We start from the raw sequence: 72,089 nt of genomic DNA on the forward strand, positions 1-72,089 counted from the left end.
CTCTACTCGGATCCGAGACAGAGTTTCAACAACATCTCCCTGTTGTTCTCCAGATTCACAATCTCCCTGCCAGGATGTGTATTTGGAGAACAACGGGGAGGTGCTGCCGGTGATGGTTCGAGGCTATGGCCCTGAGCATGTCTGGATAGTGCTGGTGGAGTTGAGTAATTTCTTCCACCAGCTTTGTACTAAGGAGTTATCTTGTACCATGGTTTCAGACATGGAAAGAATGGCGCCTGTGTTGCTCTGCAAGTTGGAGAAGATCTTTCCACCTGGCTTCTTCAATCCGATGCAGCATTTGATTTTGCACCTCCCGTATGAGGCACGAATGGGGGGCCTGTGCAGGGCCATTGGTGCTATTCAATTGAGAGATTTCAAAAGGTTCTTCGAACTAAATGTAAAAATAAATGCAAAATTGAAGCATCCATAGCAGAGGCATACATTCTGGAGGAGGTGTCAAACTTCATAACAAAATACTATGCTGACAACCTTCCTAGCGTGCATAATCCACCCCCTCATTACAATGCTGGCGAAGATGAATCAAACCTTAGCATTTTCCGAGGGCAACTAGGAAGTGCAAGTGGTGCGACTAACAAGACCTTGAAACATGAAGAGTGGCGCACTATTATGCTATATGTGTTGACCAACCTATCCCAAGTGGAGCCATACATGCTGTAAGTTCTTAACAAACTTTTTCTCAAGTAGTCACAATTCTATGTCCAACTCCCTTGTTTCTCGTTGGTATAGGGAATTTCATGAACGATTCTGGCGTGAATCAAGGGAACCTACCCTGTAGGAATCTTCGACCCTTCTTAGAGAGGGTGCAGGAAATGGAATGCCCGATTTCATTTCTTGGTTCAAACAGAATGTACTATCCAATTTGGCTCATACTTAGTTTGACATTACAAGTTGCTCGTACGTGTGACTAATATAATGAACTACCCTGCTTGAACTTGTAGGGACAAACTGATGCGTCTATGAGTGCCAAGTTGAGACAGGTTGCCGATGGTTGTGCCTATAGGGTTAGGTCATTTACTGGTTATGACATGAATGGATATCGATTTCACACAAAAAGCCATGAGCAGAGTCAACCCAATCGAAGAACCACAAATACCAAAGTTTTAGGCAAGGCTTAGATGGGGTTGAGTATTACGGAAGAATTGAAGAAATATACGAACTCATATTTCATGGTTGCAAACCTCTTAATCCTGTTATATTCAAATGCCATTGGTTTGATCCTGAAGTAGTGAGGCGGACCCCTAATCTTGGGCTAGTCGAAATTCAACAATCATCCTTCTTATTAGGAGATGATGTCTATATTGTGGCTCAACAGGCCACGCAAGTTTATTATCTCTTATACCCGTGCCAAACTATAGACCATCTTAAGCATTGGGATGTTGTGCACAAGATATCACCACACGGTAAACTACCTATCCCAAACACTCAAGATTACAATATAGACCCCAACACATATGACGGAGAGTTCTTTCAAGAAGATGGGCTCGAAGGGAGTTTTGAGATAGACTTAACCGAAGCTTAGGGTATGGAAGTAGACAATGAAAGTGGTACTGACGAGGACGCCGAAGATGAGGTTTAGAATGTGAAGGACTTAGAATTACTTCAGCTATTACATCTAAGCAACGATGGTGATGACGACATTCCTCCTTCGGAGCTTTGGATGATTATATCCACATGCGTGATAGTGATGATGAGACCTATTATCTAGCTAATTCCGATGATGATGATTATTTCTAATACATGTATGATCCGTGCTAATTGATTTATTATTTGTCACACCATGTTATTTTCTAAGTATGTTTTGTTTATTTTGCATCTATTTTGATGTATTATCTGTGCTAATTGGTTTACTCTTTTTAATTGTAGGTGATTGAACAATGGTGGGCGGTATGAGGAGGATAACGTCGCTTTACTCAAAAGCAACAGCGATGCGTAAAGGGTCCGATGCAGTTGAGGGGTCTGGGAAGAGACCTCGTGGTAGACCCAAGGGTCAAGGGAAGGTGTCACACCCAATTTTAAGGATAAAATTGAATGCACTAAACTCGTATGTGCCCAGGAATCAATCACACACACAAGCTGACAAATTACAATAGTATCATCACAGTGTTTCATACATCAGAGTTATAATAGAACTTGGTCTCATACATCACAGCGGAATAATAAAAATAGAATGAACTCTCGTGGCCATCATCACAGGGAAGGTCAACTGGTTGACCACAAGCCTAATAATCCTCCGGGAAATCCTCATACCCGTTGTCATCTGTTACCCATCCGGGATTTTTATCCAAGTAAAGAAAATAAACAAGTGTAAGTACATTCCGTACTTAGCAAGCTAACATGGGGTTATGAAGCTCAAAAAGGGTAGACTCTGGTTTACTGCAGTTAGCATTTTTAATAGGTCAAACTTTTATTCTCAAGTATTATCAAGTTATGCTTAAGCTCCCATTTAAGCCCATAAGAACAAATATCAAGGTCAGGTTTACCTTATTTCATCATAGAACAACTTAATCGATCATCATCAAGTATCCAGTTATTCTGTGAGTTTTCTGGGCCGCTCGTAACCGTGAGCACGGCTGTTATAACAGTTTGTTACCCTCTGCAGAGGTGGTGCATATTCACCGCGAGTCGTGATCCCCAAACGCCTAGGTTAATTACTCCCATGTCACTACCAAGGTGAGCGGGCAGGGTACACTATGAAGCCATTTCATAGGTTTCCCTAACAAGTTAGGGCCGCTAGGTTTCCTTGGCAGGTAGATGTAGGAACCCCCCTTTCCTATGGCACAAATCCATCGCGGCTATACTCATAGGAACAGAGGCAGCCCTATATCCAAAGTGGCAAGCCCCATTTGCGCCAAAAGGTAACCTCTAACTAGTTAGGAAAGATCCTATTACTGAGCTAAAGTTAGAGCCATATGACTCTCCCGGTTGCACTGTCAGTCCCAGCTTTTGCCGACAGATAAGTCCTTATGGAGGGCCGGGAGCAACATGAACAACGGTCATTTGCACTTTCGCCCTATGGAACAGTTATTATAATTCAGGTTACTCTCTTTGTTCCATAGTATCATTCATCAATATGTATATCAAGCTTAGTTAGAGCACTAGCAATCTACCCATATGCATTTAACCCATAGGAGACAAGAAATAGGATAACAATCACTAGGATGTCCTTACGGGTATCAAATTTAGACACATGCAAATGAGTAATTGCTTAAAGTGAAATAGGACATCAAGGAGGGCCCATGTTATACTTGCCTTGGTTCACAAACTCGTGCTGGTCCTGCTGGTCGTCGAAGAGTTCTTGGTCTCCAACGTTTTCCTCACCGTCTGAACGCGACCAACACGGCAACATACAACATTCCAAAAGCATTCATGCAAAGCAAACATTCCTATCATTAGAACAGTACACCAACAGTATTGAAAACAAGATAAAATGTTTGTAAAACTAATCTACATTTCTCTACGATCACGTCAACGCGAAGTTCACGAAAAACGAAGCTAAAATGCGAAAGTTGTGATTAAAACGGGTTTTCCTATAGCCCTATATTTAATTAATTCTAATCATGAAATTAAAAAGTTCCAAACTTGACTAACAGTAGTTCTAACATGTAGCCTATGAAATTACGAAGCTAACGCGATTTGAATGGATCAATTCGGAGCTAAAACGACAATTTTATAAGCGAAACAGTTCAAATGGCATTTCTGTAAATACTGAAAGCGTACTTTTGACTTAAGCCGATGACTTTACGCTTTCAAAACAAGAATGCGTAATAGGGGAAATGCGCTTTGGACTGCGGGTTCTATTACGCGAAAACAGGAGGGCTCTTTAGCAAAACCACCCGCGAAGGGGTATCGGCCAACGGTGGCCGTTGATCGCGCGATGGGCGGCTAGGATTAGACGGGGGGGTTGGCCGGCCGGAACAGGGTCGCCGGCGGCCAGGCGCCATGGCCGGCGGCAGTGGCCTCGCTGGAGCGCGCGGTTAGGGCCTATGGCCCACCAAAATGACCACCGAGGACACCCGTGAGATCGGGGGGGTAAGGGGGTTCGCGGCCATGCCGTTGCGACGGCCGGAAACGGGGCTAGCGCGGTGGCCGCCATGGCCGGCGACCATGGAGTACACGGCGCTCGCGGATTGGGCGCTATAAGCCACAAAACTCGAAAAGAAACGCATGGGGAGAGAGAGGGGACCACGGCGAGCTCACCACGGCGAAAATCGGAGGCGGAGACGGCTCGGAGACGGCTGCCCACACGGAGGTGGACGGCGGAATCCGACGACCTCGGAGCGACGGTTGCTGGGGCCTCCGGTGCGTGAGCGGGGGCGAAATTGGAGCGGGGGCAGCAGGGGGTGCGCGAGGGGGGCTCGGTTGCCTTTTAACGAGGCCGAGGGGCGCGAGGACGCTCCCACGACGCGCGTCGTGGCGGCGGTTCCGCCTTGACCGGGAGCAGGCGCTGGACGCGGGAGGTTGGGGGCGGTGCCGACAGGTGGGGCCCGGGCGTCAGCGGCTGGGCGTGGGCGGTTGCCGGGTGCGGGCGACGCCGAGGCGCGCGGCTGCTGGGCTGGGCGCGGCTAGGCCGGCGCGGAGCGCGCGGCTGGGCTGCTGGCGCGACGCTGGGCCGAGCGGGAAAGGGGTGGGCTGGGGCGCTGGCTGTGGTGCTGGGCCGTGGGGAAAGAAATGGCCATGGGGCCAAATGAGAGGAAGGGGAGGAATGGAAGGAATTTTCTTTTTTTTTCTTTTTATAAATAAACTTTTCAAACTCATTTTCAAAAGGTTTTTAAAATCTTTTAGCATTTGAACAAAACCACCCGTCACAGAAATAAATACGCAATAGCATGAATGCATCACATGTTTCTATTCTTGTATTTTCTTTTAATTTCATAAAAGAAATATTATTTCCTAAATTTGAAATGCACATATAATTGCATATTTAAATCAAATTTACTATTTAAAAAGAATTCAAATTTTAGGGTGTTACAGAAGGGTGGAGGCAAGACAAGGCCACCGTCGCCTGTAGCTTCATCGTCATCTAAGTTACCTTCTGCTCACTCATCCTCTGAGGAGGAGGAGGTACAGGTGGAGGAGGCAGGGGTGGAGGAGGAGGAGGAGGTAGGGGTAGAGGAGGAGGCAGGGATGGAGGAGGAGACAGGGGTACCTCTTCCTTTACTTCATTGCGTGTGTGGTTGTGAGGACTCTCGACCCTCCCGAGGCGACCTATACCTCTTGAGAGATGCCCACTGATTCGACCCGATGGAGACAAGTAAGTAACTTTATATGTTATCACTATTTTTTCATTTGATATGTTCAAAATTATAATAAAAACTAATAATTTATCTTAATCACTTGGGTAGGGGTTGGAGATAGGTCGGTGGGGGTGATCACGCACGCCATGTGAACGACATCCTTGGTCTTTGATCAAGGAAAAGTTCCCTAGCCTGGTGCAGTTCGGCAGAATTATCGAGCCGGCCTACACGTGGGCCCACTATGCCGCTGTCCCCGAGACCCCTGATTAGGATGGCAAGGTATTCGCCGACAAGGCGTAGCATGTCAAGGCCGAGCTTTGGGTAAGTGTTTCTCGCACTACATTGCTCAATACATCGCATTGATTAGACATTCTTGAAATAATGACTGGATACATCGCATCTATATCCAAGATTTGTTTAGATGCAAGGAGGGATACAAGGCCAAGACGGATGTTATGGCTGACAAAGCCGCCAAGAAACTCATCAAGGACATGCACTATGAGGCGCGCATCTAGGCCATGATCCAATACCACGCGGAAATTCTTAGATAGAGGATCCCTAAAAGGGCGGCAAGAACCATGAGCCGGACCCCGGAACAATACCTGAAGGTAAATATAGAACATTAATACTTATTTTTTCTGAGATTAATTATGCTTAATTTCATCTTCTTATATGTCATATACTTGATGACATAGGTGCCTCCATGGTGGTGCGCCTATGATCTACAGTGCTGGGCCCGGATGGTGGATAGGTGGTGCAACCGTGCGTGGGAGGAGAATCACAATGCTTGCCGAGAGCGGCATTTGCTGATGCCAAGTGCACCACACCATCAAGGCAACCTCAACCTATCAGAATATGCGGCTAGATGGGTACGCGAATTCATTTCTTTATTCTAACGCTCAACTCTTCATAATTTCTAATCATATTGCTTTTTTTTTGTAGTCGGCGGCACATGGTGGCGAGCCTTGCTCCCAGTTCATGGCATATGCTTTGGCCCACAAGGGGAAGGCGACGTCCGATGTTGCCTACAACCTAGAGGATGTGCCCTTGGCATACAACAATGAGTCCGTCCACAGCCACCTCGATGGATGCACATCGATGGCAAGGGTGGTCCATGGCCTAGAGTACGATCCGAGCACCCATGACCTTGATGGAGAAGTGGTCATAAGGGCGGGAGGAGGTAAGAAGCATGGCCGGTTCTGGATTGGCAACGGCACAATCAACACGGCTAGTACTCCCACTCTCTCCCAGATTCGAGCATGGAGCACGAGTTCCAGTCTGGCGATATGCCCACAGCCAGACTCTACATGGTTCTAGATGAACGCACTCTAGGTTATTTCTGTTTTATTCATCGTTCATTGATTTTTACATACTTTTGGATTGCATTGTAACATTGGGATGAAATATTGTAGGCTTAGTTGGAACAAGAAACGAGGCACTAGGAGGAGCTAGAGGTGAAGATGGAGGCAGAGCGGCAGAGGATGGAGGCAGAGCAGTAGAGGATGTTGGCATAGCGGCAGAGGATGACTGCAGATGTTTGAATATATGAGGGGTGTTTATGCTGCAATTGGTCAACCTCTGCCACCGATGCCAGTCCCTCCTCCTCAATCTGCTCCAAATACTATTTTAGGCACTGTGGGTCGCTTTACAACCTTATAATCACCATTTCTAGTTTATGCATAATCAATCTTACAAAGATGCCCAGACACTAGAAACTTAGTGACTAATGCTATATGTTTGTTACCAACTAGTACTTAAGTAATCATACTAGAGCACAATGCAACTGAGAAGATATTGCTGATAGTTGCAAGGGTTATACTAGTTAAGCAGCAGAGAGACCATGCAATCTTGTCTCACACATGCAATCACTTCTCCTTTGTGCAGCATCAATCAGCGACATCGAATGAGTCTCATGACCCAGCGTGGTCGCAGTGGAACTCGTGGCCTAAGTGACTACTTGTGATTTTATTTGCATTTGTGGATTACCTATGACTACTTATGACTATTTATGGTTGTGAATGAACCTACTTGTGATTCTGAAGTTTATTTGCATTTATTTGCTGTTGATATATCTATATGAACTGCCTGTGATGCTTATTGTGAACTATGTGTGATGCCTATATGTTTATTTGAGTGGCATACGTTATACGTGACCGAGCCATAAAAACAGGAAATATATGGTCAATTTGCCGAGTGTTACACTTGACAAAGGGGCCTTTTGCTGAGTGCTAGAGTTAAAATACTTGGCAAAGTGGACACATGGCAAAATTATGTGCATTCTGGGACTAAAATGGCTTCTTTGCCGAGTGTCTACGCTATGACACTGGGCTAAGAAGCCAAAATTTTGTGCATTCTAGGACTAAAATGGCTTCTTTGCCAAGTGCCTGGTATTCGACGCTCGACAAAGGATGAAGGTTTGCTGAGTGCCTGGAATTTGACACACTGCAAAGGACAAAGGTTTGCCGAGTGCCTGAACTTTGACACTCGACAAAGAAGCAAGGTTTGCCGAGTGCCTCGAATTTGACACTCAACAAAGAAGGGAGGTTTGTCGAGTTCCTGAGATTTGACACTTGACAAACGCGTCGTGACCGTCTCCACTTCGTCACATTACTTTTTTCACCGAGCGTCGGTTTCACCTCTCGGCAAAGTCTTTGACGAGTGCCCGATAGAAAACACTCGGCAAAGAGCCGTTTACCGGCACTGTAGATGCCGTGTGCTATTTGCCGAGTGTTACACTCGGCAAATCCTTTGTCGAGTATTTTTTGGGCTTTGCCAAGTGCCTGTGGCACATGGCAAAGCGACTGTTTCTGGTAGTGTTGGCAGGATGGTGATGGAGCTGACGGACCCCAGCCCCAGTGTGTTCTCCCTCTATGACACTAGATCATATGCCTAGTAGACATGCATGAGGTTGTATTGTTTGTTCTTCGTTCTGTGCATGCTAGATTTTTTGGTTGGGAGTCCACTGCAGCTCCACCACACCACGCAGCATCATAGCAGAGAACGAAACCCGCCAACGAAACAACAAACCACTACACCAGATTTGCACATCACTGCTGGCACCATCACTGCCGGATTTGTGAGAACCGGCAGTGATATACCTTCACTGCCGGTTATGAGCTTGAAAATGAAAAAATAATTGGGGCTAGGCTAAAACTGGCACTGAAGGACCACATCACTACCAGTTTGTGGCTTGAACCGGCATTGTTTTGGCGGCCACTCATCACTGCCGGTTTAAGCCAAGAGCCAATAGTGATTGTGCTCTATCACTATCAGTTCTAGCCAAGAACCGACGATGATAAGCCTACAACACAAAAAGGCTACAACCATCCTGTGCTTCCTCCTCTCTTCCATCCCGAGAACAGAGGTGCACGTTTGGACCCTTCCCTCCATTGCTGCGGCTGCTCTTCACCATGAAGCTAGTGCTTGGATTTTGAAGAATGGCTTGATCTTTTTGCTTTAAGGTTAGTAACAAACATCCACTCCTTTGATTTTGTTGCTTAATTAGCTTGATTTTGATGGCTACATTGCTTGATTCTCATTCTAGTTCTTTCTCCATTCTAGAGAGCACTTTTCTAATTGGACATTTGTGCAAGACTCAAATTATGGTGAATCCATCATTCAAAAGGTTGGTGTCTATGAACACATTTAAATTCCTAGCTAATTATTCCAAGGTGGTCAAGATCATCATTGTTAGTATGTGATGCTATAATTAGTTCTTAGAAGTAGAGTAGAATAGTTGTTCTTCAATATTGTGCAATAATTGTTTTTACTACGATTTTCAATTTACAGGGCCGGGGCTACCAATTTCAATTTTTCAATAATTAGTGTACAATAATGTTTTCTAAAAATGGTACTTTCGAGCTAAAATTATTGTTCATGAAGCTTGATTTCTTATTAGTTCTATGTAATTACTATCTCAGTATTTTTTTGTGCAGAGATGAATCAAGAGTGGATGCATCTGTCCCGAACGGACAAGCGGTACATGCATGGTGTCGGTGTAGAATGTGACCAACTTGTAAATATTTGTAGTTTTGCCATATGTTGTGATCGGAGGTGTCCTAGCACTCAATAACACAGGGTTTATACTGGTTCAGGCAACGTGCCCTACATCCAGTTTCGGTCGGTCAGTGACTTTATTCCTGAGCCCAAGTGCTCAAAGTTTGCAGTGGGGTTACAAACGAGAAGGAGAAAGATGGGGTATACAAGAGGTCCGGTCGGCTCCAGTTAGAAGGGCCAAGAGCGATAGGAGCTACGCTATGAGCTAAGTGTTCAAGCATGTGCTTGGGGTACGGACCCGACGGTTCTGTGGTTGTGAGCTGATGAACTCGATCGATGTTGGTTATCTTCCAAAAGGGCCCTCCTCTTTGTTGGAGGGGGTACGTCCCCTTTTATAGATAAAGGGGATGGCTTTACAAGTGAGAGGGTGAGGGTGCGTATGCAACTGAGCCTTGTTGCCCATGCCTACCGAGCCTTGTTGCCCATGCCGGTGGGTACAAGATAATGGTAGGCGCCTACAACACTGTTGATGTCACTGTAGAATGTCAGATGCATGCGGGAGGTCGTGTTGCCTTTTTTAGGGATGGTTGACGTCGGTACCTACAAATACTGCTTGATGCCTAGAGGCATGTGAGGAGTCTCACTATGTTCACCCGGTATGGTAAATCCTGGTGCCCATACCGCTATCGATGCCCAGAGGCACGTGGGGGGCCTCACCGTATGGGAGTTTTAGTGGCGCCTACAATACTGTAGAGGGAGATGTCCGCGCCTACAATACTGTTTGTGTTAGGGTGGCTATAGAGTACTGTTCCGCACAAGGTATAGTCCCTGGTATAGTGGTTTTGACTTGTGAGCCTTGCCTTGCTTTTCTCTACACGTCTTCTGGTTCCTACCGAGCGGGCGTCCTCGGTCGGATGGCTCCAGTCGGCTCTGAGTGCGCCGGTCGGAGAAGAGCGGTGAGCAGGGTTCCTGCGATCCTCAGTTAGAGATGCGGGGTCGAAGTTGGAAGTAGTGTTTTGGGCCAGGCCTTCCAATCGGAGAGGCCGTCCGGTGGCGACTGGAGTCAAAGCGAACGCTCCGGTCAGAGAGGTGGGCCAAAGCAGCCGATGAGTGAGCGCTGTTCCTCTTCGGCCAGACCTTCCGGTCGGTGACTAGGCCACCCTTTTGGCCTGTCGTTTTAGACTCTTGGGCCGGCCCATGTGTTATGTGCTGTCTACTCAGCCTGAGCCTTGGCATGGAAGGCGGTCTCCGAGGGACCCTGGGTTTATGAACCCGACAGGAGCCCCCGAGCCCCCAGGTGATTCGGGTAGAATTGTTCAGGAGATTTTTGTCTTGCTGGCGGGTGTGCGCGAGTGCACCCACGGGTGTAGCCCTTGAGACCCTGGGCAGTTCAGGCAGAACCGTCTGGGGGTTTTCCTGTGTTATTAGTGGGGGAGTTTTTATTTTGGGATGGAGTTTTGTTGCCCAAGGCGTCGTTGTGCAGCCGAGGTGGTTTTTTAGTTGTTTTGAGAGATTGGGTGAGAGGGAGCTTGTGGATCCTGGCGTCGGTGCACGCCGTGGGATCGAGCAAGAGAGTCAGTCAAGGTTTTTAGATGAGACAAAGCTCACTAATCCTGGCATCGATGCGCGCCATGGGATCGGGCGAGGTAGTTAGTTTTGGTTGAGACAGAGCTCACTAATCCTAGCATCGATGCGCACCATGGGATCGAGCGAGTCGGAGTCGTGTTTTGGATGAGACAGAGCTCACTGATCCTGATGTCGATGTGCGCCATGGGATCGAGCGAGGGAGTCAGTCTTGGATGAGACAGATCTCACTGATGCTGGCATCGATGTGCATCGTGGGATCAAGCGAGTCAGAGTCGTGTTTTGGATGAGATAGAGCTCACTGATCCTAGCATCGATGCGCGCCGTGGGATCGAGCGAGGCAGTTAGTCTTGGATGAGAAAGAGCTCACTGATGCTGGCGTCGATGCGCACTATGGGATCGAGCGAGTCGGAGTCGTGTTTTGGACAAGACAGAGCTCACTGATCCTGGCATCGATGCGCGCCATGGGATCGAGCGAGTTAGAGTTGTGTTTTGGACAAGATAGAACTCACTGATCCTGGCATCGATGCATGTCATGGGATTGAGCGAGGGAGTCAGTCTTGGACAAGACAGAGCTCACTGATGCTGGCATCGATGCGCGCCGTGGGATCAAGCGAGTCGGAGTCATGTTTTGGATGAGACAGAGCTCGCTGATCCTAGCATTGATGCGTGCCGTGGGATCAAGCGAGGGAGTTAGTCTTGGATGAGACAGAGCTCATTGATGTTGGCGTCGATGTGCGCCATGGGATCGAGCGAGTCAGAGTCATGTTTTGGATGAGACAGAGCTCACTGATCCTAGCGTCGATGTGCGCTGTGGGATCAAGCGAGGGAGTCAGTCTTGGACAAGATAGAGCTCACTGATGCTGGCGTTGATGTGGGCCGTGGGATCGAGCGAGTCAGAGTCATGGGGCGAGATCGGGGTCGCAAACCCAAGTTTGTTGGAGCACAGCTGGAATCGTAGCCGGATGGGGCGAGATCGAGGTCACAAACCCAGGTTTTTTGGAGCACAATCGGAAGCATAGCCGGATGGGGCGAGATCGGGGTCGCAAACCTAGGTTTTTGGAGCGTAGTCGGAAGGGCCGAGTTTGGGGTCGCAGTCCTAGGCTTTTTGTCTTGAGCCCCAAGCCCTGTTGGGCCTTAGTAGGGGTCGGTGTGAGTTGTGTGCATTACCCCATCCTCGGTTCCTCACAACCAGAGGGGCTGAGTTTTGTCGCTTGTCCCGATCACTCGGGCTTGAGTGACGCGCTCGATGAGTTCACTAATGGGTGTGATCGAGTGGAATTTGGGTCTGTCATTCATGACAGGGTCAGCATAGCTCTCTTGTGACATTCCACTACTCCTTTACCTGTAACCCGGCAGATGCCTAGGTTGTTCTAGAGACCGACCCGGGTGTCCTAATGGCCTCCCCTCGATGGAGATTCTGTGGGTTTGGTGAGAGGTCCAGGATCGAATGAGAAGGTTGAGATGACCTGATCTGCCAGACCGGGTGAGGGCCGCACGGGGCTCATCTACGTTTTTCTCCCCTGGCTCTATTGGTTGCTCATGTCGAATGAGGCAACCGCCGCTTCATGACGCAACATAGAATATTGTGATGCATTTCGCTGCACGTGCGATGCTTAGTTCCTGAGCCCCTAGGCGGTTCAGGGCCCGAATCATCCAGGAGGTTTGGGCGTATGGAATGAATGCGCGTATGGATGTATGAAATGATTGTAAGGAAATAGAGGGGGTTGGTAGTGCTCACCTTGATGGCTTGAGTGACAGGGTTTGGAGAGCTTCAGTCAAAAATGTCCAACCGGGACCTGTGCTTGTCAATCGTGGGTGAGCCCTTGTGTGAATAGCTTTTGTATTAATGAACACATGCTCACCTTGATGACCTGAGTGACGGGGTTTCGGAGAGCTTCAGTCGTAAATGTCCGACCGGGACCTGCGCTCATCAATCGTGAGTGAGCCCTTATGTGAACATTTTTGGTACTAATGAACACATGCTCACCTTGATGACTTGAGTGATGGGGTTTGGAGAGCTTTAGTCGGTAATGTTTGACCGGGACTCACGCTTGTCGTTTGTGGGTGAGCCCCTATGTGAACAATTTTTGTATTAATGAACACAGCAGTCTTGTTCTCTGTGATAGGATCACTATCCGTTCCTTATTTTTATCCTGGCGTAGCTATTGTTTTTGTCCTTTCTTTTTTGCACCTACCTATTAGTTCCATAGGCTGCAGCTTTTTTAAGAGCCTAGGCATGGCCCGCGGGGCTTAGCTGCTCGTAGCCGTAGGTCGTGGCGGGGTGCATTCGGTTAGGAGTGAGAGCAAAGTTATGTTGGATAGTTAAAGGAAAGGAAAAGTGCTTCCATTCGGGGAAAAATTTGTTTACCACATGACAATAAAAATAGAGGTAATATTCGGAATTATGCCCTTATGTAGCCCCCGAGCGACCTGGACTAAAATTGTTCGGGCCGGGGCGCTTTTTAGGAGTAAGTGTTGACTAAAAAAGTGGTAATACCAAATTTTAGGGGGAAAACAACGTAGCTGTTCAATGTTCCAAGTGTTGGTCATAGCGTTGCCGTTGTCATCCTCTAGTCAGTAGGTGCCCGGTCGGATTACTTCAGTCACCATATAGGGTCCTTCCCATGGCAGAGAGAGTTTGTGTTTTTCCTTTGTTGATTGGGTCCTCTAGAGTATGAGGTCGCCGACTTCGAGGATTCTCCCCTTGATCTTTCTTTCGTGGTACCTTGATGGCTTTGAGTGACGGGGTTCATAGAGCTTTAGTTGGAAATGTCTAACCGGGACCTACGCTCATCAATCATGGGTGAGCCCTTGTGTGAATAGTTTTTGTATTAATGAACACATGCTCACCTTGATGACCTGAGTGATGGGGTTCGGAGAGCTTCAGTCGGAAATGTCCGACTGGGACCCGTGCTCGTCGTTCGTGATGGAGTCGGCATGGCCTACATGGGGCGTCGCTTTGCTTCCTTACCTGTCTCTTGGTGTCTATCCTGAGTGATTCAATGGACTTAGGGGGCCTGGTGCTCACCCCTGGCGGAGATGTTGTTTGGGTTTCTTGAGGCCTGGCCTAGGGAAGTGGGGTGCCGCCCGCATGCGGTCGCGCTTCGGTTTTCATGCCTGGCGTGCGGTAGTGGTTGGTCATGTGGTAGTGGTGGGCCTGGCCCAGGCCACGTCCCATCTGATCAGGAGCCGTTCCGTCGGGCAGGGCATGTCTCATCATTCACGGTGTGTCTTATCTGCATTAAATGGGAAAGAGAGAGAGAGAGTTCCTCGCTCCACCATTTTGCCTTCTCCTGATCGGCATGCCCTTCCCTTTCAGGAGCGGTTGCTGCCACAGTGACGGTGGCGGTGTTTGCGGTGATTCCGGTGCCGACGACGGGGGCTATGTCGGAAGTAACCCTCACGGCCCCTCCTCCACCGGTTGTGGTAGAAGAGGAGAGGGAGACCAAGCTCCCTGCCTCACCGGGCAGAGGGCTGCACGGCTCACCCATGTGGTCAGAGCTGAAGGCGCTGGGGGGAGCATGGTCGGGACAGAGTCAGAACATCCAACGGTGGTCCACTCAACCAAGGTGGTGGATATCCTATCTAATGACGAGGCGGATAATACGGTGGAGCCGCCGATGTCATCGCGGGAGCTGGTGGTGGTCCGGTCAGAGGCTGGGCCCTCCGATGGGCTACTGGAGGGTGACCTGGAGTGGCCCTACCCCGAGGACCTGGTGAAAGTGTGGTTTGTCCTTCGGGACTCCTAGGAGTGTCAGCTATAGGACATCCTTGGGGAGCAGGGGCATGTCATGGTGTCTGAACTCACCAATCTGTCCGTGAAGCTTGGAGATGCCCAGGAGCAGGTTAAGTCTGCTCAGCAATTGATTGAGGTTGACCTACAACATGCTATGGAGGTGAGTTTCATAGACTTGTCTTTGACCTCTGAATCTTTTGTTGGTTGCCTTAGTATGTTTGTTTTTCATAGAGACTGAAGGGGACATCGTCCCACAAGTCCTGCTTTCTACGAATGGAGCATGCCCGAATGGCCAAGCTCGAGCGTCAGCTAGCGTCTGCCCATCGTGAGTCCTAGGACCGGGTGGCCAAGGCGACCACCATGCCAGCAAAGGGGTAGTGTGCAGCTGAGTGGATGACTACCATCGAGCAAGGGCTCGAGGCAGCGAAGGCCCATCAGGCGGAGATCGAGGCGGGGTTGTGAACATCCCTCGCAAACACCGAGGTGCCATTGCAAGAGTCCTTGGCGGCCCTTGAGCCAGAGCGGGCCGCTTTGGTGTCGGTGCAGAACGCCCTAGAGTTAGAGCGGAAGGCCCAGTCGGAGGCGGACCAGGAGGTGCTTATGCTCTGAGGCCGGGTGATGGGGATGGAGGACGTGAGTGCCCGGCTACGTGAGCAAGTGGCCCGATAGGCGGAGGATCTCTCCACCCTTGAGAACTTTCACATCGGTACATACCTTTTCTATTTTTGTTGTGTTGGTTCTCCAGTCAGCCTATTTCTGAGCTTGTCGCTCTTCTTTTAGAGCTAGGTGGAAGGGTGAAGACACTGGAGCGGGACCTGGAGATGATCAAGGTGACCTTTAGATGGAATGCAGAGGAGCTAGCCAAGTCCCATGAAGAGCATCATGCTCTCGAGGGGGATCTCGACCAGATCCGCAACGTTGCCTAGCTCATTATCTCAGAGGTCTTTAGGGCGGCGCCCAATACTAGCGCGCCCGCAGTCTAGCTGGCGGAGGTGCCAGATGTGGTTCGGGACCTTATCAGGAGCGGGTTGTTCTATGGGGCGTCGGGGGTGCTAACTTTGGTGGCAATGCACCATCCGAACCTAGACTTCACTACCATCTGCAGCGAGTATGTTGAAGGCTTGAGCATGGAGGACATTCAGTCAATCGGGGAGGGCTTGCTGCCGCACGCAAGGTTAGTGGCAGAGCAAGTCTCTACCCAGTGGGTGATGGACATCCACCATGAACACATGTCCAGAAGCATGCGCGGAGAAGATGCTATCCCGTCTGCAGATGGCATGGAGCCTAGGTTGGAGGTGAACATCGCCCTGACCCCGACCGAGCCAAATGTCGTGTTGCTAGGGAGTGAGCAGCTCATGCCCCCATTGGTCGCTCCGATAGCAGATGCCGCCAGGCTGGTCTAATAGCTTGCAAAATATAAGTAGTTTAGTGAAGGTAGAAGTTTAAGTTTGTGGGGGAGCCCTCGTGTAAATATTACTATGTGCTTAATGACTACAGTCGGTTTTGTTTTCTGTGATGGAATTGCTTGGTTCGGGGGAGCCTGTTCCCTTTCGTTCCTTAGTTTTCCCTTAGCATAATTTTGTTTTTTATTCTTTCTTTCTCGTACCTGCCCATTTGTCCCATAGGCCGTGACCTTGGGATCCCGGGGCGTGGCCCGTGAGGCTCGGCTGCTCGTAACCATAGGGAAAGGCAGGGTGCAATCGGTTGGAATGTTTTTAAAGCAAAGCTATGTAAAGCAAAACTAAGGAACAAACTATCATGTTGGTTGGGTAAGAAGCAATTCCACCATATGTAAACAAAACATGGAGGTAGTCGTTAAGCACAATGATAGTAGTGTACCCTAGTGGAGCCCCTAAGCGCCCTGGGCCGAAAAGTGTTTGGGTCGGGGTGCTTTTGTAGGAGCATATACTAAGTAAACAATGGTAAGATTGAAGCTTAGGAAAAATGACATAGCTGTTCTAGTAGTTCAGAGAGATGGGCATCATTGTCATCCTCCAGTCGGATCACTTCATCCTTCAGTCCTCTAGATCCTAGCCTGCTACACTCCCTTTCTTGGTTGTTGCTTCCTCACCTTTCTCTTTCTTTAGCATGTCGGTCTGTCATAGAAGGCGCTTGAGGAGCTGGCGGTCCTTGAAGAGGTGTTTTATGGGGTAGTCATGGTTGGTGCATGGGCTCTCCATGAGGTCATGGAAGTGGCCCAGAGGGTCCTGCTAAGGCTATGTGCCCACATGATTAGCCATGGCGACCAACGCGGACTTGGCCGGTTGGTGGCGATTCTTTCTATTCTTTTCCCCCTTTGCATGGAGGGGCCTTTGTCTTGATCCCGATGCTTGGCCTTGCCCTTGCCCTGGCCTCTGTCAGAGCATGGCAGGAGCGGCATTTGTTGGGGGTTTTGAACAAAGGTTCACGGTCCCGGGCCATCAGGGCTAGGACTCCAATCACTGCTACATGTGTCTCGATTCGCTCCGAGCCACATGAATACAGGCGATCAATGCAGAGCCATCGCTGAATCAAGATGAGGTGCCAGTGCGGCCTCCTATGTCACACTCAGCGATTGTAGCAGTGATCGGGTGGAGCGACCCATCTGCCACGTCCTCGTTCCTCTAGCGGAGAGCGAGGACGTGAGTCAGCATCGCGATATGGAGCACTCTGCTTGTTGAATGATGGTGGTCTCCACTAGTGCCTGAAGGTTCCGGTGGATCACCTGTTCATGAGGGTTGTTTGGCTCGGACAGGCCGCGCAGAAGCATTGCCGCGGCGGTGATGTTCTGGTTCGCCTGAGCGAAGTGCGGGGGATCGTTCCCCCTGTCCATGGTGTTATGCTAGACCTGACGGGTGCGCCCCCAGGTGCCGCTCACCGGTCTATGCGCATGGGGCATAGTGTGGTGTGCCGGGCGTGCCAGCGTAGTTGGTGGCTGATGCAGCCACCATTGTCGTAGTTCCTCCCTGTGCTCAAGTGTGAGCTCAGGGGTCTCCACGTGAGGGTCTGGAGAGGTGTGAGTCTGTGAGGACTCTGCTTCCACTGGTGGGTGTCCTAGAGGGTCTACCATGGCGCACTCCTAGGACAAACGGTGGCTAGGTGCCATGTCGCTGATGTTGGAGCCATCACTCTCACCGTCGTCATCCATGAGGTCAAGGAAATAGGTGGGAGCATAGCTCGCCATTCCCATGAATTCGGATGCAAGAGGGGGCGGCGCAGGCATCCTTTGGAGCCCTCGGGCATATACATCCGTGGAAGACGCAAGGCCATAGGGGAACTGGTCATACAGCGGTTGCGTTGGGGACAACAGGGTTCCGCCGGGTAATCGGCGGAAGATAGAGAATAGTAAGTAAATAACAGCGTGTATATTACTCACAGCGGAGTTTGAGCAGAGAGTTTGCTTGAAAAGAAGCACAAATGCCACGTCATCAAAGTCATGCATCCCGAAGTTGATGGTGGGCCCCCCTTCGATGGGTGCCGGGACGTGAGCCTCCTTGCGGAGGTGTAGCACGCTGAGCCGGTCAGCGACGAAGTCCTAGCTTCTAAAGAGGAAGGCCTAGGATGGCTTGAAGACGGGTGGAACCCGCATCCCAGCGGGTGAGAGTGCGGTAAACTCTAGCAAGCCGAAGCGAATCGTATCACCCGAGCCCGCCATAGTGAGGGTGGTGGAAAAGTGGGCCATTCGGTGACCAAGAAGTGTTGAACGTACAGCGTCTTTCCCACGGACGATGCCAACTGTCGGTGCAGAATGTGACCAACTAGTAAATATTTGTAGTTTTGTCGTACGTTGTGATCGAAGGTGGCCTAGCACTCAATGACACAGGGTTTATACTGGTTTAGGCAACATGCCCTACATCTAGTTTGGGTCGTTCAGTGACTTTATTCCTGAGCCTAGGTGCTCGAAGTTTGCAGTGGGGTTACAAACGAGAAGAAGAAAGATGGGGTGTACAAGAGGTCTGGTCGGCTCCAGTCGGAAGGGCCAAGAGCGACAGGAGCTATGCTATGAGCTAAGTGTTCAAGCGTGTGCTTGGGGTACGGACCCAGCGATTCTGTGGTTGTGAGCTGATGAACTCGATCGATGTTGATTATCTTCCAGAAGGGCCCTCCTCTTTGTTGGAGGGGGCGCGTCCCCTTTTATAGATAAAGGGGATGGATTTACAAGTGAGAGGGTGAGGGTACATATGCTACCAAGCCTTGTTGCCCACGCCGGTAGGTACAAGATAATGGTAGGCGCCTATAACACTGTTGATGTCACTGTAGAATGTCAGATGCATGCAGGAGGTCATGCTACCTTTTTTAGGGATGGTAGACATTGGTACCTACAAATACTGTTTGATGCCTAAAGGCATGTGAGGAGTCTCACTATGTTCACCCGGTATGGTAAATCCCGGCGCCCATATTGCTATCGATGCCTAGAGGTACATGGGGGCCTCACCGTATGGGAGTTTTAGTGGTGCCTATAATACTATAGAGGGAGATGTCCATGCCTATAATACTGTTTGTGTCAGGGTGGCTGTAGAGTACTATTCCACGCAGGGTATGGTCCCTAGTACAGTGGTTTTGACTTGTGAGCCTTGCCTTTCTTTTCTCCGCATGTCTTCTGGTTCCTACCAAGTGAGCGTCCCTGGTCGGATGGCTCTAGTCGACTCTGAGTGCGCCGGTCAGAGAAGAGCGATGAGCAGGGTTCCTACGATCCCCAGTCAGAGACACGGGGTTGAAGTTGGAAGTAGTGTTTTGGGCTTGGCCTTTCGATCGGAGAGGCCGTCCGGTGGCGGCTAGAGTCGAAGCGAACGCTCCGATCGAAGAGGTGGGCCAAAGCAGCCAATGAGTGGGCGTTGTTCCTCTTCGGCTAGACCTTCTAGTCGGTGACTGGGCCGCCGTTCTGGCCTATCATTTTAGACTCTTGGGCCAGCCCATGAGTTACATGCTGTCTGCTCGGGCCCAGCCTTGGCATAGAAGCCGGTCCCCGAGGGACCACGGGTTTATGAACCTGACACATGGCGTCAGCCATTTTATCACCAATGCCAAAGCCCATGCTAGGAATGGGAACCCTATCTTTTGCCCATGCAAAGATTGCAAGAATCATAGGAACTTTCGTCAAATTGAGTCTATACGATCGCACTTGATTACCATGGGGTTCATGCCAAACTATATGATATGGACTATGCATGGCGAGGTTGGTGTGATTGTTCTGTAGGAAAATGATGATGATGTGGACATGCCTAACATAGCCATCCACGATGCTGACGAGGAACCTAGTGTCAACACGAAACCTATGGCCACAGTTAATAATGTGTTTAGGAACACGCTAGCTGACGACACTGAGGATAACGGTGGCATTTCTTAGCTGCTACGTAATGTAGAGACTGGATGTCTTAGTGAAAGATAACTGAGAAGGCTAGAGAAAATGAGACAAGATGGCAAAACACCATTGTATAGGAATTGTCCAATGAGCAAACTGGCAGCCAACATCATGCTGTTAGAGTTCAAATCGACAAATGGATTGAGCGATAAAGGCTTCGATCAGTTGTGAGGTATAATAAGGAAAATGCTCCCAGAAAAAAATGAGTTGCCAAAAAAGACATACTTGGCCAAGCAAATGATCTGCCCCATTGGCCTCGAGGTTGAAAAAATCCACGCATGTTCCAATGATTGCATATTGTACCATGGAGAAAAATACAAAGACTTGGACAAGTGCCCCAAGTGTGAAGCTCCACGGTACAAGGAAGGGCCATCATATGAGGGTACCAAGACTAGAGGAGGTCCCATAAAGGTCGTTTGGTATTTCCCTATAGCTCCCTAGGTGCATATGTTGTTTGCATATGCAAAGTCAGCCAAGCTATTGCGCTGGCATGGCAAAGAGCGTAAGAAAGATACAATGATGAGGCACCCCGCCGATGGGCATGACTGGAGGACTATCAATACTATGTTCTATAAGGACATCGGTGGAGAGGTATGGAACCTTTGGTTTGCTTTGAGCACAGATGGGATGAATCCTTTTAACCAAGTTAGAAGCAATCATAGCACTTGGCCAGTGACGCTCTGTATATACAACCTTTCACCTTGGGTCTATATGAAGCGGTCGTACATCTAGATGCCACTACTGATCCAAGGGTCAAGACAGCCTAGGAATGACATCGATGTGTTTCTGGAACTAGTGATCAATGAACTAGTGGAGATGTTTGAAAAGGGTGTGCCAGATGTTTGGGACGAGTACAAAAAGGAACGTGTCACGATCAAGGGAGTACTTATCGCTACAATCACCAACCTGCCAGGTCGAGGTTCATTGTCCGAAGAGAAGACAAAAGGCTATACTAGATGTGTCGAGTGCTTGGACAACATCGATGCGGTAAATCTACCAAATAACTCAAAGATAGTTTATATGGGACTCCATAGGTTCCTACCTAAGGATCACCCTTACCATAGGAACAAAAAAGATTTCAACGGTGCTATTGAGAAACACTTAGCTCCAAAATATCGAGACGGGCCTATGATACTTCAAGAACTCAACAAACTAGAGGTTGTCCTTGGGAAGGGGGACAATGCAGTAGCAGCGCCTGATGGAAGCATTTGGAAGAAAAAATTAGTTTTCTTAAAACTACCTTACTGGCCATTTCTGAGTGTACACCACTGTCTTGATCCCATGCACATCACTAAAAATGTGTGCACTAACACTCTTAACACCTTGATGGACACTAGGGGGACATCGAAGGATTCACTAGCCACATGCCTGGACATGCAACACTTGGGAATCAGGAAGGAGCTGTATCCCATGGAGCTAGAGAATGGCCAGTTCGAACTTCCAGTTGCGTCATGGACATTGAAGAAGGAAGAAAAGTGTGCGCTTATTTCTTTCTTCAATGAACTCAAAGTCCCGACGGGCTACTGTGCGAACCCGAAGAGGCTAGTGAACATGAGAGAACTCAAGTTCAACTATGGCCCTATGAAGGCCCATGACTGTCATGTCATTATGACTCAGCTGCTCCCTATTGCCCTACGTGGTATCCTCCCCCCAAAGGTCTGCGCCCCAATCATAAAGCTTTGCTCATTCTTCAACGTGATCTCAAAAAAGGTCATTGATGTGTCCACGCTAGAGCAGCTACAGCAGGACATAGCCGAAACTCTTGTTAGGCTTGAGATGCATTTCCCGCTGACTTACATTGATATCTCATTGCATCTGCTCATTCATCTTGTTGACCAAATTAGAGCCCTTGGCCCAATGTACCTACATTAGATGTTTCCTTTCGAAAGATTGATGAAAGTTTTCAGGAGGTATGTTAGGAATAGATTCAGGCCAGAAGGGGGCATGGTTGAAGGATGGTCAATAGAGGTGGCCATTGAGTTCTACACATATTATATGGACATCAAAAGGGTCAGAGTTCTAGAATCTCGTCATGAGGGAAGACTACGTGGCAAAGGAACGATTGGGGAGAAATCTATTACAGTAGACGACCCTATTTCTTTTAGACAGGCATAGTTCGCTATTCTCTAGCAAGCCGAGGGTGTGATGCCATACATTGATGAGCACAAGCAATCGCTGCAAACTATGTATCTGAGCAGGTCACAGGCTTGGCTAGATAAAAAACATAAGGAGGAATTTGTCAGCTAGTTGCAACGTCGCTTGCTTGGAATAAAGTTGGGTAATCAACTGGATGCCTTAGCCAAGGGGCCTTTGAGTACATATCTTAAGTACCAAGGGTATGGGATCAATGGATTCACATTTTACACAAAAAAGCAAGATGGAAAGAGCACATACCAAAATTGTGGTGTTCATTTTGATGCTCACGATGAGAACAGCAATGTGCAGGCGACATACTATGGTTTCATAGAGGAGATATGAGAGCTAGCCTACGGTACGTTGAAGGCAGCTCTTTTTCACTGCCAGTGGGTCCGGCTCGAGGAAATCAACACTGACAGCGAAGGGTTCACTACCATTGATCTCACTAAGACCGCATACAGAGATGACCCCTTCGTCCTTGCAAGAGATGGTATACAAGTCTTCTATGCAAGGCACAATAAGACAAAAAGAAGGCTAAAAGTAGTCCTAGAAGGGAAAAGGAAGATTGTCGGTGTCGATGGAGTGACGGACGAAGAAGACTATAGGGGCTATCAGGAAATGCATCCATTCGGGGCGAACGTACCCCTACCTATCCTTCAAGAGGGTGACGAACTTGCTTACATATGAATTGATCACAATGAGGCCCTCATTGTTGATGCACCTAAAGATAGTTAGATTATTGTTAACTATGTAATCATTATGCCGACGTTGTATCAGTAATTCACACTGAATATTTAATTTATATTTTGTGCGCATCTCTATAATTTAATTATTGACTTTGTAATCAAATATTAAGATGATGTTCACAAACGCAATTATTTGATAATTATAGACCATTAATTAATTATCATAGAATTAAATAATCAAGACACACATTTTTGTGTTATTTTAGAATATAAACTAACTTCATTATTTCTATTAATAAATAAATAAAGAAAAGCAAACAACCGAACTCCCTATCCTAGCTCAGCGGTTAAGGCCGCGCACTATGTACTCTGAGACCCTCGCTCGAATCCTAGGCGGACCAAACTTTTTTGATTTTGCATTTATTATTTAGTAGTGCATTACTATGGGATAAAAGAAAAAAATAAAACCATTCTAACCGAACTCCGTATCCTAACTCAGCGGTTCAAACTTTTTATATTTTTTACAAAAAGGCTGCGATCGCAGGCCCCGCAGTCTCAACCCCGTGACCCACGCTCGAATCTCAGGCGGGCCAAACTTTTTATATTTTTTACAAAAAGGCTGCAATGGCAGGCTCCAATCTAACCGTGTTTTTTGATATTTTGTTACTAAAAGATGGGGGCAGGGCCCTTCACTACCGGTTTTGGTTTTAAAACCTGCAGTGATAGCTTCTATCACAGTCGGTTTTAAAACCGGCAGTGATAGCTTCTATCGTTGTCGGTTTTTAAACTAAAACCGATAGTGATGTGTAGATGCTCCTCACATGCCAACAGTGCTCCCATGACCACAACAATTAGAACACCGCTCCCACCCACCTCGACAACTTTAGTTCAGAAATAAAAATATACCACGACTGCTAGCTCCTATAAAATGGCCTTTGGCTAGGAGCTAGCCTCTCCATACATGTTGGTTTCAGCCAAAGCCTATCAGCCATGATACAATGTTTTCCTCTCACAACAAACCACATATATCATTATGCATCGTAGTCGACCAAAATAGTGCACACATGAGGTACTAGAAGAATGCTACTGAAGATAGAGCAACACTGAAGATTAGAGATGCCATGAGGTTCACAGAGCCATCCGCTGTGGTGCGCTCTGGACTGTATGTCTAGAGAGACCTGGTGTGCTCTTGGCAATTTCCTGTCCTAGAGCAGCATTGGTTCATTGGTGCGGTGCCGAGCTGAATCCGATGTGCTCTGGACTGTACCGAGAAAAAGGCCATGTACAACAGAGGCATGGATTCATCGATGCCACCTTATAATCTCCAACCGGTATAGCTCGTAGACCACCTCAGTGTTGTTGTTTGACCATAGTTGTTGCTAGAAGATTGCTACTGAGGTGGTTAAATTATAATGTGTTGATACACATTGATGGTAACATTGACCAGTACACAAATAGGTCTTTGTTATCGTATATGGAATTTTAGTGTAAGGTCTCTGTTATCGTATATGTAACTTATTTCTAATTTTTTGATGTATTTCATTACTATCTAAATAAATATATCGTTCTTGTTAAAACTTTCCCACTGTAGTATCTAAATAAATATATCATTTACATATATGCACCTTCACTGTCGGTTCTATTTAGAAACCAGCAGTGATAGCCACCTTCACTGTCGGTTCTATTTAGAAATTGGCAGTGATAGCCACCTTAACTGTTGGTTCTATTTAAAAATCGGCAGTGATGTCCATGCCCCCCTATATAAAACAAACTGCCAGCCACATACATCGATCCGACCCACCCACAAACTCTCTCAGTCTTATTTCTCACGTTTCACTCTCACTTCTCACGACATCCACTCTCTCTCTACGTGATATGGTCATGGCTCCTGCATTTTTCAATGGTATTGATATGTTGTCTTCTCCAATATTGTATCTATATTCATTTTATCTATATTTATATTCATGTTTCTTTGCATTCTACATTTATATATATTCTTATTCCTTGCATTCACTACAAGAAATCCGTCTTTCTATGACAAAATGCCTCATGACGGGGCCTGTTTTTGTCATATAATGTAACATAATATGACAAAAATTTCTCTAGCGTCATAAAATTAGAAGACCTAAAACTATTTATGACGACATCATTTTTTTGTCACGTAAAGGTACCAAGTTTCGTCACAAAATGGCAGGCGCCAGAAGCCGGTCGACGATTGTGAATTTATGACGATTCATATAGTTTTTATGTGACGATAGTAGTCGTCACTGAATATTTTATCAAATATGACGACCCCCAACGTCATAAAATACCCAGTAGGAGATGGACCCTTGACCCATGTCTGCTGGGCCCGGAGCTAGGCCTTGGCCCATGTAAAAATGTGGAGGGCGCACGTGTGGAGGGAGACAGGCTGGGCCTAAAATATTAGGGCCAAGAGATATTTTTCTTTTTTTGGGTTTCAAAATCTGGTTTGAAGTTTTCATTTTTTTGGAATTCAAAATTTAAAATTTTAAAACTTTGTCAACTTCACAATCGTTTCGGCTGAAACCCAAAATGATTTCGGCTGAAAAAGTGATGAATATAAAAGTCGTAGAACTTATCAAGATCTAACTTTTTTATTTTGGTGATTTACAAATCCGACAAAGTTATAGTAACGTTGTTCACAATTTCTATTCTCTGTCTTAGTCTATGAAACTTTGAGAGAGAGATGTAAAATTTGTGAACAATGTTGCTATCACTTTGTCGGATAAACAAATGACCAAAATAAGAGTTGTAGATCTTGATGAGTTGTACAACTTTGATGTTGATGACTTTTTCAGTCGACATCATTCCGGGTCTTAAAATATGGCTTCAAGTTGTAATTTTTTTAAAATTCAAAATTTGAATTACTCAAACTTTGTCACATTGAAACATAAACAAAATACAATGGTAGAGCATGATTTTAGAAAAAATTAGGAAAAAAAAGCATCGCATTTGGAGTTAGTATGTGGGAGAAAGACTAGTTACAAGTTTTAGCTGCAGATTAAAAAGAAAAATCACTTGTTCTTCATCATGAACAAGTGACGAACAAGAATGATTTCTCTTTTTAATCTCCTTTTAAAACTTGTAACAAGTTTTTCTCCCACATACTAACTCCAAATGCGATGATTTTTTTTTCTGAATTTTTCTAAAATCATGATCTATGTAGTTATTGTATTCTTGTTGTCATGTGTCAAAGTTTGAAGAATTCAAATTCTGAATTTTATAAAATGACAACTTCAAACCAAATTTTGAAACCCAAAATGATTTCGGCTGAAAAAGTGATGAATATAAAAGTTGTACAACTTATCAAGATCTAACTTTTTTATTTTGGTGATTTACAAATCCGACAAAGTTATAGTAACGTTGTTCACAATTTCTACATCTCTGTCTTAGTTTATGAAACTTTGAGAGAGATATGTAAAATTTGTGAACAATGTTGCTATCACTTTGTCGGATAAACAAATGACTAAAATAAGAGTTGTAGATCTTGATGAGTTGTACAACTTTGATGTTGATGACTTTTCCAGCTGAAATCATTTCGGGTCTTAAAATATGGCTTCAAGTTGTAATTTTTTAAAATTCAAAATTTGAATTACTCAAACTTTGTCACATTGAAACATAAACAAAATACAATGATAGAGCATGATTTTAGAAAAATTTAGGAAAAAAAAGCATCGCATTTGGAGTTAGTATGTGGGAGAAAGACTAGTTACAAATTTTAGCTGCAGATTAAAAAGAAAAATCACTTGTTCTTCATCATGAACAAGTGACGAACAAGAATGATTTCTCTTTTTAATCTCCTTTTAAAACTTGTAACAAGTTTTTCTCCCACATACTAACTCCAAATGCGATGATTTTTTTTTCTGAATTTTTCTAAAATCATGATCTATGTAGTTATTGTATTCTTGTTGTCATGTGTCAAAGTTTGAAGAATTCAAATTCTGAATTTTATAAAATGACAACTTCAAACCAAATTTTGAAACCCAAAATGATTTCGGCTGAAAAAGTGATGAATATAAAAGTTGTACAACTTATCAAGATCTAACTTTTTTATTTTGGTGATTTACAAATCCAACAAAGTTATAGCAACATTGTTCACAATTTCTACATCTCTGTTTTAGTTTATGAAACTTTGAGAGAGAGACGTAAAATTTGTGAACAATGTTGCTATCACTTTGTCGGATAAACAAATGACCAAAATAAGAGTTGTAGATCTTGATGAGTTGTACAACTTTGATGTTGATGACTTTTCCAGCTGGAATCATTTTGGGTCTTAAAATATGGCTTCAAGTTGTAATTTTTTAAAATTCAAAATTTGAATTACTCAAACTTTGTCACATTTAAACAATAACAAAATACAATGATAGAGCATGATTTTAGAAAAATTTAGGAAAAAAAAGCATCGCATTTGGAGTTAGTATGTGGGAGAAAGACTAGTTACAAATTTTAGCTGCAGATTAAAAAGAAAAATCACTTGTTCTTCATCATGAACAAGTGACGAACAAGAATGATTTCTCTTTTTAATCTCCTTTTAAAACGTGTAACAAGTTTTTCTCCCACATACTAACTCCAAATGCGATGATTTTTTTTCTGAAATTTTCTAAAATCATGATCTATGTAGTTATTGTATTCTTGTTGTCATGTGTCAAAGTTTGAAGAATTCAAATTCTGAATTTTATAAAATGACAACTTCAAACCAAATTTTGAAACCCAAAATGATTTCGTCTGAAAAAGTGATGAATATAAAAGTTGTACAACTTATCAAGATCTAACTTTTTTATTTTGGTGACTTACAAATCCGACAAAGTTATAGTAACGTTGTTCACAATTTCTACATCTCTGTCTTAGTTTATGAAACTTTGAGAGAGATATGTAAAATTTGTGAACAATGTTGCTATCACTTTGTTGGATAAACAAATGATCAAAATAAGAGTTGTAGATCTTGATGAGTTGTACAACTTTGATGTTGATGACTTTTCCAGCTGGAATAATTTATAACCTCAAAAATCTATTTGAATTCTAAATATTTTGAAATTCAAATTTTAAAAAGTTCAAATAAACTCGGATGGGAAAATAACCAATATGAAAGTTGTAGATCTTGATGAGTTCTAAAATTTTGTAGTTGACGACTTTTCCATTTGAATTAATTTATATTCTTAAAATAATTATCATAAACTTTACGATAAATTATAAACATAATAAGCGCGCTGTATTAACATCAGATTCAGCCCAAACGTAGATCCAGCCCAGCCCAAATTGATCTGCATATCATTCCTGGCCGTTGGATCGATCAACGGACGGCTCACATTCATTCAGCTCGAAATAAATAACCTAAACCCTACCAACGCGCCGCTCACTCAGTTGTCTTCTTCACATGCCACTCCACCTCTCCTCCTCAGATCCAGATCCACCGTTCTCCTACCGCATCCTTCCCTATGGCAACCTCCTACTCCACTTCGCTCTTGCGTCTGGTGGCCATGCACGAGTCCGCACGGCTGCCCGGCACGTTCGCAGCCACCTGCGCGGCAGCATGGGTCCGGTCGCTTGGCACGGCCGCGGCCAGCACGTCCGCAGCCGCCCCGTGCGGCAGCACGAGTCCGGCCACTTAGCACGCCTCGCCGCACCCACGGCAGCTCTGTGTTCAGGGCGCAACTGTTTAGGGACGAGGCCCTGGCACTCCGACGGAGGCCTGTGACGTCTCAACGTTTCCCCACAGCAGCGAAGGCCCGCCTGCGGCCATCACCCTCACCCTCCACCTCGCGCTCGCATGGCGGCTGCAGCAACGCCATTCGCTCGAGGCACAGCAATAGCAATAGGTATGCTCTTCTTTTCTCCTTTTTATTTCCTTATTTCTTTGCAGCTGATATACAGATGCGGACGGGATTTGTTGCATTATACAATTTTGGCGCTCGCCCAAGAGGATGTTGCGGGATGACTGAGCCACGGCCGCCGCGTGCGTTGCAAGTCACGACCGCCATCTGCTCCTCTGTTCTTTCGTGTGATTTAGAGGGAAGCTCGTGGTTGCTAGCGTGATATGTGTCTGTTAGCTTCCTGCTTTTCTCTAAAAGTGACCAAACTAACTAGATCTTGTAAATACAATAGAAAATTTTGTAGTTGTCCAAAATTTATAAAACTAATTTTATTAGACTCCTGATAATGTGTATTATGTGTTAGTGTAAATTAATTTATTTTTTGCTTATTATTTTTAGGCCTGCCATAGATAAATAAATATGCTTGTATAATTATCATGCCATTTTTAGTGAACACGTAAATTATGTTCAACATGAAATTTGCACTGCATGTTAGTTGAAGTGTTATCTCCTATAATTTTTGTAGACTCTGAATAGGTCCTATAAATAAATATTAGCAGTGTTTGCTGTCAGCGAATTATTAGCGTTGGATTTCATAGAAAGGACTTTGGTTATTTTTCTTTAGATGACTACAGTCAAATACACTAACCTGCTATTTCTTTCCTGCTTTCAGAAAATACAGATGTACCTTGGGCGATGCTATGGATCATGGATAGCGTTTTCAGATCCCTTTGCATGTTCAGTAACATCTCACCACACATCAACCCTACAGATTTTTTTAGCTCGGTGTACAATTCAACTGAAATTAAAATCAGAATGCCATTGGCTTAACAATTTGGCTGCATACTAAATCTTTACATATTTGTGCATCCTTCTGTACCAGATGCCCTATAATTATAGTACACATTTGAACTAATTTAGTTTGTAAAAAAATATTATTCTTTTGATTGTTGGCTGCAGGAGATGCGGCATAATTGCCTTGGTGTGTGCTGATTGCTGAGGAAACGTTGATTAATCTGCATCAGGTGAAACTTTGTTCCAGAACAACGGCTTAGCAATAGTGATATGATATTTAAGCACTTGGACCACTCTTTAACACTTGGTGTCACAGTTCAATTGGCTCTTGCCGTGCATACTCATTTGATGCTTTGCTCCTCCTTGCTAATAAAAACTAGCTAATAGATTTGTGGAGTCGGTGTACCACATTAACTGTAACCCCTTCTACTGAATTTTGGTACCAATTATACGAATTACACTACTACCTTTGGTCTGATGCTGCCTTGGCCCTTTTGTGGTGACTGTGAGTGCTAACCACATGGATGCTACCCTAATCGTTGAATATATGTTGAATTATTTATATTATGGGAACAATTCCCTATATGTGCTTTTCGTGTGAGAGGTAATCTCATTGACATTCTGTTTGGGTTCCTGCATTGTCTGCACCTGGTTGCCTGCCAAATTCTTATTCATATAGTGCTCATGTATCACTGCATAGGTTTTTATTTCCTGCCCCTAACCAGTATGATGGTCTGCTATTTTTTTGAAGGGAGCTGTTTTGCTATTTGTGCCAGACAGATCCATTGTGCCAATGTGAAGCTTAGTTGATCTATTAATTAAATCTACTATGTCCTCTTCAAGGTATTGATATCTCCAATTAAGTTACATTCTTTGTAATTTTTTCAAGAATCCAACACCAAGCATGCATACTTGCTGATTTGTTATTTTGTTTTGTGTTGTTTTGTTCAATTGAAAGTTGCAGCAAGGAGAGAAGTGAGGGACATGTGAGCTATAAATGCTTGCAAGGTGCAAATTCTTCAACTTTGTAGTAAAGGACATGGGAGCTAATGTATTGCTGGAACTACAAACTCTGTCTTATCATAAGCTATATGAAGTTATTTGCATATGCAAAAGACAAACTTGTGTGATGGTTGAACCTATTTGCGCTATGTAATATATCATATGATTTGGGTTCTAAGTGAATGATGGCGTGACTTTTATGTCTATGTTATATGACCTGTGCTAAGATTCATCACTGAATGAATATATAATGCGTGATGCTTCTTAACCATGGTTAACTACACTATAGATGACGACTTCTTATCGTCATAATAGCGAGCATTAACCAGGGTACGTAGTCGGCAGTTGTGACGGTTAATATATTGAGTGACGCGTTGACTAAATAATATGTGACAAATACTATCGTCATAAAAGGTAACAATATGTGATGACCAAATGGTACCGTCACAAAAGGTCATCACATTTTGTGACGGCTTTTCATACAATCGTCACGCGGTACATTATGTGACGGTCGTTATATGACGACCGGCGTGACGCTACATTTTCGTCATATAATACATTTTATGACAAATTCAGTACTTTACATGACAATTTCGGTTTGTCATACAAGCCTAGATTTTTTGTAGTGATTCGATCTATATTTAATTATGTTGCCACATTTTACTTGGAAGAATTTTTTGTGCATATATTTTATGTTAATTCCACGGTTTCCACCCTGGCGATGAGCCATTCGCTCCTAATGTGGCCATTCCACGGTTTCCTGTTCCAGCTATTGTATGGAAAATTTTCCAACATCTTTTGTTTTTTGATGCTAGCAAATAAGTGTAATTAGTTTAATATCATTGTTGCATGCATATATGTCGCAGACTATATCCCCAATAGATTGGCTGCGAACAACACTTAGCTGGTTCTTTATCTCGGACATCGTCGAAAACAATGCATCTAATGCAAGTGGTCGACAATGGACGTGTGAACTCAGTTTTTTCATCCCTGTGAGGGGTTCAAATCATCGGAACCATATCCATGGGATGGGAATACAGAGCCCAGATGTGATAAGCGCTCAATTAAGTGTCGTGCGCATCTGTTTAGAGGCACTTCAACGTATTTGCAATGATGTGCCTGATTTCTCGCACTTCAAGGCACTTGCTTTGAATGCTGGTGATATCCCCGTCCCGCAAGCAAGTGAATGTTTTGCAAGCTACAACCATGCGGATGTGGTAAAATTGTCACTTATACCTGAGTCATGGTTATTTGTTGTTTAATATTGTAATAACATTCTCTAATTTTTTTTCTTCGCATGCAGATTGCGCTACAGGACCTTACCTATGCTGCATGTGGCTTGTGGGCCGTTCTAGACCAAGCTACAGAGCAACTCGAGTATGATTAGGACTTCTGTAATGGAAACCTTGGCCAACTCACTATAGAAGGATGCTAGTACTGCATAAGGATTACTAACAGTGGCAGTGGTCATTCAGTAGGTTACATCTATGGCCGACCATTCTTTCGGTATTATGAGGCACGAGAGAGTGAACTCATACGGGCATTGGAGTTCATCGATACAAGCGGATACATAATTCATGACATCAATTACCATATATGGCTACAGAGGCATGTTAGTGTACATGGCCCAATTGATCCCGGCAGTGATTCTGATAGTAACTAATATTTATTTAGCTAGGTTTTCAAGGTCATAGTTTAATTGGGTTCTAATTTTAATATGTACGGCTTTGTGTGTTTAATTATTGTCATGCATATAATTCGTGTAACATTTGTTGGGCAATTAGAAATATATATTCTAGTGTCGTATTGGTCTCAAAATTATTCTCAGGCTTGCACGTGCCACGTGTGAAGGAAACACTAAGTTTGGAATTTTCCGGAGATGGTTTGCTACTTTCTGAGGTTTAATTGAATTTCCGCGCGATGAGACCATTTAATTATAGGTTGAACTGAGTCTACCTACGAAAAGATCTAGAATGATGCCAAACTTTTACACAGGATCTAATGTGCCCTAGGGATAAGAATTCTGTGGAGGTGGGTGAAAAAATCTATTGGGTCCAAGATGAAATTCACCCTCTTTTATCTCATTCAGCACACAGAAAAATATAATTAAAAAATGATTAGAAAAACCTAAGATCCTGTGTGGGATCTTAATTTGGGTGTACAAGCTTGTTAAAAAATTTTCAAGCCATTTCGACATAGGCGAAGTATACATGCTTCACAGAGGTACATATGCCCTTTCATCGAACCATGACTATACACATAGGTTATCAAGGTTTCTATGGTTCATATGCATTCCGGTGTCGTATTGGTCTCAAAATTATTCTCAGGCTTGCACGGGCCACGTGTGAAGGAAACACCAAGTTTGGGATTTTTCGGAGATGGTTTGCTACTTTCTGAGGTTTAATTGAATTTCCGCGCAACAAGACTATTTAATTATAGGTTCAACTGAGTCTACCCACGAAAAGATCTGGAATGGTGCCAAACTTTTACACAGGATCTAATGTGCCCTAGGGATAAGAATTTTGTGGAGGTGGATGAAAAAATCTATTGGGTCCAAGATGAAATTCACCCTCTTTTGTCTCATTCAGCACACAGAAAAATATAATTAATAAAAAAATGATTAGAAAAACCTAAGATCCTATGTGGGATCTTAATTTAGGTGTACAAGCTTGTCAAAAAAAATTTTAAGCCATTTTGACATAGGAATACATATGCTTCTATTTATTCAGTATATAAAAGTTTTTTTTAATATATATAAACATCACTATCGCTTTCAAAAAAACCAGCAGTGATGAGAAAAAACCGACAGTGATGCTTGTTATCACTGTCGGTTTATTTTGAAAACTGACAGTGATATATAAAAAATTAAAAAATAATTGTGCCAGCCCTCGGGTTTGAGCTCAGGTCTCGGGCTACAGAGTTCAGACACTTAACCGCTGCGCTAGTATAGGATGTGTGCCAAGGTTTATTTATTTTATACTTTTGACCTTTAGACCGCTTAATAAATTATAAAATTAAACAAAAAAAATTGAACCGCCCGGGATTCGAACACGGGTATCAGGGGCTAAGTTGCGGGGTCTTAACCGTTGAGCCAGTAGGAGGTATTCGAAAGAAGTGGAAAAGATAAGTTACTTATTCTAAAACCCCTACACAGAAATCACTACCGGTTTAAAGAATGGCCTGGCAGTGATGTCTAGAAGAGCAACAGTCTTATTGGCCCCCTCGATCTCCGGTACGTAGCATATCATATACTACGGTCTTCATGACAACGAGACAATGACCAAGATGCATCGCCACATACAATCCAAGGGACGATGTAAGCAAAACGAGGTCATACAATGCAACATCCAATATGTAAGCAAATAAAATGAGGTCATGCAATGCAAGTATCAACCCAAGGTGATGATGATCAAACAAAGGATTCGACAATACGGTTTTTTCAGCACCAGTAAATTATTACATCGACCTAAGACATCGATTAATCACTAGTGCTACTAATTACTGCCGGTGCTACCGCATGTGTCGTCCTCCTGCTGCCGGTGCTCTTCTTCATGCTTCTTTCATTGCTTAGCCCTGCGCCGGTGCCGTTCTGCGTCCATCGTGAGACACCGCTCGGTCTCCTCCTCCTCACGGCGACGCTCCTCCTCCTTGGAGATCTCAACGATGCGCTTTAGGATGTAGTCGTTGGTCTCCTTCTGTGTGATGGCGTGGAGGTGCCGGTCCTCCTCCTCCTTCCGAGCCATCTCCAACGAGTTGAAGACGAACTCCTCCACCAGAAGAGGTTCCGGTTCCTCCTCCGATGCGGTCTCATGGTCTGAATCGTCCTAGAGGTTCACCTTGAGGTCTGATTTGGACGACTGCGTTGGTGGAGATGGCATCGGGGGGTGACGGGTTTAGCATCGCCCATGTTGTCTTCAAGTGGCACGGCATTGTGGCGCGCAGGTCAAGGGCCAGGGCGAGGTGTGCGTGGGAAGGGTGCTTCGCTTTCTTGATGCGCGGTGGTGCAACGATGGTCGGCTATGCCATGGGGGCCTGGCTTATATATAGGCATGTCGGTGGGTGGAACTGATCACGGTGCAATAACTCACACCCCTCAGAAGACGGAGCACGCCTGTGTTGGGAACCAACGCGACCAGCTGATGGACTCCTCGGTAAACATGGCGTCTCTTTGTGGGGAACTGAAGGACCGGGTAAAACAGCGGCTCTTCATGGGAACCGCCCGACCAGCGTGGCCGGGGAGTTGAAGGGCCTATGCGCAAAGCAGTGATAGATAATCACTCAAAGGAATAAATTCCTTCAAACTTTCTAAAATTAGGTGATAGCTCAATGGTTTGTGCGCTACTCTAGAACTTGTAGGCTTCGATTCGATTTAGGGATGCAACACATTTATTTTATCTTTTTGACCTTTAGACCGCTTAATAAATTATAAAAATAAACCAGAAAAATTGGGCCGCTTGGGATTCGAACACGGGTATCGGGGGCTAAGTTGCGGGGTCTTAACTGTTGAGCCAATAGGAGGTATTCGAAAGAAGTGGAAAAGATAAGTTACTTATGTTGTAACCGCTACACGGAAATCACTGCCGGTTCCTACTTACAACCGGCAGTGATGTATCACCATCACTGTCGGTTCCAACTTACAACCGGCAGTGATGTACCACCATCACTGTCAGTTTCTAATTAGAACCGGTAGTGATGCAGTCTAGTATAAAAGGCCTCCACGGGTTGAAATTATCCAAATTTCAACCCCACGCCAACTGTTCCCCGCGCTCCTCTTCTTCGACGCCGACGCCCGTGCACCGCCACATGCCAGAGCACTCATCCACCGCCCCTTGTGCCGTTGTTCCTAGCCCCGCGCTCCTCTTCTTCGACGCCGATGCCCGTGCACCGCCCCACGCTGGAGCAACCATCCACCCCCCCCCCCCACGCCACCGTTCCTAGGCCCACGCTGCTCTTCTTCGACACCAATGCCCGTGCACCGCCCCACGCCGGAGCACTCCCCATGCCATCCACCGCCCAACACTGGAGCACCACCGAGGCCTTTAGGTGCTTGCGCGGACAGCTACTTTCCCAACCCCATGGTGAGTGCATGGCTCACTGCCCGCTAAGTGTTAGATGAAATGCCCCACAGTTGTTGTCTTCCCAATAGCAGCCGATTCCTATTCGATTGAGTTACATGTTGTTACTCCTTGGTTTAGCTATCCTTATATGTATATGTTGTTACATAAACTAGATAGTTTTTCCCTAAAGAGATTATGCTACCTACTGATTTAGAGAGGACCTAGTAATCATGGCCCTAAACTATTTAAGAACCATTGGTGTTATTTGCATGTTGTCGCAACAAGTTATTCCCTCGAGTCACAGCTAAGTGACCTTTTGCGCTGTGTGCAGTCTAAGTATTTAAACATTGATCATCAACACCTCTTGACATAGTTAGATTGAATATGTGACAATGATATGAGCATATTTATCTCAAATAGTAGTTGCATAATGTTATGATATCTCTATACTTTGTAATTATTACAAGCAATGGAAACTAGCAGTCAAAGGTACACATTAATGACTGTGGACATCTTATTTGTGATGGTAGGGAGTTTTCTGTTTGTGTAAGAGTTAGATAAGAATGTCTGCTCTTGCTTAAATAGATTTAGTTTGGAATGTCAAGGATAAAGAACATTAAATAGGTTTAGTTTGGCCATATAACTTGAATAATAACTCTTGTTCAGTGAGTTACCATTACCACTTACCACATGCCTAATTTACTTAAATGTATAGGCAACCATGGCATGGTATGTAGTGCATGTTGGTCACATGCTTGGGATTTATCAAACCTGGGAAGATTGCTATGCTCAAGTCAATCGCTACCCTGGTAATTTGCATAAAAAATACAACATAGAAGCTGAAGCTTTGAGGGCCTACTATAGTCATCCGGCCTACCTTGCAAACCATGGGCAACCGGCCTACTATGGTCCAATGAATGCAAACCATGGCCATCCGCTGGCACTAGAGATCGAAGAGAAGCCACCCGCTGGAGATGTGAAGATTAGGAGAATTGCTCCTTAGTCTTGGAAAGATGTCATGCTTTTATTTATGGCTATGGTCATCGCTTTTCTTATTTTGAAGTTGATGTAGGCTTAGTTTCGTAGAACAGTAGGTGGACTTTGTTGTATGTGGTCAATCAAACAATGAATTTGTTCTAGGTGAACATATGCTATTATTTGACTTTGTTGTATGTGGACTTATTATTAGACTTTGCATTAAACATATTATATATATATATATGAACATAGGCTATTAGTAGTTGTCTATGGCCAAAACTAACCACGATCGTGTCACAGCCATGACTCACCATCGCCTATTACCCCATCGTCGAATAACTAATCGGCAACAAGAAGCGGCTGATATCGTTGGGATGGGAGAGCCGCATGATCCAACAAACGGTGAAGTGTCAATTAGGTCGATGAGAATGAGCAACCATGGACCCCATCTAGCCTGCTCGATCTAGGTCAAAATGACCAAGATGGTCAGGTAACTTTGGTATCATGTCACTATGTAGCCACACACGCTAATCAATTGAGAGGGTCATAGCTTACTTGGTGTCTCTAGCAGGAGCCTACGACGGCCGAGGAGCTAGAGGGTTCGGGTAGCAGGAAGGCCAGATCCAAGTGAGGCGTGTCAAAGATTCCTGTTGGTAGGAATGCACACTAGCACATTACTGAGTTCGATGAATTCAGGGATCCACTCTCACCACCTATAGCTTTGACCAAATACATGACTATCCTCGAGTTAATTGTTAGGGACTTCATCCTGATTAAGTACAGGAAGTGGATTGGGAAAGATGATGATCGGTGGAGGGTTCCCGAAAGCGAGAAGGATTACATATGGGATATCAAGATCCTAGAGTATTTCACTTTCCCAACCGAGTATGACAGGGAGTTAGTCAAGAAAAAAGCAAAACAAATCATGGGGACATGCTTCAAGAATTTCAAGGGGACATTGTACAAGAATTTTGTCCTCCAAAATAAAGAGCCAGATTTCGATGGTGGACAGTTTAGCAAGTAGAAGGACTTCTGGCAAGCTTTCAAGGAATATAGGTTATCCAAGGAGTACTTAGAGCTGAGTAGGAAGAATAAGGAGAATTCGCAGAAAGCGATGAATCCTCATCATCTTGGCTCTCGTGGCTACGCCAAAAAGATGCCAGAATTTGAAGCAGAACTTCAAAAGATGGATCGCCTTGCTGAGGAAGGCATTTAGGTTGAGATTGCTGATTGGGAGCCCAGATTGGTATTATACTGTATGGGGAGAAATGTATGGCACGCCGAGGATGGGAGCTTTAGCTCCTCAAATCAACCCATGAGCGAACTCATCTAGAGGATCTCCCAGGTAACTAAGGAGGTGAGGTGAGGGACTCGCACTTCTAATAGGGAGAAAGACGTGCTCACCCAAGCAATTGGAACCAAGGAGCACCCTGGTCGCACTAGAGGAACCGATGTTGTTCCTTGGAAACTAGCATTCCTCCAAGAATCTAACACTTACTAGAGCCGCTCGAGGGGTAGAGCGGAACATGAGGCAGAGTATTTGAGAAGACTAAAAGAGATGGAAGATAGAATGGAAGCACGAATTGAGGCGACCGTTGAAGCACGAGTCGAGCAAATTTTGCTGTCCAAGGGGTCAGTAGTACCACAAAACCCTACTCCTAGTGCCTTTAGCCCACAGTTTAGGGGTCGCAGTAGCTGTGGATTGACCCCGCTCGATGAAGAAGAGGCGAATGTGCCTCATCCGGTGGACGACATCACTGAACCCATCAATGTCAGGTTGTACATCCATCGAGAATAGATAAAGGACAAGGTGGCGCTCGGCCAGGCCTAGCCTACGGGAGACGGGATAATTAATGGCCGCCCAATTCTACTAGGGTACGCGCACATCACCATTGATAGAATACTTGATAAGAAGTATAACAAGATACCCATTGAGTACCCCGTAGCAAAAGACAGGCCAAAACTTGGTCAAAACAAGGGCTCTCAAGTCACCTAGCGCAAGCGCTTCATTAAGTTTGACCATCAATTGTCCTCTAATGATGAGGACACTATGAGTCTTCGCCCACCCGTGATGATCACTCACCATCTCCCAACAGAGATCACTCCCCTCCTGATCCAGAGCCATCACCCCTGAGAAGACAGAGGTCTCCTATTTCTCCTCGTCCGACTCCATCTTCATCAGCCCCGAGAAAAGAGACTCCTCCTCCTCCTCCTCCATCTTCATCAGCACCGGGAAAACAGAATTCTCGTCATCATCCTCCTCCACCTCAGCCCAAAACAAGATCAAGGACATCCTCGCAGTCGCAGAAAAGGTCCTTGGATTTGGTCGCTAATGCTCCCAAAATGGAGCAACATAAAAGAAAAAGGTCATTCAGTGGCAGCGTTATCACCTTGATAAAAGACAAATTTACAGCACACATCTTGAAGGAAAATTGTGTTAGTTTCTTCAATCTATGTGCCTCACTGCCTCTATTTTTGTTGAAGTCCAAATTCGAAAGGCAAACACAAAATAAATACGCTACAACAAGAGATGAAGAAATACACAATAAAGATTTAAGGAACATTATGAAGTTAGTCAAAGACAACCCTGATTTAACCATGGAAGAGGCTGCAAACATCTATTATGATGTACAAGGGACGGGAACACCGGCAATGAAGTATGAAAGGGGCAATCTTTTGGTTCCCGATCATGAGTATAAAAATCTGACAACATATATGCGCCAATTACATGAATATTACATGGCTCAAGCAATAGAGACGGACGACTTTGGTTTTGAGGTTACTCTCCGTTCGCCACATGTTTTCCAATATCCTGAAGAAGAGAAGTTCGATGTCGAGTGGGAGTGCTTGTTCCAGCTATACCAGAAATGCTCTCTTGATGTTTAAATGTTGACGCTATGGACTATGTAAGTACCCTACATGCACGATATTACAATTAACTACTCTCTCGAGACACAAATTGTTAACTTTTGAGCACTTCCCATGATTTTATGTAGGTGTATAGCAAAATTTTGCATTCTAAAAAGTAAATGGGATTACATAGGCTTCTTGGACCCCATGCGAGTCAATGAGAAGACATGTCTAGGCCTCTATGGATATGACGTGGAAGACCTGCAATAGAGATTGATTGCTGTTTTTGACGAATTCACGATGAAGAAGAAAACCCACATACTTCTAGCCTACAACTGCAAGTATGTGTTCCCGGCTTTTAATTTTATGTTTTTTTTATTGTTAAGATTATTCGATAATTAGGATTCCGTGATTGCAGCAACCATTTCGTCTTCATTTGTGTTAATCTTGCCAAAAATCTACTCGAGGTGTGGGACTCGAAGAAAAAACCATTTCATCATCTGGATGCACTGGTGGCAGTGCTGAATTAGTAAGCGATCCTAATAACTATTATTTTCTAATCACACATACCGCTTTCTAATGTTTCTCCTTTTAATGTTGCTCGGTGTCTGAAGAAGACATATCGGTGGGACGCCAGTCCCATTCAAGGTTGTCGAAATGGAGGGGAAGTATCTATCACAGCCGGCGGGAAACAATGAATGCGGGTTTTATGTAATGTGGGCAATGCTTCGCTACATCGGCGGGAAATCAGAAGAAGCCGATAAGTTGGTGTGTATAATCTCCATTTCATTTATGTCTGTTAATAATTCAACAAAATGATTTACTATTCCTCTTTGGATATCATCTTTTTTGAACGATAGCGCAAGAAATTTAAGCATGAAAGGCTGCTAGACATGGAGATCGTCACACTACAATCGGAGCTGGCAAAATTCATCTTAGCCGTGGTATTGGAAAAAGATGGAGTATTTTCCATTACACAATCCGTGAAGTACAAGGACTAGTATGGCCTAGAGCGGCTCACTAGATTATTGTAGGAAGTCCAAGAAGCATGTGTGAAGTCCAAGAACATTTCTTTTTTATTTTGAGGGATCGAGATGTGGATAAGAACATTTGAATTATAATCATAACATTTGTAATGTTTAATATTGATGGACCTATCGTCTACATAGCGTATATAAAGCGAAACATGATTCCAAGAAAAAAATATAAATTAAAATAAATTATAAAACAATAAAATACAAACGGGCCATCACCGCCGGTTAGCAACAAACCGGCAGTGTTGTCATAACCATCACTGCTAGTTAGAAGGAAACCAATAGTGTTGGCTTGCTCAACACTGCCGGCTTGAACCACGAACCGACACTGATAGTTACGAGAACACTGCTGATTTGATCCATGAACCAACACTAATATTTACTACAACACTGCCGGTTTGATCCATGAACCAATAGTGTTGGCTTGCTCAACACTGCCGGCTTGAACCATGAACCAACACTGATAGTTACGAGAACACTGCCGGTTTGATCCATGAACCGACACTGATATTTACTACAACACTGCCGGTTTGATCCATGAACCGATAGTGTAGGCTTGCTCAACACTGCTGGCTTGAGCCAAGAACCGATACTCTTGAAGCAACTGTCACTGTCGGTTGGCACTACAAACCAGCAGTGTTGTTCAACTAGACACTGCCAGGTGGAGCCAGGAACCAACACTGTTTCCTGTAGATCAGTGTCAGTTTTTAAGAACCGGCAGTGATGTCAACCCCCCATCACTGCCGGTATGCACTATCGGAGACTGGCTCTTTGCCGAGTGCCAAGTGGTTTGTCGAGTGTTGTTTTTCAGGCACTCGACAAAGACGCCTTTGCCGAGTGTTTTTTTTGACACTCGGCAAAGAACCTCTTTGCCGATTGTTTTTTTTGACACTCGGCAAAGAAGCTCTTTGCCGAGTGTTTTTTTTTACACTCGGCAAAGAAAATTTCAAAGCACATTTTGAAGCAGTAAATTAATTCAAATGAAAAAGTTTTCAACTACAAAGTTGTATAACTCATCAAGATGTACAATGTTTGTTTTGGTCTTTTCTTCATATGACAAAGTGAAAGTAAATTTGTTCACAAATCTAACATATCTCTCTTGTAGTTTATGAAACTACAAGAGAGATATATAAGATTTATGAACAATGTTAGAATGACCATGTCGGATGAACAGATGACTAAACAACCAAAATAAACTTTGTATATCTCGAAAAGTTATGAAACTTTGTAATTGACAACTTTTTTATATGAAATCATCTTGTCATGCAAAACTGTGTTTGAATTTCAAAATTTTAAAATTTGAACTTTTCAAACGACCTCGGATGGAAAAACAACCAAAATAAACTCTGTAGATCTCAAAAAGTTATGAAACATTGTAGTTGGCAACTTCTTAATTTGAAATCATCTTCTCATGCAAAACTATGTTTGAATTTCAAAATTTTAAAACTCGAACTTTTCAAACGACCTCGGATGGAAAAACAACCAAACTAAACTCTGTAGATCTCGAAAAATTATGAAGCATTATAGTTGGCAACTTTTTGATTAGAAATCATCTTGTCATGCAAAACTGCGTTTGAATTTTAAAATTTTGAAATTCAAATTTTGTAAACGGCCTCAGATGGAAAGACTTCCTAAACTAAAAGTGTAGATCTCGAAAAGTTATGTAACTTTGTAGGTTACAACTTTTTTATTTGAATTCGTTTAGGGCCTCAAACAAGGAATTTACACTCAGTTTAGTATAATATGTTGGGAACTAAAACGAAATCCAGACACAAATGACATTGTGGTCTAGTGGTAGATGAGGTTTGTGCATAGGGGGAGGTTGATGAGGACATGACACAATTGGATACAACCATTGTTTATAAGGTGAGCTCGTTCCTACATTTGCATAGTGATTTTTGGTACAATTCAATTGGTTCCACATGTACATGTCGTTATTTGAATGTAGGTACAAATATATCTCAACGTGCAAGTTCATCAAAGTTGAATTTTCGTTTCATCGGCAGCTCGATAGTGCTTCATTGGGAAGGCCATAACTTAGCCATCTGGAGTGCGATTGAGGTCAATGAGCACTTGATGGAAAGCTTGTTTGATAAGATTTCAAATAGATCTTGTCTCATCTCAATATCACATCAGCAAGGCCTCCAAACCATCAAGATATTCTATCGTTGTTTCTGCTATCGCTGTTTCTGCTGGGAGCTACACTGTCGTTATGGGTTTGTTATTCATCCTTGGGACCCTGGACCAAGTGGGAGCACACCTCAAGGACTTGGAGAACCCACCAAGAAAGCCCTTGGACGTCCTCCTCCTTGGCCACCACCTTAGGAGGCCAGCAAAGACGTTCAAGCCAAGCCGGAGGCCCAGTCCAACTTGAGTTCGAGTCCATCTCGGGCTCTAGGACCAGCGTATAGTAAAACGGACGTCCAGGTCGTATACGAACTCCGTTTTTGATGATCCACATATGGATGGAAAGATAATTTCATAAGGAAACCAATGGAAGTGGTCCCACATCAAAATTCCATCAGAATCAATGGGAATTGTCAAAACAAGTTGACATCCAGAATCTATCACGGCGCTGCGTCGTCGTCTTTTGGGCCGTTGGGTCTTGTAACATGTTGGGACACCTTTAGGACATGAAGAGGGATCCTTGGACGTCCCTTAGGCTATATAATCAGTAGCCACCACCTACTTTAGGGTTTGGGTTTTATTTAGATCAATCTGTCATTGAACAGTTACTGTTATCGGTTTGCAAGACCCCAACTTCGAGTGCTTAATCATTCATCTGCAATTGTCACTTTAATTGAGTTGCTTTTTATCTTGTTTTTGCTTGTGTTCTTCGATTCGCAGCATGGATTAGCCTTCTTGGTGAGGTCCACCAGATTGTGACACGGTTGATAACCAGAGGAGACGTGGTGCTAAGGTTGCAGGGTTTGGGTCTTTGTGATCTAAAGCCGGATTGGTGTGTCGCTCTCCGAATAAATCGTTGTTTATTTTGAACCTGACGGAAGATTGGGATCCCCGTCCCTACCAAGTGGTAATCAGAGCTTCAGGTATACCGTCAAGTTCGCATCTTACCCTTAGTTCGAGTGTTTTTGCTTTTATCCCATAGTCCAATGCCATATTTGTTTCCTATCCTATAACCATCCGCTCCATAGCCTTTGCATGATTCAGTTTTAGAGTCCGCTTTGTTGAGTTTGTGTCCTAGGTCAAAGTCTTGTTATTGGTTTAGATTGTGTTCTTTTCTAGTTTGTGTTGATACCTCCACCTGCCGCTATTCCGTATCACCATCGGTTTGCATCTTGTGTCCACTAAATCCCTGATTCGAGCAGCTTCCTTAAAACAGTCATAACTTTTACATCCGAACTCGAAACGAGAAAAAATTTATATCTACCGAGAATGCCAGAAAATTTTAGATCTATTTCATCCCAGCTTTGCTGGGTTCGCAAAAATTAGATTTGCGAAATTCGATTAGGAAAATTGAGTTTCTGGGCCCACAAGTTTTGGTATGCTTTTTAGAGCACAGTCCTAATTTTCTATAGGCCACATCTTTTATTCAATTGAGCTCAATTTTTTTGTGTGTGGTTTATTCTTGTGTTCTCCTTGCTGAGAAAAAATATCAAAAGAGCAAAAGCAAGAAAAAAAAGATTGGACAAAAAAATAAAAGAAAAAAATAGTAAAAGAGAATAGAAGATATCGAAAAGGAGCACATAAGGAACACTCAATAGCTCTATTGTTTGTGGTACCTTTTGCCTTGTTCATATCTGTTGCTACCTTTAATACTTGTTTCCTTTCATCCTTGTTTCCTCTCTTGTTTATCACAACTGGTGATAGGAACACGTATAGGCCAGCAACTAGGACAAGTGCTATGGAGATTTATTCAATATTGCTGTCTGTCACTGACTTGTGTGCCACATATACATATTTGTTCTTTTGCGTGCCTCTCAAGCTCCACATATACTTCAGATCGGTACAGAAAAAGACCCCTGCAATCTTGGTGTCACACCCTCACAGGTATCACGTACCAGCCATCGGTTGTACCGTCCACTGCTTTGTGTTGGTAAGAACCTTGTAAGAGCTTGATAAGGTGTTTCCTTTTGCTGTGATCTTGAGAGGCAGCACCACTCCACCTGCGTAGTGGGATTATTAGGGATAATCTTCACCGTTTGTTCCTTGTTTTTGTGTTTACAATGACAGCTTGTTCGTATCCACCGACTTATGATGGTATAGGTGATGATGAGTACATGGAGTGGGAAATTACCATCGATAACATATTTGCTACTCGCTTTATGTGTCCAAGGAGGAAGATAAAAAATGCAGCTAGTGTTTTACGACATTCTGCTTTATCTTGGTGGAAGTCTTTAGATCCTTCTGATAAACCTCAAACTTGGAATGATATGAAACTTCTTATGCACGAAACCTTTGTTAATCCACCTCCTGTTTTGACTTCATATGCTGAGGTGAACCATTTAGAGGAAGAGTCTATTGTTATTCCTCTTGCTATGACTAACCTTCTGCAGAATAATGTACATAAGCGAGAGGATGACGTGGAAGAAAATGAGGAGCTCACAACCTCATATGCAAATTCAGAACCATCACTTCACAATACACCTATTACTCCTACTCCTGCTGAGAACATAGGTAATGCCCATGGTGCTACACTCACAGAAGGTGAAAATTGTCTTAATGTACTAAATCTTTCCACAAATCATGCTATCATAGAGCAATTGTTAGTGGAACCCTCTCTTGGTTTATCTTTGTCCCATGATAATTTGCTTGATGTTCCTTGTGATAAAGAAGAGCTGTGTGAAAATGCTTTTATTATACGTATGCCACAACTAGTGAATGAGTATGATGCTTTGGCTTTGGAACCAATTACTTATGCTGAACATAAAAATTTGCTTCCCATTGCTACCGAAAAAGATGAAAAGAAATTATTGTATTCTTCAAATACTTTGGGTTATATTGAGTTTGATACTTTATATGCTCTTTGTAGTTTAGAAGAGAAACTTAAATGTGTTGAATTGTCATGGTTGTCTACTTGTACATGTCATTTTATTAGAAAATATAATTATAAAGGAGAGTATATGGTGCATCGTGTCTATATTTGTTCAAATCTAAAATCTCCTTATATTGTGCAAAAGTATGATCAACCAAAGGATTGCAATTGCTATAATCTTATCATGTCGAATTCCCCTAGTTTTGTTATAAAGAAACATGTTAAATTTCAAAAAGGGGAGCAATGTTGGCTACTACCAACAATGTTTTCTTCAGCTAATCCCAAACCGAGGACGGTTTATTGTCAAGAAGGGGAGGATGATGAGGACATGACACCATTGGATACAACCATTGTTTATAAGGTGAGCTCGTTCCTACATTTGCATAGTGATTTTTGGTACAATTCAATTGGTTCCACATGTACATGTCGTTATTTGAATGTAGGTACAAATATATCTCAACGTGCAAGTTCATCAAAGTTGAATTTTCGGTTCATCGGTAGCTCGACAGTGCTTCATTAGGAAGGCCATAACTCAGCCATCTGGAGTGCGATCGAGGTCAATGAGCACTTGATGGAAAGCTTGTTTGATAAGATTTCAAATAGATCTGGTCTCATCTCAATATCACATCAGCAAGGCCTCCAAACCATCAAGATATTCTATCGCTGTTTCTGCTATCGCTGTTTCTGCTGGGAGCTACACTGTCGTTATGGGCTTGTTATTCATCCTTGGGACCCTGGCCCAAGTGGGAGCACACCCCAAGGACTTGGAGAACCCACCAAGAAAGCCCTTGGACGTCCTCCTCCTTGGCCACCACCTTAGGAGGCCAGCAAAGGCGTCCAAGCCAAGCCGGAGGCCCAGTCCAACTTGAGTTCGAGTCCATCTCGGGCTCCAGGACCAGCGTGTAGTAAAACGGACGTCCTGGTCGCATACGAACTCCGTTTTTGATGATTCACATGTGGATGGAAAGATAATTTCATAAGGAAACCAATGGAAGTGGTACCACATCAAAATTCCATTAGAATCAATGGGAATCGTCAAAACAAGTTGACATCCAGAATCTGTCACGGCGCTGCGTCGTCGTCTTTTGGGCCGTTGGGTCTTGTAACGTGTTGGGACACCTTTAGGACATGAAGAGGGATCCTTGGACGTCCCTTAGGCTATATAATCAGTAGCCACCACCTACTTTAGGGTTTGGGTTTTGTTTTAGATCAATCTGTCATTGAACAGTCACCGTTATCGGTTTGCAAGGCCCCAACTTCGAGTGCTTAATTATTCATCTGCAATTGTCACTTTAATTGAGTTGCTTTTTATCTTGTTCTTGCTTGTGTTCTTCGATTCGCAACATGGATTAGCCTTCTTGGCGAGGTCAACCGGATTGTGACACGGTTGATAACCAGAGGAGACGTGGTGCTAAGGTTGCAGGGTTTGGGTCTTTATGATCTGAACCCAGATCGGTGTGTCGCTCTCTGAACAAATCGTTGTTTATTTTGAACCTGACGGAAGATCGGGATCCCCATCCCTACCAGAGGTCGCGGGTTCAAATCCCGTCGACCGCGTTGCTGCGAAATTTACGCGAAAAATGCCGGAGATGGGCGGGCGCTGGCCGGTGCAGGCCTCCACTGATTAAAACAAAATTTCAATTTTTCCCATTTTTCGAGTTTTTTTTTGTTCCAACTTTGCCGAGTGTCGGGCACTCGGCAAAGGCTTTGCCGAGTGCCCGACAAAAAACACTCGGCAAAGACACCTTTGCCGACCCATTTTTAGCCGAGTGTCCTTTGCCGAGTACAGCACTCGGCAAAGCCTTTGCCGAGTGCAAATTGGGCTTTGCCGAGTGCCCCTGGCACTCAGCAAAGCCACTGTGTCCGGTAGTGATGCCACTATCGGTTCAAAATCCAGCAGTGAAGTGGGTTTTTGAACCGGCAGTGATGTCTAGTTTTGGGGTAGTGAACTGACATGTGGGACCTACATGGCAGGTGCTAGGTTCTTATACAGAGAGAATATACATATACGATAGATCGACCTTATTAATTATAGAGTTTCCCAGATGTATTATGTTGTCAAAACAATTGTATGGATGCCGATGTATATAGTATACATCGTATTGGATATATGGTGTTATTTGTTTTTTTATAAATATATATGATGTTATTTGTTTGTTCCCAATGTACTAGAGAGACGATATTAATTTACTCGTGTGACATCATCATTACCTAATATAATGAGCAATTAAACCTCGTGAAATATGGTCCTAGCTAGGCTAATGAGATTTATTTTCCTCTATGGTTCATATTTGATGTGGTTTCACCACATAATATAACCTGGTCCAAATCAAAAACACATTTTGACTTCACTGGTCCAAGTGTGAGGTGAAAAGCGTGGGCTGGACAGGTGCACAATGAAACAATGGCACTTTCTTACCTGGTGCAAAGGAAAGTCTAACATACATGTGCTAGTAATATATAGTGCTTCCTCCATTCTAAATGGTATGTACTTTAGCTTTTATCCCATGTCAAGGTTACCTAACTTTAACTAAATGTATATAAAAATATATTAACATCTACATCATGAAATTAATACACTATTAAGATATGTTTATGATGGATTTAATGAAACTAAAATAATGTTGTACATACTTACGTTTCTATGAATTAAGTTGGTTAAACTTAGAGAATTTTGACGAAGGAAAATTAAATCAACCAACATTTTGAAATGGATAGAGTGAGTAAGTTATAATGTGATTACCATCAGTCACAACTAAGATTACTACAAGATGAGCAAAATGGGTTTAAGTTTGTTCTTCAAAAAATGGATAGAATTCTGTCTTTAGACATCCTCTTACAAAGGTGCATCATATCATACTTAGGATCATTACAAAAATGTGCCATTCTTGCTGTCAGCCACGTTGCAGCCTCCATTACAATTGCCACATTACAACCGGCAATACATGAACTGATAGCGATGGCATGTACCAAGCATAACATGTTGATTTGCTTCACTTGCCAAGCATAGTATCATGATACAAATTGAAGAATGCAAATATTTTGCATTTTGTTGATTTGGTTTTTGGTAGGTCTTTGCCAAGCGAATAATCGGTAGAAGGAAGCACACCACAATGGAGGTTCGCTTGCAATGACGATGGAGGGAACTGGCATAGATCTATGTTTGTGGTGCTCTGTGCGTTGGTAAATTCACTATACATAGGCTATAACCACAACAAGAGCTGCTTGTTTTGCCAATTATTTGTTTCATTTGCTAGCACAAATTCAAGATTTCATTGTGAATCCACTTGCTTGTGGAGTGAATCGATTATGTGATGATGAATCATTATATGTTGAATCGGAATTATTGCTTTACTTCTCTTAAGTGTGCATCATTTAGTTCTTTTGAATATATGTGATGTTGAATTAGGGTTGGATCTGTAAATGATGAAGCCAGAGCGGCTTCATTATTTAGCTAGACACGATAGTAGATCATTTTTCTTAATGGACAAATATAATGACACAAAGAACACATCAACTCAATTCAACGCTCATACATAACTACCTTGTATGGCATATTTCCTTTAGAGCACATCGGGCACAACCCTAAATCAGGGCCTCTACTTGTCTATATATAGAGGCTCCTTGGGAGGTTGATTTGTACACCCAACTGTAGTAGCGCCACCCTAAAACTCAGCCCCTATTCATTTTCCCTTATTCCAACATATTGATCGTGAATATGCATCATTTCACCTTAATAACTCAATGATTAATATTTGTAATATTCAAATTCAAAATACAAATTTAAACATAAATTTAATTTCATATGTACTATAAGCAAGCTGGCCCAGCTGGGAGGTGCTCAGTAAGCTCCTCTGTGAAACATGATCTGGCCGGTCTAACCAGGAAACTCACAACTAGTAAGAGCAGCACAAGGATGGCCGAAATCACAGCTTAAGTCTTGATCTTGACCTGTCAAACTTGCTTTCACTACAACTTGTAACCAAAGCAGCCAGCAGGGCTATGTATACGTGACACGTACCGTACGTAACCTTGAGCAGCTAGCAAGACGGCTATAGCTAGCTAGCTAGCTAGAGAGCAAAAACAGATTAGCGTGCTTGCTGATTGGCCAGAGGCTAAGAAGATCAGCACAAGCTTTATTAACTTTGTCGTCTAATTAGTAAACTACTAGGGCCTTGTTTAGATCACCTCCAAATTTCAAGTTTTTTCACCCTCTCTCCATCACATTAATTTTTGGACACATGCATGGAGCATTAAATGTAGGTAAAAAAAATAACTAATTACACAGTTTGGTTATAAAACATGAGACGAATCTTTTGAGCCTAGTTAGTACATGATCGGACAAAGTTTGTCAAATACAAACGAAATGTGCTACAATATCCAGATTGCAAAAATTTGCAATCTAAACAAGGCCTAGTATTTGGACGCCGGCCTGACGAGGTCACCATCTGATCCGATCCATCAGAGACAGATTTCAGCACTTAGCGTACGGTTTTCAACAAAGGAGAACGGAAAAAACTCAGCATCCGCGGATGTTTCGAGCTCCAGACTCCTCGTCACGTTGTCGCTTTCAGTTTCAGCCAGCCGGCTCAGCGGCAGGTTTAGGTGAGCAGCAGATCCGTCCTGCCTGCCTGTTGCCAATGTAAGTGTCAGCTAGTAAAACATTTCCAATCTCTTTCCACAGCTAGTCCCTGACCATGACTTGTGTCCAGTCCAAGCCCTGTCGGGCCGGGGCCTCGATCGATCGACACGCTCCGCTCGTGTGTGGAAGTGGAACTAAATCCTGTTCCTGTTTGCACAGCGATCGATCACTACTAAAAAAAAAAAAGCATTTCTAGAGACGGGCGTAACCCTGTGTAGAGACGGTTTGCCCAGCCGTCCCTACGCAAGGGTTTCTATAAATCATGTATTTGTAGAAGCGGTTCCCAGGCCGCCCCTACAAATCGATTTGTAGGGACGGCTGGTGTTTCCAGCCGTCCATACAAATCGATTTGTAGAGGCGGCTCGTATTACTAGCCGCCTCTACAAATCTATTTGTAGGGGCGACTTGTATTATCAGCCGTCCGACAAATAAATTTGTAGGGGCGGCTGTAGTACTAGCCGCCCCTACAAACAGGTATTTATAGAGGCGGTTCAATCTAGAACCGCCCCTACAGTACGTTTTTCCGCAAAAAAAATCAAATTTATAATTCAAAATCGCGTTGCAGAATGCCCCGCGACCAATGTTCCGAACCGCGTTCGCGTTGCCAAACGCCCCGCGACCAGCGTTTCGAACCGTGTTCGCGTTGCCGAACGCCCCGCGACCAGCGTTCGCATTGTCGAACGCCCCGTAACCGCGACTACAAGCACAAGAGTATTCTATAAACTACAATTACAAGTCCAATTCAGAAGAATATATACAATCCATCATTAAGTATATAAATTCCATACACATTGTTATCAACGTCCTAGAGCTAGCTTTTCAGTCTCACGAAGGTGTTGGTACTGAGGATTTGTAGCTAACTCAAACTCTCGGTCATGGTAGGCGCCTCTGACGTGTACAATCTGGTCCAATATGAAGTTGCAAAGGTCGCCGACGAGCTCTAAGAGTTGGTCATCCTTGTATGGGTCTCTTTTCATTCCTTTCTCTTCTCTCCACTACAAGAGAACAAGTTTCGGTTTAGTATTTCATACCATTTACGAAGTTTTTATACTATGGGTGAAGAGGTTCAAACTTACCCTTAAGGGGTGTCTCCTGTAGGCACCGGTGTTACTCATTATAGAACATATATAGTATCCACAATGTACACTCCCAGGCTTCTGCTTGGGACACTGTGTGTTTTGCATATGAAAACGTTAAGTAATGCTTTTGACAGCCATGTAATGGAGTACTGAAGAAGTAAGTTACACTTATCGCACATAGTGTCTTTATAGCTAGCTTTTTCTTCCTTGGTGGATCATGCCTTCCATGATAATTAGTGACATAGAACCTAAATGTCCTGTTCGAATTATTTTAACAAATACAACTTGTTAGTATCCAAAACTGAACGTTACAAGTATGTATACAAACATATAAGCTAATGAGGATTGTCGATATGTATACGTCTTGAGAATCGATATGAAGTTTTTGTATGTCACTGTGTCCTTATCTAATGAATCAAAGACCCATGCCATGCTCCTCCCGACATCGACGGCTATACAAATCCAGTGGTTGCTGCATGGATTTAATCATAGAACTAGATAAGCTCTTTTGCATCGAATAAAATATATCGAACAAAGCTTTAAGTATAGAGTTGAGCTTACTCGAAGTTGTATGGTAGCCATATAGTAGAGTGTTGTTGGAGATTTTTAAAAGCCAGGGCAATGTATGCCGCAACCTTAAGGGACTCTTCCCTTAGTTTCGCCGTACGGATGTGCTCTTTCTCCCGAAGAGTCTTTGCAGCAGCTAGCTCTTTGACATCAAGTGTCCACCATTTAGGGTAATTGAAATTTGTTTGGGCTATAGCTTGAGGGTCCACATACCTGGCTTTCACACTTGGCATTTGTTTGACAATGTGCACTTGCATTCTACAAATCACGGCGTGGGTTAGTTACAACAAAATTCAAAGATTACATTCATATCATATCGGGAGGACAAGGACTTACAGGCACCACGTGCGAATTAGATTCATCTCCATTTCTCCCAGGTGAAAGCATGTTTGCATGTCATTGAAGTCAAAGACAATTTTCCCAGCTAGGCGTCCAAATGTGCCGGTGGGAAAGCATGATTGTATGATATTTATGCTTGTTGGGAGAACACGCAAGTACCAATCATGAAACCTTCTCATTCTAAGTGGTAGGCGCTGGATGTCCCAGTTTGGTAGGAAGGGCTTGCCTCTTTCATATGTTTTCGAGCAATCCTTTGACCATTTGATGGCATCAACATTTGTATACTGCTTTGCAATTTGGTGGAGTTTGCTAGTGACGGCCTCCTCAGAACCCCGTGATAGGACTTTTTTAACTTGGTTCTCAGGCTTGAACTGGTCATGGGAATACCACTTGGACACCGACGAGACGTCTTTGATCGGAACATAAACTGGCCTCATGCTGATTGGATGCTTCTTTCCAAGTTCCCATATAGGCACGTCATCATCTTCTTGTGCTACAGCTTCTTCAGGAGGCACTCATTGTTCATGTATTGGCTGTGCTTGTTGAGAAGACTGTGGTATCTCATGATGCACTTGCTCGGTACGAGCTGGAGAAGGTTGTGGCATCTCATCAGGCACATGCTCGCTAGGAGGCGGGGAAGAATGTGGCATCTCAAGAATGTGGGGGTCACAAGACGGTGAAAATATCTCCCCGACCTCGACAACTCGCTCCAAATTTGGGAGAAGGGCAGGCGGCGAAGAAGCAGTCAATATAATGTCCCATTTGTGCCAGAGGATGAACTGCCCTTAATGTCTCCGAGTAACACCAGCCCCTCGGGAGTTACATAGTCTATGCTCCACTGCATGAACTCGGGCTTCACTGTATGCACCTCGACCCTAGTGTAGTCCGGAGGTATCTTATTATTATGGTGTAAGCCACTGGGAGGATGTGCCACACCCGTTGCCACCTCCATCACAGTGTTCTATTGGCCATTGAGAAACACCAAGGTGCAACTAGTTGATTCCCGTATGCGATCGACTAGGGTTGTGGCTATAGTGGAATCTTGGCTGCTAGGAACTTTTGGAGGGCTGCCAACTAATGCCAGTTCTCTCGACGACGTCTCTAATATCCGTGGCTCCGTAGACAGTCCTTGCTCCTCCAGCGCCTTCGCAACTAGAGCCTTCACTTTGAGCTCAAGACTAGTCTCCCGGTCTCGGCCATGTTTCTTGTATATGTGTCTGTCCTCTTTGAATCCTTGCTTCCAGGTCGTCCTTTTCCCTAGCCCCCTGGTGCGGCCTGTATGCTCCTTGTTTCCCAAGCCAAGGCTAAGCTCGTCCCTCTCTCTAGAAGGATTGAATGAGCCCTTCTCCTTGTCTTCAGCATATTTCAGTATCCTTGATACCGCCTCTTGGGTCTCTAGCTTATCAAACTTAAGATTACTGCTGGATGATTCTGTACTCCTCGCATATATCCAGTTCCTTGAGCGTACCTTTAAATTCATCACATCGATATTCCCAGCAGCTACGGCCTCTTCGCCCATCTTCCTACACTACTCTTCCTTGGCATAATAGCCAACAGGACCTAGATGATGGTGGTGTTTATTCCTCTTCGCCAGCTCGGTGTTACAGGCACTGAGCTCCAATGCCTCCGGTGAAGTCTTCTGAGACACGAGCTCCTCCCATTGACTAGGAGTTATTTTGCCGAACTCGTTGAAGGGAGTTAACCCCTTTTGGATATACTTCGTGTTGAGCTCCGACCTCCAACGTTGGAATGACTCTCCCATCATCCTGATAGCATTTTTTTACCAATTCGTGCTTACCCTTTGGAAATCTAAAATTGACCTTCAGCTGCCTATCACATAGTGCATTCTTTGTATTCTTTGGTACCTCTTTCCAGTTAGGGATTGCTAGGTTTAATTTATCTCTTACTAGGGCCCCGATCGTATTATGGAATTTTTCTCTTAATTCCTTCGGCTCAAGGATCTCCCCTGCTGGCTCGACCTCCGTTATCACATAGCATGCCTTATCTGGATATAGATTTCCTTTTCTATCCCCTCATTTCCTCTTAGGCTTGGTAGTCGTGGTTGTGTCTTGAGTTTGTGGAGCAGAGGCATCATGATCCATCTCTGTGGCTGTTGCCTCTGCTCTCCTTTTCTCTACTCTGTCTTGTCCAGCAAGATGTCGCGGACATCGACGTCATCTTTTCCGAGTTTCAAGAGGGACCTATATATATGGTAGGTCAAAGTGTTAGTAGAGGTAACATAGCCAAAGCTTTAGCAAAATTTACAAGCTAAGGCTTTTCCCTACCTCCTCGTTCGGGTCAAAATCCTTGTCCAAATCTTCCTCCGTTGGCCTCATTCTGACTTAATGTGGGAAAGGATCCTTGGGACTTTCATATCCCTCTTCTAAGTCATCATCATCATCATCCTCTTCTTCTTCGCCTTTAGTAACCTCTCTCGCTCTTCCTTCTGCTCCCCTTCCTCCTCATCACACTGCTCCTGAGTAAGCATCACTTCTAGATCCTTTTCTAACTTGTTATCGAACTGCTCCTGAGTTAGCTGGTCCTCTAGTGCTTGCTCCTCATTGGTTGGGTGCTCATCATGCTCGGGGCATCGGGCTGCACTGTCTGGTGTCCACAACATTATTTCGCGCTTTGTTCTAATAGATGTAAGAAAGTGTGCTTTAGGTACGCGAGAAGGTATAAGAAATCAAAAAGGGCTATAAACCAAAGTAGTCCTATAAAACAACAATATATCAAAAAAAGAGTAATAGCAGTGGTAGAGGCCTCAGAAACATGTCAATCATCATCTGATCTTGAACTTGGAGCATCAAGGCATCATAACAGAGAAGAGAGGAGAAGGTAATGTAGAGGCGGCTGCTAATGATGTCAAGTTCCTCACAAGTTCTTGATCATCATCTCATATTCCATATAATGTATGGACTTGGACAATTTCATCATCGGCAAAACAAAGGAGAGGAGAGGAGAGGGGAGATTTGGCAAAAAAACCAATAGCTGCTTAGCAAAAAAAAGTGCAGCAGCAGATGGCAAAAGACAGGACAACAAGTCCTGGGCGAGTCCTGAGAGATTTGGTAAAAAAAGCAACAGCAGCCAATAGTTAGTAGCTAGAAGTAGCCACTTAGGAGTAGTAAGTAGAAAGTAGTTGAGTAGCGTAGGTGTAGCAGTAGAGTGGTAGTAGTAGAGTAAGAGCAGCAGCCACTTAGGAGTAGTAGTAGGAGCATCACTGAAAGAAGAGCAGCACTAGGAGTAGCAAGTACAGGGAGGAGTAATAGGAGTAGTAAGAGGAGGAGTAGTAGGAGGAGGAGGGGTAGTAGGAAGAGTGGTAGGAGGAGGAGGAGGAGGAGTAGTAGTAGCAGCAGCAGCCACTACACACTAGCAGTATATAAGCAAAAAAATAGAGGAGTAGTAGTAGGAGCAGGAGGAGTACTAGTAGGAGTAGTGGTAGGAGGAGTAGTAGTAGTAGTTAAGTAGTAGTATTGTTAGCAATAGCCACTACACACCAGCAGTATATAAGCAAAAAACAGAGAAGGAGTGGTAGTAGTAGAGTAAGAGCAGCAGCCACTTAGGAGTAGCAACTAGTAGTAAGTAGAAAGTAGTAGAGTAGAGTAAGTGTAGTAGTAGAGTGGTAGTAGTGGAGTAAGAGCAGCAGCCACTTAGGAGTAGTAGTAGGAGCGTCACTGAAAGAAGAGCAGCAGTAGGAGTAGTAAGTACAGGGAGGAGGAGTAATAGGAGTAGTAAGAGGAGGAGTAGTAGGAGCAGTAAGAGGAGGAGTAGTAGGAGGAGCAGGAGTAGTAGGAGTGGTAGGAGGAGGAGGAGGAGGAGGAGGAGTAGCAGCAGCAGCAGCCACTACACACCAGTAGTATATAAGCAAAAAAATAGAGAAGGAGTAGTAGTAGGAGCAGGAGGAGTACTAGTAGGAGTAGTGGTAGGAGTAGTAGTAGTAGTAGTAGTAGTAGCAACAACCACTACACACCAGCAATATATAAGCAAAAAACAGAGAAGGAGTGGTAGTAGTAGAGTAAGAGTAGCAGCCACTTAGGAGTAGGAGTAATAGGAGTAGTAAGAGGAGGAGTAGTAGTAGTAAGAGGAGGAGGAGTAGGAGGAGTGGTAGGAGTAGTAGTAGTAGTAGTAGCAGCAGCAGCCACTACACACCAACAGTATATAAGCAAAAAAACAGAGAAAGAGTAGTAGTAGGAGCAGGAGGAGTACTAGTAGTAGTGGTAGGAGTAGTAGTAGTAGTAGTTAAGTAGTAGTAGTAGTAGCAACAGCCACTACACACCAGCAGTATATAAGCAAAAACAGAGGAGTGGTAATAGTAGAGTAAGAGCAGCAGTCACTTAGGAGTAGCAAGTAGTAGTAGTAAGTAGAAAGTAGTAGAGTAGAGTAAGTGTAGCAGTAGAGTGGTAGTAGTAGAGTAAGAGCAGCAGCCACTTAGCAATAGAGTGGTAGTAGTAGGTGCTATAATGATAGATTATATATCAAAAAAAAGAGTAGTAGCAGTGGTAGAGGCCTCAGAAACATATCAATCATCATCTGATCTTGAACTTGGAGCATCAAGGGATCATAACAGAGAAGAGAGGAGAAGGTAATGTAGGGGCGGCTGCTAATGATGCCATGTTCCTCACAAGTTCTTGATCATCAGCTCATATTCCATATAATGTATGGACTTGGACAATTTCATCATTGGCAAAACAAAGGAGAGGAGAGGACAGGGGAGATTTGGCAAAAAAACCAACAGCTACTTAGCAAACAAAGTGCAGTAGCTGATGGCAAAAGATAGGACAACAAGTCCTCGGCGAGTCCTGGGAGATTTGGCAAAAAAAGCAACAATAGCCAACAGTTAGTAGCTAGAAGTAGCCACTTAGGAGTAGTAAGTAGAAAGTAGTTGAGTAGAGTAAGTGTAGCAGTAGAGTGGTAGTAGTAGAGTAAGAGCAGCAGCCACTTAGGAGTAGTAGTAGGAGCATCACTGAAAGAAGAGCAGCAGTAGGAGTAGCAAGAACAGGGAGGAGTAATAGGAGTAGTAAGAGGAGGAGTAGTAGGAGTAGTAAGAGGAGGAGTAGTAGGACGAGGAGGAGTAGTAGGAGTGGTAGAAGGAGGAGGAGGAGGAGTAGTAGTAGCTACAGCAGCCACTACACACCAGCAGTATATAAGCAAAAAATAGAGAAGGAGTAGTTGTAGGAGCAGGAGGAGTACTAGTAGCATTAGTGGTAGGAGTAGTAGTAGTAGTCGTTAAGTAGTAGTAGTAGTAGCAACAGCCACTACACACCAGCAGTATATAAGCAAAAAATAGAGAAGGAGTTGTAGCAGTAGAGGAAGAGCAGCAGCCACTTAGGAGTAACAAGTAGTAGTAGTAAGTAGAAAGTAGTAGATTAGAGTAAGTGTAGCAGTAGAGTGGTAGTAGTGGAGTAAGAGTAGCCGCCACTTAGGAGTAGTAGTAGGAGCATCACTAAAAGAAGTACAACAGTAGGAGTAGCAAGTACAGGGAGGAGGAGTAATAGGAGTAGTAAGAGGAGGAGTAGTAGGAGTAGTAAGAGGAGGAGTAGGAGGAGGATTAGTAGTAGGAGGAGGAGTGGTAGGTGGTGGAGGATGAGGAGGAGTAGTAGCAGCAGCAGCCACTACACACCTGCAGTATATAGGCAAAAAACAGAGAAGGAGTAGTAGTAGGAGCAGGAGGAGTACTAGTAGGAGTAGTGGTAGGAGTAGGAGTAGTAGTAGTAGTAGCAACAACCACTACACACCAACAATATATAAGCAAAAAAAATAGAGAAGGAGTGGTAGTAGTAGAGTAAGAGCAGCAGCCACTTACGAGTAGCAAGTAGTAGTAGTAAGTAGAAAGTAGTAGAGTAGAGTAAGTGTGGCAGTAGAGTGGTAGTAGTAGAGTAAGAGCAGCAGCCACTTAGCAGTAGAGTGGTAGTAGTAGGTGCTATAATGACAGATTATATATCAAAAAAAAGAGTAGTAGCAGTGATAGAGGCCTCAGAAACATGTCAATCATCATCTGATCTTGAACTTGGAGCATCAAGGCATCATAACAGAGAAGAGAGGAGAAGGTAATGTAGGGGCAGCTGCTAATGATGCCAAGTTCCTAACAAGTTCTTGATCATCAGCTCATATTCCATATAATGTATGGACTTGGACAATTTCATCATCGGCAAAACAAAGGAGAGGAGAGGAGAGGGGAGATTTGGCAAAAAAACCAACAGTTGCTTAGCAAAAAATGTGCAGCAGCTGATGGCAAAAGTCAGGACAACAAGTCCTGGGCGAGTCCTAGGAGATTTGGCAAAAAAAAGCAACAGCAGCCAACAGTTAGTAGCTAGAAATAGCCACTTAGGAGTAGTAAGTAGAAAGTTGTTGGGTAGAGTAAGTGTAGCAGTAGAGTGGTAGTAGTAGAGTAAGAGCAGTAGCCACTTAGGAGTAGTAGTAGGAGCATCACTGAAAGAAGAGCACCAGTAGGAGTAGCAAGAATAGGGAGGAGTAATAGGAGTAGTAAGAGGAGGAGTAGTAGGAGTAGTAAGAGGAGGAGTAGTAGGAGGAGTGGTAGAAGGAGGAGGAGGAGGAGTAGTAGCAGCAGCAGCAGCAGCCACTACACACTAGCAGTATATAAGTAAAAAAATAGAGAAGGAGTAGTTGTAGGAGCAGGAGTACTAGAAGGATTAGTGGTAGGAGTAGGAGTAGTAGTAGTAGTTAAGTAGTAGTAGTAGTAGCAACAGCTACTACACACCAGCAGTATATAAGCAAAAAACAGAGAAGGAGTGGTAGTAGTAGAGGAAGAGCAGCAGCCACTTAGGAGTAACAAGTAGTAGTAGTAAGTAGAAAGTAGTAGAGTAGACTGAGTGTAGCAGTAGAGTGGTAGTAGTGGAGTAAGAGCAGCAGCCACTGAGGAGTAGTAGTAGGAGCATCACTAAAAGAAGAGCAGCAGTAGGAGTAGCAAGTATAGGGAGGAGGAGTAATAGGAGTTGTAAGAGGAGTAGTAGTAGTAGTAAGAGGAGGACGAGTAGGAGGAGCAGGAGTAGTAGGAGGAGTGGTAGGAGGAGGAGGAGGAGGAGGAGGAGGAGTAGCAGCAGCAACAGCCACTACACACCAACAGTATATAAGCAAAAAACAGAGAAGGAGTAGTAGTAGGAGCAGGAGGAGTACTAGTAGGAGTAGTGGTAGGAGTAGGAGTAGTAGTAGTAGTAGCAACAACCACTACACACTGGCAATATATAAGAAAAAAACAGAGGAGTGGTAGTAGTAGAGTAAGAGTAGCAACCACTTAGGAGTAGCAAGTAGTAGTAGTAAGTAGAAAGTAGTACAGTAGAGTAAGTGTAGCAGTAGAGTGGTAGTAGTAGAGTAAGAGCAGCAGCCACTTAGCAGTAGAGTGGTAGAAGTAGGTGTTATAATGACAGATTATATATCAAAAAAAAGAGTAGTAGCAGTGGTAGAGGCCTCAGAAACATGTCAATCATCATCTGATCTTGAACTTGGAGCATCAAGGCATCATAACAGAGAAGAGAGGAGAAGGTAATGTAGGGGCGGCTGCTAATGATGCCAAGTTCCTCACAAGTTCTTGATCATCAGCTCATATTCCATATAATGTATGGACTTGGACAATTTCATCATCGGCAAAACAAATGAGAGGAGAGGAGAGGGGAGATTTGGCAAAAAAACCAACAGTTGCTTAGCAAAAAAAGTACAGCAGCTGATGGCAAAAGATAGGACAACAAGTCCCGGGCGAGTCCTTGGAGATTTGGCAAAAAAGCAATAGCAGCCAACAGTTAGTAGCTAGAAGTAGCCACTTAGGAGTAGTAAGTAGAAAGTAGTTGGGTAGAGTAAGTGTAGCAGTAGAGTGGTAGTAGTAGAGTAAGAGCAGCAGCCACTTAGGAGTAGTAGTAGGAGCATCACTAAAAGAAGAGCAGCAGTAGGAGTAGCAAGTACAGGGAGGAGTAATAGGAGTAGTGAGAGGAGTAGTAGGAGTAGTAAGAGGAGTAGTAGGAGGACTGGTAGGAGGAGGAGGAGTAGTAGTAGTAGCAGCAGCAACAGCAGCCACTACACACTAGCAGTATATAAGCTAAAAAACAGAGGAGTAGTAGTAGGAGCAGGGGGAGTACTAGTAGGAGTAGTGGTAGGAGTAGTAGTAGTAGTAGTAGTAGTAGCAACAGCCACTACACACCGGCAGTATATAAGCAAAAACAGAGCAGTGGTAGTAGTAGAGTAAGAGCAGCAGCCACTTAGGAGTAGCAAGTAGTAGTAGTAAGTAGAAAGTAGTAGAGTAGAGTAAGTGTAGCAGTAGAGTGGTAGTAGTGGAGTAGGAGCAGCAGCCACTTAGGAGTAGTAGTAGGAGCATCACTGAAAGAAGAGCAGCAGTAGGAGTAGCAAGTACAGGGAGGACGAGTAATAGGAGTAGTAAGAGGAGGAGTAGTAGGAGTAGTAAGAGGAGGAGTAGGAGGATTAGTAGTAGTAGGAGGAGTGGTAGGTGGTGGAGGATGAAGAGTAGTAGTAGCATCAGCCACTACACACCAGCAGTATATAGGCAAAAAAACAGAGAAGGAGTAGTAGTAGGAGCAGGAGTAGTACTAGTAGGAGGAGTGGTAGGAGTAGGAGTAGTAGTAGTAGTAGCAACAGCCACTACACACCAGCAATATATAAGCAAAAAAAACAGAGAAGGAGTGGTAGTAGTAGAGTAAGAGCGGCAGCCACTTACGAGTAGCAAGTAGTAGTAGTAAGTAGAAAGTAGTAGAGTAGATTAAGTGTAGCAGTAGAGTGGTAGTAGTAGAGTAAGAGCAACAGCCACTTAGCAGTGGAGTGGTAGTAGTAGGTGCTATAATGATAGATTATATATAAAAAAAGAGTAGTAGCAGTGGTAGATGCCTCAGAAACATGTCAATCATCATCTGATCTTGAACTTGGAGCATCAAGGCATCATAACAGAGAAGAGAGGAGAAGGTAATGTAGGGGCGGCTGCTAATGATGCCATGTTCCTCACAAGTTCTTGATCATCAGCTCATATTCCATAATATGTATGGACTTGGACAATTTCATCATCGGCAAAACAAAGGAGAGGAGAGGAGAGGGGAGATTTGGCAAAAAAACCAACAACTGCTTAGCAAACAAAGTGCAGCCGCTGATGGCAAAAGACAGGACAACAAGTTCTGGGCGAGTCCTGGGAGATTTGGCAAAAAAAAAACAACAGCAGCCAACAGTTAGTAGCTAGAAGTAGCCACTTAGGAGTAGTAAGTAGAAAGTAGTTGAGTAGAGTAATCGTAGCAGTAGAGTTGTAGTAGTAGATGAAAGGGGCCATGACGCCTAAGAGGGGGGTGAATTAGGCAACTTAAAAATTCTAATGCTAAACTATGGACTCTTTCGCTAATCGTAGCAAAACCTATGCAATAGATAAACTATCTAGATGTGCAACTATGGTTTTGCTAGTGAGTTGCTATCTCTACCGCAAATGTAGTAAAGTAATCAATGTAAATGCAGAAGCTAAAGAGCAAGGTAGAGATATGCAAACTCCCATCGATGACTCTGGTATTTTTACCAAGGTATCGAGAAGCGTGCCAGCTTCCCCCTAGTCCTTGTTGGAGCCCCTCGCAAGGAATCCCTCACAAGGGCCAAGCTCTCGGTCGGGTACCTCCGTGGATAGCCTCGGGCCTTCCCCACGCGCAAGTGGGTCTTTGATGTGCCTCTCGGCAAGCCTCTCCCGGATGCTCTCCGCCGTCTTCACTATCAAGCTTCTGGCCAAAACACCGTGGGCCTTGTTCCCTCCGGTACACGGTGGTGGCCACACCACAAACGCGGTTGGTGTGATCTCGCAAGACTTCAAGCCCCTCCGATGTACAACACTTGTGCTCGCAAGCATGGGGTGGCAAGAGGTATGCAAACCTCACTAAACACTAGGCATAAACCTAGAGCAAGCGCATAAGTGGTGGTCTAATCAACCTAAGCACTTCGCAAAGCACTTATGCTAATCACCTAATAAAACACTAAGCACTATGCATGTGGAGATCACTAAAATGGTGTATCAACACCCTTGGTATGTTTTCTCAGCTCCACCACACTTAAATGGCCGGTTGGGGGTTGTATTTATTAGCCCCACTGAGAAAGTAGCCATTGGGGGTTGAATTCCCGCAAAACTGCTACTGACCGGACACTGAATCATCCTGACCGGACGTGTCCGGTCATTCCGACCATTGAGCCAGCAATATACTAATTGGACGCTGGCCAGCGTCCGGTCGCCTGCCACCGGACGCGTCCGGTCACAGATTTGCCATTCTAGAACCTTACTGTACTTGATCGGATGCTGTTGTCCTACGTTCGGTCGGTTGCCGCCAGCGTCCGGTCCAGTGTCCAGTCGCCTGTTTGCCAAGCCACTTGCCCAGCGTCCGGTTGCTTGTCCAGCGTCCGGTCCTGCATCTGATCACCACAGTGAGCTCATTTCTTCACGATCTTGCATACGGCTTGGTTCCAATCTTCATGCTTGGACTTTGCTTGATCTCTTGGGTCTTCTCTTGTGCTCCTAAAGTCTTGCTTGAGGTGTTGATCATCGGATCATCACGTCGCCTTTGTCCAAGTTACGTTTTGCACCCTATTGAACTACAAAATAAACACTTGCAAATTCATTTGTCCAATTTGGTTGTGTTGGTCATCAAACACCAAAATCCAAAGTAAATGGGCCAAGGGTCTATTTTCCTTACAATCTCCCCCTTTTTGGTGATTGATGCCAACACGACCAAAGCAAGCAAATAATAAGAATTTGGAAGTTAAAAACTACCTATTTGCTAGGATGCAATGCAAAGGGCAAGGTTATATGATACTAATTGACAGATACTAATTAAAACTTTACTTAAAAGCTTGTCTTGCCCTTTCAAAAATCCCCATGTGATATTATGGATTAAAGCCTAGCTTTCTAAAAAAATTTCCATTACTTGTATTAATCCAATAATTCACTTTTCTCCCTTTCTTGGACCATTACTACTTGTAACTAAATGCTTGTCTTTGGTCCTTCAAATTCTCCCCCTTTGGCATCAAACACCGAAAAGGAAGACATTAGTAGCACAAGGGAGGGTCAAATTTCGTGATCCTTTGCGTGTAGAGTGAAATGGATCACAAAATTTGACTCTCACATTATATAGACTAAGCTCCCCCTAAATATATGCATACATATGGTAGAAAGCAAAGCATATGCATACTTAGCAATTTATTGTACAAGAGAGTTTACTCTATAAAATGCATGGAGAAAGCATATAAATATGAAATGAAATTAACATGATGATGCCAATTGAAGAATGATGCTTAACTCCGGGGACTCCAATTTCCTTACAATGAGACTGCTACACATGTGATAGGTTGGAAAAAATTGATACCATTTGAAAAAGTGTTAGTCTCAAAGCATCCAAGTTGTAGAATTACTCCCCCTAAATATGTGCACACAAATGTGGAACACTTTGTAGGAATCATGCACATTGATTTTAGAATCAAAATACCACTTGAAAGATGACATCTCATGAATGTGAGAATCATTTTCAAAAATGATATTCGGGAGAGATTATCTACAATTTAGACTTTGGCACATATTAGATAAAAAATTGTAAAACAAGCTATGTGCCGTGCTTCTAAACAATTTTAACCCATGTAGGTTTGCTCTAAGAGTTGATAATGAAATCAAGCAAGCCTACCATATGATATACCTATTGAATGCATGACAAAAGATTTAAGCATGTAAATGCAAACATAGGCATGAAAGATAACTAGATGCTTTAAGAGTATATCAATTGAAAAACAATGCCAATTGAAATGAATACTAATTGAAAGTAATGACATCTAGTTACCTAACATGGGAAGGGGAATTTGGGTCCATAGTATTAACTAACCCACTTGACAATGATTTTGTCCATCATGATGCACCCCAAGAAATGCACCCATACTTTGCCAAGTCTCCAAATTCCCTGAAGTCCGACAGACTTCTCACTTCCCTTTCGGGATCAAACCTTCTTGGTGCTCTTCATGTTTGAAATGATTTCCTTTGGCACCCAAAAGCGTTTGACCCCATTGTTGTTGACTTGCTTGTTCACCTTGATGGCCACCACCTTGTCATTTTTCTTCTTCTTCAAGAGATAAGGTGTGGAGGCCTTCTTGTCCACCTTGTTGGTGTAGGTGTTGGAGAGCTTGCTTGTTTGCTTTTTCTCCTTCTTCTTTGCTCCTCCCCCATTCTTCACCTTGCACTCATAGGACTTGTGACCTTCCTTGTGGCATACGTAACAAACCACAGTTTGTCCTTCATCAAGCTTCTTCACTTCCTTGATGGTGTTATCTTGATGAAGTTGGGTTTGCTTCGCCTTGCCTTTCACTTGAGTTAAGTCCTTGGTGAGGCGAGCTACTTCTTGCTTGAGTTGCTCATTCTCCTTTGCAACCTCTTGTGTGCACGTATCTACAACAACTTTCTCAACACAAACTTGGTTGCACAAAGGTGAGTCTAAACATAGATCATTGCAAGAAGTAGAGGCATCCTTTTTAGACATGTTAAAGATAGAACTTTTCCTTTTAGATGCCTTGGTGGGGGTTGTGCTAATGGCTTCAAGATTAGCAACTTTATTAGTTAGCTCATCACAATGTTTGCACATGGTTTCCATTTTAGCAAGCAAACTATTATATGCTTCTTGTGAGCTAACTAACTTTTCTTTTAATTTTTCATTTTTCTTTTCAAGTTGCTCATCATTGATTGTGCATGCATTTGTTGTTGGACTAGCCTCAAGTTGCTCAATTTTAGTAGATAGTTCAACATTGAGATTAGCAAAGTTCTCATATTGTTCAAGCAAGGTTTTGTATGCTTTTTGTGAACTATCTAGCTTTTCTTTTAAGCTTTTGAGCTTCTTTTGTTGACTAGTGCAAGCTTTAGCAAATTCAAGATTTTCTTGCACAAGTTCATGGAAGAGCTTTTGTTACCTCGTGCCATAAGGCACACACGAGAAGAGCTTGATGATGAGTGCTTGCAGCCTCACCTCTTGTGATGAGGTTCTTCTTCACTTGAAGAATCATCCCATGATCTTATCGACGTGAGGGCTTGGTTCTTGCATGCCTTCTTCTTTACTTGGGTGTGGGCTTGTTTGGACAAACTTCCACAAAGTGCCCCAACTCGCCACATCCATAGCATCCTCTCTTTCTTTGTTCATGTCTTTGATTTGAGAAAATGAAATCTTGAATTTGGATGGGCACACCCTTGACATTGAGCCTTTGGATCATCTTCTCCACCTTGTTGATCACTTTGATTGATTCTTCATCAAGATCGGAGGTGGAGGAGGAAGATTGATCATCACTTGAATCATCATCATCATCATCATCATCATCTTCTTCTTCATCTTCACTTGAGGAACTTGAGCTTGAGCTTGTCTCAACTTGCTTGCCCTTCATCTTCTTTTTCTCGCTACAAGTGAGAGCTTTGCCTTTGCTTGATGAAGAAGCTTCTTCTTGACCCATCTTACATGACATTTCAAATGCCACTAACTTGCCAATGACTATGCTCGGGGTCATGTTGCTCAAGTCCTCCATGTTGTGAAGGATGGTGATGATGCTTGCATATTTCTTTTGTGGTAGCACGGAGATGATCTTCCTCACGATGTCCGCATCATCTAGCTTTAATAACCCTATAGAATGGAGCTCATTGATAATTAGATTCAAACGAGAATACATATCACGAACAAGCTCATCATCATTCATAGTAAAGGAATCATAGTTTTGCTTTGCTAGACAATGTTTTTGCTCACGGACATTGCTTGTGCCGTCATGGAGCCCTTGGAGTTTTAACTAAATTTCATGTGCCGTATTTAAAGTGAATACTAGGTTAAAAACATCCATACTAAGTGATTCAAACAAGCAATTTTTATCTCTAGCATTGAAGTGCATTTCTTTTTCATCACTCTTTGTGGGTTTTTTCGGGATTCTTGATGGGTTTCATCCCGTCACGAGTGACTCTCTATACACCCAAATCAACCACCTCAAGGTGGCAAGCCATTCTAGCTTTATAGTATGGGAAGTTAGTGCCATCAAAGTGCGGAGGCCTAGCAGTATCCATCCCAACCACTCTAAATAGCGTCGGCTCAACGCAGTTAAGCCAAAGGTCCAAATTGAGCCAACCGGCTCTGATACCAATTGAAGGGACCGTGACACCTAAGAGGAGGGGGGTGAATTAGGCAACTTAAAAATTCTAACTCTAAACTATGGCCTCGTTCGCTAATCCTAGCAAAACCTATGCAATAGATAAACTATCTAGATGTACAACTATGGTTTTGCTAGTGAATTGCTATCTCTACCGCAAACGTAGTAAAGTAATCAATGTAAATGCAGAAGCTAAAGAGCAAGGTAGAGATATGCAAACTCCCGTCGACGACTCCGGTATTTTTACTGAGGTATCAAGAAGCGTGCAAGCTTCCCCCTAGTCCTCGTTGGAGCCCCTCGCAAGGAATCCCTCACAAGGGCCAAGCTCCCGGTCGGGTACCTCCGTGGATAGCCTTGGGCCTTCCCCACGCGCAAGTGGGTCTCCGATGTGCCTCTCAGCAAGCCTCTCCCGGATGCTCACCGCCGTCTTCACTATCAAGCTTTCGGCCGAAACACCGCAGGCCTTGTTCCCTCTGGTACACGGTGGCGGCCACACCATAAACGCGGTTGGTGTGATCTCGCAAGACTTCAAGCCCCTCCAATGTACAACACTTGTGCTCACAAGCATGGGGTGGCAAGAGGTATGCAAACCTCACTAAACACTAGGCATAAACCTAGAGCAAGCGCATAAGCTATGGTCTAATCAACCTAAGTACTTCACAAAGCACTTATGCTAATCACCTAATAAAACACTAAGCATTATGCATGTGGAGATCACTAAAATGGTGTATCAACACCCTTTGTATGTTTCCTTAGCTCCACCACACTCAAATGGCCGGTTGGCAGTTGTATTTATAAGCCCCACTGAGAAAGTAGCCATTGGGGTCGAATTCCTGTGAAACTGCTACTGGCCGAACGCTGAATCGTCCTGACCAGATGTGTCTGATCGTTCCGACCGTTGAGCCGGCAATATACTGATCGGACGCTGGCCAGCGTCCTGTCGCCTGCCACTAGACACGTCCGGTCGTAGATTTGCCGTTCTAGAATCTTACTGTACTCGATCGGACGCTGTTGTCCTGCATCCGGTCGGTTGCCGCCAGCGTCTGGTCTAGTGTCCGGTCGCCTGTCTACCGAGCCACTTGCCCAGCGTCCGGTCGCAGCATCCGATTGCTTGTCCAGCGTCTGGTCCTACATCCGGTCACCATAGTGAGCTCATTTCTTCGTGATCTTGCATACGGTTTGGTTCCAATCTTCATGCTTGGACATTGCTTGATCTCTTGGGTCTTCTCTTGTGCTCCTAAAGTCTTGCTTCAGGTGTTGATCATCGGATCATCACATCGCCTTTGTCCAAGTTATGTTTTGCACCCTATTGAACTACAAAATAAACACTTGTAAATTCATTAGTCCAATTTGGTTGTGTTGGTCATCAAACACCAAAATCCAAAGTAAATGGGCCAAGGGTCCATTTTCCTTATAGTAGAGTAAGAGCAGCAGCCACTTAGGAGTAGTAGTAGGAGCATCACTGAAAGAAGAGCAGCAGTAGGAGTAGCAAGTATAGGGAGGAGTAATAGGAGTAGTAAGAGGAGGAGTAGTAGGAGTAGTAAGAGGAGTAGTAGTAGGAGGAGGAGTAGTAGGAGGAGTGGTAGTAGTAGTAGCAGCAGCAGCCACTACACACCAGCAGTATATAAGCAAAAAAATAGAGAAGGAGTAGTAGTAGGAGCAGGAGGAGTACTAGTAGGAGTAGTGGTAGGAGTAGTAGTAGTAGTAGTTAAGTAGTAGTAGTAGTAGCAACAACCACTACACACCAGCAATATATAAGCAAAAAGCAAAGGAGTGGTAGTAGTAGAGTAAGAGCAGCATCCACTTAGGAGTAGCAAGTAGTAGTAGTAAGTAGAAAGTAGTAGAGTAGAGTAAGTGTAGCGGTAGAGTGGTAGTAGTGGAGTAAGAGCAGCAGCCACTTAGGAGTAGTACTAGGAGCATCACTGAAAGAAGAGCAGCAGTAGGAGTAGCAAGTACAGGGAGGAGGAGTAATAGGAGTAGTAAGAGGAGTAGTAGTAGGAGTAGTAAGAGGAGGAGTAGTAGGAGGAGCAGGAGTAGTAGGAGGAGTGGTAGGAGGAGGAGGAGGAGGAGTAGTAGTAGCAGCAGCAGCCACTACACACCAGCAGTATATAAGCAAAAAAACAGAGAAGAAGTAGTAGTAGGAGCAGGAGGAGTACTAGTAGGAGTAGTGGTAGGAGTAGGAGTAGGAGTAGTAGTAGTAGTAGTAGCAACAGCCACTACACACCAGCAATATATAAGCAAAAAAATAGAGAAGGAGTGGTAGTAGTGGAGTAAGAGCAGCAACCACTTAGGAGTAGCAAGTAGTAGTAGTAAGTAGAAAGTAGTAGAGTAAGTGTAGCAGTAGAGTGGTAGTAGTAGAGTAAGAGCAGCAACCACTTAGGAGTAGCAAGTAGTAGTAGTAAGTAGAAAGTAGTAGAGTAGAGTAAGTGTAGCAGTAGAGTGGTAGTAGTGGAGTAAGAGCAGCAGCCACTTAGGAGTAGTAGTAGGAGCATCACTGAAAGAAGAGCAACAGTAGGAGTAGCAAGTACAGGGAGGAGGAGTAATAGGAGTAGTAAGAGGAGGAGTAGTAGGAGTAGTAAGAGGAGGAGTAGGAGGAGGAGGAGTAGTAGTAGGAGGAGTGGTAGGAGGAGGAGGAGGAGGAGTAGTAGTAGCAGCAGCAGCCACTACACACCAGCAGTATATAAGCAAAAAAAACAGAGAAGGAGTAGTAGTAGGAGCAGGAGGAGTACTAGTAGGAGTAGTGGTAGGAGTAGGAGTAGGAGTAGTAGCAACAGCCACTACACACCAGCAATATATAAGCAAAAAAACAGAGAAGGAGTGGTAGTAGTAGAGTAAGAGCAGCAGCCACTTAGGAGTAGCAAGTAGTAGTAGTAAGTACAAAGTAGTAGAGTAGAGTAAGTGTAGCAGTAGGGTGGTAGTAGTAGAGTAAGAGCAGCAGCCACTTAGCAGTAGAGTGGTAGTAGTAGGTGCTATAATGACATATTATATAGCACTTTAGCAAAGTTCAGAGACTAGTCACAACAGAACCTCCACTAAAACATCAAATGGCTTAAGGAACCGACACCTAAATCACAGAACACTTAGCACGACTCGGGAGTCAACTGGACGGTGGAGACAGCACGCGTCCACAGAGCCGGCCAGCTCTGTAGACGGCATATATGTCCACAATATCAAACAATGAAGCAGTAAGTAATACATGTGCTAAAATTAAGATCATTTATGGTCCCAAAATTATGTTTGAAGTTCTCATATTTTGAAATTCAAAATTTTAAATTGTCAAAACGATATTTATTGATTAGTAAACCATGCTTAGAAAAAGAATTTAACGCATCATTTTCTCCAGATTCTCAACTGTACTCTTGTAATATTGTTGGAATAGATTGGAAATATCTAGAAGCTTATGCATGGAGACCTCATCATCATCGATGGATATGTGTCCTGGGACATGGCAAAATTTGAAGCATTTCGACGAAGATGAGACTAAAAGAATTACTAACAACTATAGTACTTGTATTGGAGAAGGTGGCTTTGGGAAAGTCTACAAAGGGGACCTTCTGGACGAATACGATCAAGTTGCAATGAAGGAATATATTCATAAAGACTTAAGAGAAGAGTTCATGGAAGAAGTAAGGATTCATAGTAAAATGAAGCACAAGAACATAGTGAAGCTCGTAGGTTCTTGTACTAGTGACAATAATCTAACGCTGAAACTAGCAAATGAATGCCTCAGACGGGATAGAAATGAACGTCTTAAAATGACTGAGGATAATACAGCTGTGGTGGTGTGGAAATTTCTTTATGGAGACTAAGAAAAGGCATTCATCAATGGAGGCATCATCTTGTCTCAAATTGTTCACAAGAATATAATCAGACTTTTGGGTTGTTGCTTGGAAGCTGAAAGTCTAATATTGATATATGAGTATGCTAATAAAGGTAGCCTCATGGACATTTTAGGTAGCCAGGAAGATTTCCCCCTAGACAAATGTATTGGGATTGCAATTAAGACTGTAGAAGCATTACAGTACCTCCATTCATCAACTACTGGTATCATCGGACATGGTAATGTTGCAGCATCAACTATACTACTAGACAATAAATTTTTGCCAAAGCTCGTAGATTTTTTAGGGGCATGTAAGCTTATCACGGAGACCAACAATGAAGGAAGTAGCAGAACAACTTCACAAGATTAGAAGATCTTGGAAGGGGCACACAGCAGAGGTGGCTACACTAGAATCGAACAAGCACTTGAAATCAATTGAGAAGCAGGAAAGAGTGGATATGAACTCACATTGGGTCTGGGTCGCCTGGGCCTGGGCCGATGCAGCGCCTGCAGCTGGCTGGCATTGGCCACCCCGAGCACGGCCAACTCGTAGGTGCCGATGTTCCCGACAATCCTCTTGGTCGACTGCAGGTACACGTACGCCTCCATGGAGACTAGTGTAGACGGTGGCTCCCACTACCTGGAGTGGAACAGGAAGCCGAGCTCGGTGGGGCGGGTGCGGAGATGGGGCCATCGCCGGCCGGTCAGAAACCCTAGGTCAGGGAGGAGGGGGCGCGCGGGTGCGGGGAGGGGAGGCAGCCTGACGACGTCGGAGAAGAAGAGAGCGCCCAACAGGCAACTCCCGTGTGCGGCCTTGATTATATAAGCGGGATGATTTGTAGGGGCGGTTCCTGATCAAGCAGCCCCTACAAATGCATTTGTAGGGGCGGTTCCTGATCCAGCCGCCCCTACAAATAGTTTCTATTTTTTAAATAATAAATTCTATATTTTTATATCATAAAAACACAAAATAATATAAAAACAATTGTGTATATGCACAAATATAATATTTTGTATTATTCTATATATGAAGAAATATATATATATAAACAATTGTGGTCAAAACAATATAGAAAACAAAAAAAAACAAAAATTAAAAATTTGAATTTTAAAACTTTGACTACAATTTTATGACATTAAATGAAATAAAATGAAAATGTTGTAAACATAAAAGTTGTATAACTCATCAACATGTACAACTTTCATTTTGGTCATCTTGTCATATGACTTTGTTTGAATGATTCAAATTTTGAAATTCAAACAATTTCAACTTGAAACAATATTTTGAAAGAGTAAATGATTTCAGATGAAAAACTCATGAATACCAAAGTTGTAGAACTCATCAATATGTACAACTTTTATTTTGATCATATTTTCATTTGACCAAATTTGAACAGTTGAAATTTTGAATTTCACTAAATGACAACTTCAAACAAGATTTTGAAACCTTAAATAATTTCAACAATAAAACTCGTGAACATAAAAGTTGTTGAACTCCTCACTATCTACAACTTTTATTTTGGTCACTTCTTCATGTGATAAAGTATTAGTAAACATTGTTCATAAATACACATATGACTCATAGTTTCATGAACTATACGAGAAACATATTGATTTGTAAACAATGTTTACTATCACTTTGTCAAATGAAGAAATGATCAAAATAAAAGTTGTAGATCTTGATGAGTTATACAACTTTGGTATTCATCACTTTTTTAGCTGAAATCATTTAATGGTTGAAAATCTCGTTCGAACTTGTCATTTTTTTAATTTGAAAATTTGAAGTGCTCAAACTTTGTCAAATGAAAAGAATGACCAAATCAACACACTAACTTGATAGGGCAAGAATTTAGAAAATTTTAGAAAAAAAATCATCACATTTGGAGTTAGTATGAGGGAGAAAGACTAGTTACAAATTTTACCCAGAGATTAAAAAGAAAAATCACAACTGTTCATAATGATCAATGATGAACAAGTGTGATTTCTCTTTTTAATATGTGGCTGAAACTTGTAACTAGTTTTTCTCCCTCATACTAACTCCAAATGTGATGGTTTTTTTCCCTAAAATTTTCTAAAATCATGCTCTATTATTTTAGTCTAGTCATCTATCTTTGTCACTAATTTTGAACAATTCAAAATTTAAATTTTAGAAAATGACAACTTCAAACCTGATTTTCAAACACTAAATGATTTTAGCTGTAAAGGTGATAAATATAAAAGTTGTATAACTCATCA

At 43.7% G+C, this 72,089-nt stretch overlaps 1 long non-coding RNA gene across 1 annotated transcript; it reads left to right on the plus strand.

Moving 5' to 3' along the window:
• The first annotated feature begins 29,544 nt into the window (after nucleotides 1-29,544).
• On the plus strand, nucleotides 29,545-30,414 carry LOC136550863 (uncharacterized). Its single transcript, XR_010782381.1, has 3 exons — nucleotides 29,545-29,593; nucleotides 30,115-30,206; nucleotides 30,322-30,414. It is a non-coding gene; the product is annotated as an uncharacterized lncRNA (long non-coding RNA).
• Nucleotides 30,415-72,089: the final 41,675 nt, after the last annotated feature.

This window comes from Miscanthus floridulus, chromosome 4 (genome assembly GCF_019320115.1).
Source record: "Miscanthus floridulus cultivar M001 chromosome 4, ASM1932011v1, whole genome shotgun sequence".
In the NCBI taxonomy this organism is placed as follows: domain Eukaryota; kingdom Viridiplantae; phylum Streptophyta; class Magnoliopsida; order Poales; family Poaceae; genus Miscanthus; species Miscanthus floridulus.